The sequence below is a fragment of the Thalassophryne amazonica genome, chromosome 19 (assembly GCF_902500255.1).
Source record: "Thalassophryne amazonica chromosome 19, fThaAma1.1, whole genome shotgun sequence".
NCBI classification, from domain to species: Eukaryota; Metazoa; Chordata; class Actinopteri; order Batrachoidiformes; family Batrachoididae; genus Thalassophryne; species Thalassophryne amazonica.
Genome location: NC_047121.1, coordinates 6,310,318 through 6,382,406, shown reverse-complemented (window position 1 = coordinate 6,382,406; position 72,089 = coordinate 6,310,318). Strand labels below are relative to the sequence as shown.

Sequence of the window (72,089 nt, the reverse complement as noted above, 5' to 3'; positions counted from 1 at the left end):
ATGGGAAACAAGGTACCAGTAGATTCAGTAGATTCTCACAAATCCAACAAGACCAAGCATTCATGATATGCACACTCTTAAGGCTATGAAATTGGGCTATTAGTAAAAAAAGTAGAAAAGGGGGTGTTCACAATAATAGTAGCATCTGCTGTTGATGCTACAAACTCAAAACTATTATGTTCAAACTGCGTTTTTAGCAATCCTGTGAATCACTAAACTAGTATTTAGTTGTATAACCAAAGTTTTTCATGATTTCTTCACATCTGCGAGGCATTAATTTTGTTGGTTTGGAACCAAGATTTTGCTGGTTTACTAGTGTGCTTGGGGTCATTGTATTGTTGAAACACCCATTTCAAGGGCATGTCCTCTTCAGCATAAGGCAACATGACCTCTTCAAGTATTTTGACATATCCAAACTGATCCATGATACCTGGTATGCGATATATAGGCCGAACACCATAGTAGGAGAAACATGCCCATATCATGATGCGTCACTGTCTTCACTGTGAACTGTGGCTTGAATTCAGATTTTGGGGGTCGTCTCACAAACTGTCTGCGGCCCTTGGACCCAAAAAGAACAATTTTACTCTCATCAGTCCACAAAATATTCCTCCATTTCTCTTTAGGCCAGTTGATGTGTTCTTTGGCAAATCGTAACCTCTTCTGCACGTCTTTTATTTAACAGAGGGACTTTGCGGGGGATTCTTGCAAATAAATTAGCTTCACACAGGCGTCTTCTAACTGTCACAGCACTTACAAGTAACTCCAGACTGTCTTTGATCATCCTGGAGCTGATCAATGGATGACCCTTTGCCATTCTGTTATTCTTCTATCCATTTTGATGGTTGTTTTCCATTTTCTTCCATGTGTCTCTGGTTTTTTTGTCCATTTTAAAGCATTGGAGATCATTGTAGATGGACAGCCTATAATTTTTTGCATCTGCGTATACGTTTTCCCGTCTCCAATCAACTTTTTAATCAAAATACACTGTTCTTTTGAACAATGTCTTGAACGTCCCATTTTCCTCAGGCTTTCAAAGAGAAAAGCATGTTCAACAGGTGCTGGCTTCATCCTTAAATAGGGGACACCTGATTCACACCTGTTTGTTCCACAAAATTGATGAACTCACTGACTGAATGCCACACTACTATTATTGTGAACACCCCCTTTCCTACTTTTTTTTTTTTTAACTAATAGCCCAATTTCATAGCCTTAAGAGTGTGCATATCATGAATGCTTGGTCTTGTTGGATTTGTGAGAATCTATTGAATCTACTGGTACCTTGTTTCCCATGTAACAATAAGAAATATACTCAAAACCTGGATTAATCTTTTTAGTCACATAGCACTACTATTATTCTGAACACTACTGTATTTACTTTCATTGGTCATGTAGTTTTGAGTTTTGTTAACTTCGTTCTTCTTTCCATTGCTATTCATATTTTGCTTACCTGCACTTTATACTCATTGTAAAGACCAACAGTGTGCTGCAGGCAGTACTGCTGATTTCCCTTGTGATTATGTATTGGCTGAGTTTAACAGAATAAGGAAAGCTGACAGTCCCCAGGCACAGGCCATACACAGGGTATTTGAACAGGAAGAGAAAGCTTGATGTTTTAATTCAAACATTCTGAAGATCTCTTAAAGTATCCACATTGAGATGAGCTAGTTCCAGAGTGACTCTTGGGAAACATCTGTCAGATTAACCAGTTGAGAACTGAGGCAGTGTCACCAATAGGAAAGTTGTGTCAAAACATACTTGGTCATGGAGAAGTATAAAATGAAAGAAGTGCTCTCATTAACCCCTTGACTCATGGGAAGTGGGAGTATAGATCATCTATTCTGGTCAAGATGGGATTTGAACTGAGGATCCTCTGGTCTCAAACCCAATGTTTAACCACTAGACCCCATTTGGGGAGGTGATGGAACTTGTCCCTTGTAATACACTGTGTTAAGATTAAGACTGTGCAAAATATATATATTTTTTATTTTTTATACCCAGTAATGAAATAGAAGTGGAGCCTGAAACTTGAGGGGAAAAAAAAGTGTACGTATTTTCTAAAAAAAAAAAAAGAAAAAAGTGCTGTGATAATTGATCAAAAGGCATTTGGTAGAGCATATTTCTGCTGATATGTGAGTGAAAGTGGTCTATTTGTCGTACTGTTGGTCTATCATATGGTCCTGCAGCGCCCCGCTCGCTGTCCTGTCAGACAGATGTGACATTCAGATCGCCTGCTGCACGTCCACATGAACTGGTGGTCCAGTCCAGCTGGCATAGCCTGTCAATGTGCGCACTGTCCAGCCCGTTGCAGAAGTGATATATGTTTTTATGTATTTCGATGTGAGTACAGCAAGCATTTACATGTGGGTGTCCATCAAAACACGATGCGTGTTCTGGAGCTTTGATGTCCTGGACGAGAGTTGTCAACAGCTGCCATGTCCATGTCCATTCAGCGCACAAACCAAGGTGTCACTCTGTGATCAGATGAGAGGTGCCTCGGATGCAGGGATGTGCGTGAACCACACGTATGCATGTGTTGGGGGGGGAGCGTGCGACACACGCACACGTGTTGTGGCACGTCACATGTGCACTTGGTAACTCCACAGTTGGTTACAAGTCGACTGCTGTAGCCTCTGCAAATGGTTCTTATCTCACAAAATTTGAGGCTTGTCTGACTACAGCGAAAAGGTGCATGTTATCGAGTATGCCCCTCTGGCTGGGGTCACCACAGCAGATCGAAGGTGGAGCTGTGTGTTAATTTAGCACACGTTCTACACCGGATGCCCTTCCTGATGCAACTCCACATAATATGGAGAAATGTGGCAGGGGTGGGGTTTGATCTGGGAACTTTCCACATGAAACCAAGTGCACTTAATCACTTGGCCACCACCGCTGCCTGAAAGTTGACTTGTCATCTGCTAAATGACTTGCCCTGCTAAACAGAAACATTTATATAATGTTTCTGTTTATAATATAAGTCACCCATTATAATATAATGGGTGACTTATAATTATAATGGGTGACTGATTCAAAATGCTGAAAGAGTTGGAAAAATCTGGGTATGATCATTGACTGGGTAATCACATTTAGAAAAACACACCAAATATATTTAAATGTATGCAAAAAAAAAAAAAAAAAAACACATATGTTTTCTGCAGAATTCATGTTTATATATATATATATTAAACCAGAAGGGTGGCCTCGTGACGTAATTTAAGTTTAATTTAATTTAACTTTATTTGTGATTAAAAAAAAAGAAAAGAAAAGAAAAGAAGAGAGATTCACAATCAAATATACCAGTGAAAAATTATGACAATTTTGGTTTTTAAAGAAAGGGTAAATTTCCATGACCCAGAGCTGAGCTCTCCACTCATGGGGATTTTACAAGAAGTGATCTCACCACACCAGGAAAATACTTGAAAAATAAAATCATGAACAGCTGTTTCAATCAGTCGGGTTCAGTCTCCACTCTCCCGGTGGTGGTTTCTGTCTGGAGAGTAAATCCACAGCACTGTTCTGTGCGCCGGGTAGATTAACTGCTCTGACACTTTGAAAGCGAGGCAACGCCCATAAGAGAAGCCTCCGAGTTTCTGCCAATGAGTGGTTGGACCTGGTACCCCCCTGACGGTTTATGTGATAGACTGTGGACATATTGTTGGGAAGGTGTCGTAACACGGACCCACAACAGGGGGCGCAAATGAACGGACAATGGATAAGAGAAGGAGTAACAATTTAATGTTGCAAAAGAACACAACGGAATATAAACAAGAGTACTGCCAATCATACACAAGAGGACTGCGGGCAGGCTTGAAGATAGGAGACCTCGGATGAACGAAGAGCCAGGGCCCACACCGCTTCTACCACCAACGGCCTGAAGAACACCGAAGCCGCCAAGCCCTGAGTCCCCAGGTGGTCTCTGTCCTCTGTTGTCGGCCCTGGTACTGCTGGCAGACAGAAACAGAAGGTGGTGAGTGTGAATCCTCACACCCAGCAACCTTGATTAATGATTCCTCCGGGAGGGATAACCTCCACCTCCAGGAACGTCTTGACTTGTGAAGTTCCCGTTTGTCCCTCTCCTGGGTCTTCACGGGTTTGCAACTGCACACAGAACAATAATAGATTACAATAATCACAGCAGAGAAGATTACCTCTAATCGTAGGAGTTTTCTCGGCGAGGAGGTGGAGTCGCCGTCCGGCCTTTATGGTGATGGTGATGAGATGAATGAGTGACAGCTGGTGTTGAGGATGAGTGACGGCTGTCACTCCCAGTGGTTCTGGCGCCCTCTTGTGCTTGAAGCCCGCACTCCAAGCAGGGCGCCATCTGGTGGTGGTGGGCCAGCAGTACCTCCTCTTCAGCGGCCCACACAACAGGACCCCCCCCTCAACGGGCGCCTCCTGGCGCCCGACCAGGCTTGTCCGGATGTCGGTGGTGGAAATCGACCAGAAGGGCCGTGTCCAGGATGAAGCTCCTCTTCACCCAGGAGCGTTCTTCGGGACCGTAACCCTCCCAGTCCACCAAGTACTGAAAACCCCGACCCATCCGACGGACGTCCAGGAGCCGACGAACAGTCCATGCCGGCTCCCCGTCGATGATCCGGGCAGGAGGTGGGTCGGGTCCAGGGGTGCAGAGCGGTGAGGTGTGGTATGGCTTGAGTTTGGAAACATGAAAAACCGGATGGATCCGCAGTGAAGCCGGGAGTGTCAGCTTCAGGACTGAGGATCTTGGCGATGGGGAACGGCCCGATGAAGCGGTCCTTGAGTTTGTGGGATGTCACCTGGAGCGGGATGTCCTTGGTGGATAGCCACACCTCCTGCCCCGGTTGGTATGTAGGGGCCGGGGAACGCCGGCGATCTGCATGGGCCTTGGCCCTCGTCCGGGCCTGTAACAGGGCAGAGCGGGCGGTCCGCCACACCCGGCGGCACCTCTGCAGGTGGGCCTGGACCGAGGGTACCCCGACCTCTCCCTCCACAAGTGGGAATAACGGGGGCTGGTAGCCCAGACATGCTTCAAAGGGGGAGAGGCTGGTGGCAGAGGATACTTGGCTGTTGTGAGCGTACTCGATCCAGGCCAGATGGTTACTCCAGGCCGCCGGGTGCGCGGAGGTGACACAACGAAGAGCCTGTTCAAGGTCCTGGTTCGCCCGCTCTGCCTGGCCGTTCGTCTGTGGGTGATACCCGGACGAGAGACGTACGGTGGCCCCCAGCTCCTTACAAAAACTCCTCCAGACTTGCGAGGAAAACTGGGGACCACGATCCGAGACGATGTCCGACGGTATCCCATGCAGACGCACGACGTGGTGGACCAGGAGGTCTGCCGTCTCCTGGGCCGTCGGGAGCTTCGGGAGGGCCACGAAGTGGGCCGCCTTGGAGAATCGGTCCACTACCGTCAGTATGGCGGTGTTGCCCTGGGACGGCGGGAGGCCCGTGACGAAGTCCAGGCCGATGTGGGACCAGGGGCGATGAGGCACAGGCAGGGGTTGGAGTAGACCCCTGGTCTTGCGATGGTCCGCCTTGCCCCTGGCACAGGTGGTGCAGGCCTGGACGTAGTCCCGGACGTCGGCTTCCAGTGACGCCCACCAGAAGCGCTGCTGGACTACTGCCACGGTCCTACGCACTCCGGGATGACAGGAGAGCTTGGATCCATGTCAGAAGTCCAAGACGGCAGCCCTAGCCTCTGGTGGGACGTAGAGTCTGTTCTTCGGACCGTCTCCCGGGTCCGGGTTCTTTGCCTGGGCCTCCCGGACGATCTCCTCCACGTCCCAGGTGAGGGTGGCCACGACAGTGGACTCGGGAAGGATGGTGTCGATGGGGTCCGACAACTCGGCCTTGGCCTCCTCTTCGTGCACCCGGGACAATGCATCGGATCGTTGATTCCTGGTCCCGGGGCGGTAGGTGATCCGGAAGTCAAAGCGCGCGAAGAACAGGGACCAGCGGGCTTGCCTGGGGTTCAGCCGCTTGGCGGTCCGGATGTACTCCAGGTTCCGGTGGTCCGTAAAAACCGTGAAAGGCCCCGTAGCTCCCTCCAACAGGTGTCTCCACTCTTCTAGAGCCTCCTTCACCGCGAGGAGTTCTCGATTGCCCACGTCATAATTCCGTTCAGCGGGGGTCAACCTGCGGGAATAGTAGGCACAAGGATGGAGAACCTTATCGAACTCCCCGCTCTGGGACAGCACGGCTCCTATTCCTGAGTCTGAGGCATCCACCTCCACTACAAACTGGCGAGTAGGATCAGGCTGCACCAGAACTGGAGCAGACAAAAATCGGCGTTTCAACTCCCTAAACGCGGCTTCGCACCGGTCCGACCAGGTGAAGGGGACTTTGGTGGAGGTCAGGGCGGTCAGGGGGCTAGCAACCTGACTGTAACCCTTAATGAACCTCCTGTAGAAGTTTGCGAAGCCGAGGAACTGTTGCAGCTTCCTACGGCTTTTTGGTTGGGGCCAATCCCTCACCGCCGCAACCTTGGCCGGATCCGGGGCGACGGAGTTGGTGGAGATGATAAACCCCAAGAAGGACAAAGAAGTGCGGTGAAACTCACACTTCTCGCCCTTCACAAACAGCCGGTTTTCTAACAACCGCTGTAGGACCTGACGTACATGTCGGACATGGGTCTCAGGATCCGGGGAAAAGATGAGTATATCATCCAGATATACGAAGACAAACCGGTGCAGGAAGTCCCGCAAGACGTCATTAACCAATGCTTGGAACGTCGCGGGGGCATTAGTGAGGCCGAACGGCATGACCAGGTACTCAAAATGACCTAACGGGGTGTTAAATGCCGTCTTCCATTCGTCTCCCTTCCGGATCCGAACTAGGTGGTACGCATTCCTAAGATCGAGTTTGGTGAATATTTTGGCTCCATGCAGGGGTGTGAACACCGAATCCAAGAGGGGCAATGGGTATCGATTGCGAACCGTGATCTCGTTCAATCCCCTGTAATCGATGCATGGACAAAGTCCGCCGTCTTTCTTGCCCACAAAAAAGAAACCAGCACCCATCGGGGAGGTGGAGTTCCGGATCAACCCGGCGGCCAAGGAGTCCCGGATGTAGGTCTCCATTGATTCGCGTTCCGGACGTGAGAGGTTGTACAGTCTACTGGACGGGTACTCAACGTCCGGAATCAAATCAATGGCACAATCGTACGGTCGGTGCGGTGGAAGAGTGAGCGCCAGATCTTTGCTGAAGACGTCAGCCAGATCATGGTACTCCCCTGGCACCGCCGTCAGATTGGGAGGGATTTTAACCTCCTCCTTAGCCGTGATCCCGGGAGGAACCGAGGATCCTAAACACTCCCGGTGGCAGGTTTCGCTCCACTGCACCACGGCCCCAGACGGCCAATCGATCCGGGGATTGTGCTTCACCATCCAAGGAAAACCCAAAATCACTCGGGAGGTAGAAGGTGTCACGTAAAACACTATCTCCTCCCGGTGGTTCCCAGACACAACCAGGGTCACAGGCTGGGTCCGGTGTGTGATTAGCGGGAGTAGAGTGCCATCTAGTGCCCGTACCTTCAAGGGCGAAGGCAGAGCCACTAGAGGGAGCCCTACTTCCTTTGCCCATCTGCTATCCAACAGATTCCCTTCGGACCCCGTGTCCACCAGTGCTGGGGCGTGAAGGGTTAAATCCCCACTCAGGATTAACACTGGGATTCGTGCTGATTTGCGGGGTCTCCCCGTGCACATGTTATGGCCCACCCTTAGCCCAGTTTCTAAGGACGGGCGTTGGTGTTTGACCGTTTGGGGCAGTCTTTTAACATGTGTTCACATGAGCCACAGTAAAAACATTCCCCGCGGGCCAGTCTCCTTTGTCTGATATCAGATCTCACTTTGGCCCTGCTCGTGTCCATAGCTTCGTCAGCAGGGGGAGCTGTTGCCACATGGAGCCCACTGGCAATGGAGCGTGGGGACGACGTCACCCTTTCAGACCCGGAAGAGAGAGGGACGGCTTGTGCCCGGCCACGCCCCCCGGCCTGCTCCCGACGGTGTTCATTCAAGCAGTTGTCTAAGCGTATAACCAGAGTGACAAGCCCGTCGAAAGTCTGCGGTTCGTCCTTAGCCAGTAAATGCTCCTTCAGTACTGGAGACAGTCCGCTTATGAAGGCAGCGCGGAGCGCAACGTCATTCCAACCCGACCTCGCAGCCGCGATGCGGAAGTCGACAGCGTAATCAGCTGCGCTCCGACGCCCCTGTCTCAGTGACAGCAGCACGGTCGAGGCGGTCTCGCCTCTGTTGGGATGATCAAACACCTATTTGAATTCCCGTATAAACCCAGCGTATGACGTCAGAAGCCATGACTGCTGTTCCCAGAGCGCTGTAGCCCAAGCGCGTGCCTCACCTCGAAGCAGATTAATTACATAAGCCACCCGGGTGGCGTCTGCTGCGTACATGATTGGACGCTGTGCAAAAACGAGCGAACACTGCATTAAGAAGTCTGCGCACATTTCCACACAGCCTCCGTACGGTTCAGGAGGACTTATGTAAGCTTCAGGGGACGGTGGGGGGGGTAGTTGAACGGCCAGTGGAACATCTACATTAGGCCCCGGGCCAGCAGGAGGAGACATTGCAGCGACGCTCGACTCGCGTGCTTCCACTCTGGCGGTGAGAGCCTCCATCCTCTGATTGAGGATTGCATTTTGCTCAGTTACCAGCTGTAACTGAGCAGTGAAAGTGGTAAGGATTTGCTGCAGATCACTTACCACGCCTCCTGCTGACGCCTGCGCTCCTTGTTCTCCCATTGGCTGTTCAAGCTGTGGTTGACGCCCCTCGGGATCCATGACGAATGGCCGAGAAATCCTGTTGGGAAGGTGTCGTAACACGGACCCACAACAGGGGGCGCAAATGAACGGACAATGGATAAGAGAAGGAGTAACAATTTAATGTTGCAAAAGAACACAACGGAATATAAACAAGAGTACTGCCAATCATACACAAGAGGACTGCGGGCAGGCTTGAAGATAGGAGACCTCGGATGAACGAAGAGCCGGGGCCCACACCGCTTCTACCACCAACGGCCTGAAGAACACCGAAGCCGCCAAGCCCTGAGTCCCCAGGTGGTCTCTGTCCTCTGTTGTCGGCCCTGGTACTGCTGGCAGACAGAAACAGAAGGTGGTGAGTGTGAATCCTCACACCCAGCAACCTTGATTAATGATTCCTCCGGGAGGGATAACCTCCACCTCCAAGAACGTCTTGACTTGTGAAGTTCCCGTTTGTCCCTCTCCTGGGTCTTCACGGGTTTGCAACTGCACACAGAACATTAATAGATTACAATAATCACAGCAGAGAAGATTACCTCTAATCGTAGGAGTTTTCTCGGCGAGGAGGTGGAGTCGCCGTCCGGCCTTTATGGTGATGGTGATGAGATGAATGAGTGACAGCTGGTGTTGAGGATGAGTGACGGCTGTCACTCCCAGTGGTTCTGGCGCCCTCTTGTGCTTGAAGCCCGCACTCCAAGCAGGACGCCATCTGGTGGTGGTGGGCCAGCAGTACCTCCTCTTCAGCGGCCCACACAACACATATTGTCCGACCGGACAAGAACATGTCTTCCTCTCAGGGCCGGGAGGAAATGCTTGAGAGCCAGTCGTACAGCGCGAAGCTCCAGCACGTTTATGTGTTGAAGTCTCTCCTGAGAACTCCAGACACCCCTCACCATCCTGTGATTCCACACAGCCCCCCAACCTTTGCGTGATGCATTTGCAACAACCACCTCTCGGCGGTTTTTATTTATGTAAGATTTACTATATTTAGAAAGACCACCCATTTGGGATGGAGAAATTTTCCATCTCACAGTATCACTCCAAACCAGTGCAAATCGAAGCTATTACGGTCCAGACTTTTCTGGACACCTTTAAGAAAACTGAGCACAGCTAAAACACTTGGTGTCATGGAGATTCAGGACAGAGACCTTTATCACCAGATGAGAGTCTACTAGTGCTAATGTGCAAGTATACCAAAATTTCAGTCAATGGAAAAACTGGAGTCCACACTTCAAAAAGAATCTGCTTACTATTACAGTTTTTTTTTTTTTTTTAAATTGCTTAAAACACATTTCACAAAACTCTCCCCAATTTTCTCAAAATGCTAAACACAACACACTTTTCTAAAGCTACATACAGAAAACCACACCTTCTCTTTTCAAAACACAAACTGTCACACCAGAACAGCTGCTCAAAGCCTGCATGAATGTGAACACTATACGCATCATTACACACTACAACAAAATGAGAGTTACGAATGTAACTACGGTTCTATGAATTCCGGATGACTGCCAGAGGGTGGTGCTTTAGCACCTGGATAACTACATGTGCGCAGCACAGAGGTCGAGAATATATACCAACAACGTCACGCCATTGGATGTGACCTGGGTGACATCACTGGTTGTCTTTATATATACCAGATGCACCCAGCGCTTGCTTTTTTCAGAATGAACTCGCAAGACTCTGAGTGACAAGCAACTGTGGCGGTCATCTGGAATTCATAGAACCATAGTTACATTCGTAACTCTCATTCTATTTCATTCCTCCTGACCGCCAGAGGGCGGTGCTTTAGCACCCGGATGACTTACAGTTTTTTTTAAATTGCTAAAACACAAAACCCAATTCTCTAAAACAAATGACCAGTTCTCTAAACACATTTAGTAAAACTAGCCCCCATTTGCCAAAACCATAAACACATGTCACATGAAGACACAATTCACAAAACTCAGTCCTCCTTTTCTCATAAATCTAAACACATTTTGCCTTGCTAAAACACAAGTTGCATAAAACTCTGCTCAGTTTCTCAATTTAAAGCTCAAGTGATGCAAAATGCTTGCCACAGTCAGCAAAACCTGAACACATTGTACACACCTGGCTTCATTCATTAAACATAACAATTCAGAATTGTAGACATTTGTTGCAAATGATGTGACCACACCTATAGAAGCCAGTTCAGAGTGCACAGTTTGCTGAAGGTTCCAAATGTATACAGTACCACAATGGACAGAGGCAGAATCAGAGGAAGAGGAGTTAGAGTCAGAGGGAGAGGAGCAGGCCGAGGAGGGAGAGGAGCAGGCCAAGGAGGGAGAGCAAGGCAAACTCGCAACATCATGCCTGCGACGTAGATGAGGTCCTGTGGCCTGACCCAGCTCAACGACATGATGCCGCACAATGATGTGTGTGTATGTGTGGTATAGTTCAATAAATGAAAAAAAACATTACACCCTGAACATTGTGTCTTCAATGAGTATTGTGTGTAATGGATCCTCTGTAGTGTTTGCATTGAGTCGTGATACAGTACAGTAGGGTACATACTGTATTCTCTGTTGATTTACATACTGTTCATATGAAACACACAAATCTATGAATGCTACATACTCTACAGTCATATATTTTGAGAACAGATACTGTTCAGATACAGATACTATGCTTTTGCAGTTGCAAACAAACGTAAAAAGGACATTCTCACACACACATATAGTATTTACATTTTTGCAGGCTTTGAGCAGCTGTTCTGGTGTGACCTCCCTGAGGACCTCTGGGCACGAATCCTGGAAGCTCTGTGAAACCATTCAGTTCTCGGGGGTCTGCCCGTTGGCTCCTGAAAGGCAGGCTGCTGGGAGAGCTGGCCCTCAACTGCGAAAGCACATGTAGCTCTGGGAGTAGGCGGGAGCCTGGATGTAGAGTGAAAAGCTGTAGCACGTCTGACTGGCTGAGGCCTGGAAGACTGGTGTAGGTCAACAAACTGTCGCTGTGATTTACTAGCCTCAACAGCACACTCCAAAGTTTGTTGGGCCACAGGTCCAAATACTTGGCCTGGAAGAACCGGCAGTGAATGGAGTGTGCCTCTGCAGGATTCGAACAGGGGGAACTGCTCAAGCCACACCTGACGTTTAGTGATGGTAAGGGTTGACATCAGTCTGCCAAGCTCTCTGGCCATATAAGCAAAGGTTTGGAGTGAGGTTTGGAGTGAGGCTAAGACTTTGAGTAGCATCATCAAACTCTGCCTCCCTCAAAGACTTTGAGAGGGCAAGGGCTAAATGGGACAGTGAGTTGCCTAGGCAACCAATGTGAGCAACTATGTCATAGCTTTTGGTCAGGAGGTCATCAGTGACCCTACACTGAGGTGGTGGGCAGTGGGCATCCGGCCGAGCAGCATGAGCTGGAGCCACAACCAGGTTCACAATAATGCTGTCAATGGCGGGCATACGGTTCAGACCATACTGCGCTGAATCACACATAGAGCTAAGGGCTCTGCAGTCCTGTGATAATCAATGATTTGGGGTCTGCCCAACATCGGTGGAGCTCCTCGATATATGGTTGCAAAACCGGAACGTTGAACTCAGTCTTCTGAGTGACTTTGAAAAAGGCACTTGAAGCAGTGGTTTCTGCAGGGGGATTGTCGACCCCAAGCCTGGATAAAGCCAACTGAACAGCTTGCTTGACAAAGGATAGTCCAGGTCTGGTTTGCAGCAGGGACTCTGCCTCAGAGGTGTGAGAGCCCACTAATGAATGGCTTGGAGAGAGACCCCTCTCATCCTGATCCTCCACACAGTTTATATCACTCATTATGTACAAGGAATCAATCACAGCAATAGACATGACATCTTCCTCCTGCTGAGTAACTACATCGGTCTGATCAGCCTCATTAGGGACAACAGGAACTGTCACTGCATCCCTAGGCTGTAGATTCAGAAGCAAGGACTTAATCTGAGCAAACTCAGAAGTCAACCTTTCGACCTTTTCAGCCAAAGCATGGTCATGAGTAAACTTCTTAGCAGAAGGGGGCTTTGGTTCCTTCCTGGTGCTGAAGGCCAAAGTCGCACTAGGCATCCCACTTTCCAATGCTGTGAGTCTTGCAGACCTCTCTGCCAGTGGCATGCTGGCACAATTAAGGCAGGCATCGCCAGTCAGGGCTTCCCTCAGGTGTCCGATCCCAAGACACGAGGGGCGAAACATACGTCCATCATCTGGGCTCAAGGGAGCCAAACAGGTACTACATCCATGCAACAAAGGCCCTGTCAACATTGTGAACTGCGTGCAGATGGCTAACGCAAGCCCTGACAGTTACAGATAGAAAGACAAAGTGTGAATCACACGCAGTGTAAATAGTAACACAAGGCACGGAGCATGAATCACTCGCAGCATAATGCTAACACAAGGCATGGAGCGTGAATTGCTCACAGTCACAGCCGTAACATGAGTCACAAAGCGTAAAGCACTCACAGCCTTAGACTTGACACGAGGCACGGAGCGTGAAGCACTCACAGCCGTAGACTTGACACGAGGCACGGAGCGTAAAGCACTCACAGCTGTAGACTTGACACGAGGCACGGAGCGTAAAGCACTCACAGCCGTAGACTTGACACGAGGCACGGAGCGTAAAGCACTCACAGCTGTAGACTTGACACGAGGCACGGAGCGTAAAGCACTCACAGCTGTAGACTTGACACGAGGCACGGAGCGTAAAGCACTCACAGCCGTAGACTTGACACGAGGCACGGAGCGTAAAGCACTCACAGCTGTAGACTTGACACGAGGCACGGAGCGTAAAGCACTCACAGCTGTAGACTTGACACGAGGCACGGAGCGTAAAGCACTCACAGCTGTAGACTTGACACGAGGCACGGAGCGTAAAGCACTCCCGGCTGTAGACTTGACACGAGGCAGCGTAAAAGCTAATACAAGGCACGGAGCGTGAAACAGTCACAGCCACAGTAATAACACGATGCACACAGCCAAAATACTCACAGCCCAAGTGCTAAGCCATTTAAAGCAATGACGATAACACTAGCTGCTAGCGGAGCTGTTGAGCTTAGCAAAATGGTGGCAGCACAGACGAAGTACTTCAAGGAGTGGAAAACATTCATGGCAAGCCCAACACAGTACACTATACTGGTTCTGATATACACACTACCACGTAGTTAATGGGGTTAGTGACACAACTAAACAAGTAGCCAGCTTTCGTCGAAACAACACAGCTTATGTGCACAGAGGAAAATACCTAGCAGGGCAGTGGCGAAGGCACGCACCCAGCGAGGAAGGTGTACTCACAACAGGCATCAGTCAAAGAATACAAAAAATGATGAAACTGTGTCTCGCAGCCTCTGGAGGACGTGTGCAGTGCACATAACTCCAACGGAAGGTGGGTTGTGAGGCTACAAGCGAGAGCGGCAATCACAGCTAAATGTGTTCTCAACCTCTAAGAATGTGAGAATGTAGAAAAGAAGCAAGCGCTGGGTGCGTCTGGTATATAAAGACAACCAGTGACATCACCCAGGTCACATGGCGTGACTTTGTTGGTATATATTCTTGACCTCTGTGCTGCGCACATGTAGTTATCGAGGTGCTAAAGCACCGCCCCCTGGTGGACAGGAGGAATGAAATAGAACAACTGAAAACACAATGTTCAGTGTGTGAGAATGTCCTTTTTACGTTTGTTCGCAACTGCCAAAGCATACTATCTGTATGTGAACAGTATCTGTTCTCAAAGTACATTACTGTAGAGTATGTAGCATTCATAGATTTGTGTGTTTCATATGAACAGTATGTAAATCTACAGAGAATACAGTATGTACACTACTGTATTGTATCACAACTCAATGCAAACACTACAGAGGATCCATTACACACAATACTCATTGAAGACACAATGTTCAGGGTGTGATGGTTTTTTAATTTATTGAACTATACCACACTCACTCACACACATCATTGTGTGGCATCACGTCGTTGAGCTGGGTCAGGCCACAGGACCTCATCTACGTCGCAGGCATGATGGTGCGAGTTTGCCTTGCTCTCCCTCCTTGGCCTGCTCCTCTCCCTCCTCTGACTCTGATTCTGCCTCTGTCCATTGTAGTACTGTATACATTTGGAACCTTCAGCAAACTGTGCACTCTGAACTGGAGCCTATGCCAGCAGTCATAAGGAGAGAGGTGAGGTACACACCAGACAGAACACCAGTCTGTTGTAGGGCCGCATATAGGCAAACGTATTCACCCCCTCACGCACACCTATGAACAATTAAAAGTTTCCAATCCACTTAACCTGCATGTTTTTCCATGTGGGAAAAAACTGGAGCACCCGGAGGAAACCCACACAAACATGGGGAGAACATGTAAACTCCACAAAGAAAGGCCCCATATGGGAATCAATCCCATGATCTAGTTGCTGTGAGGCAACAGTGCTAACCACTCATCCACCGTGCTGCCCAGTCATAAATGCATTCAGTATTTTTTTCTTATAAATTCATGATTTATTTATTTATTGTATTAAATATGTTAAACCACAAATTCATAAATAAAGTAATACATAATAAAGCTTGTGAATTTTGGGGGTGTGTACAAAAACATAATTGCCCCCTTATGCCCTCCAGCGACACATGCACTCAACTGGCATTGTTGACACCGGATTCATGTTTTCATATAATTTAATTTATTTATTTTTAATGTTGAGGCAAAAGCAGCATTGTGTGGAAACACTACTGATGATAAGACACCTTTTCAAATCTTGAAAGATGCTGCCGCCACCCCCCCCCCCCCCACCCCCCAGCACCATGGGAACATTTCAAAAATCATCACATTTATTTAAGGCGACATTCATTCACTACTGAAGGGCTTCATGTGGCAATAAGACCAAGGCATCTGCTTGAAATGAGGCACAGAGACAAAGAGCATCTGTCCACATCATTCCCCCCCGCCTTTTTCTTTACAATGATAATAGGATTTGGGGGTGGCATTATTGCTGCTGTCTGCGTCGGGCCCTGTGATATCCCTGTCTGTGCATCTCCTTCAGACTTGCACGTTAGCCTTCTGATTCATACTCCATTCACCGACACCTCCAATAAAGACCGAGGGGAGTCGTTTGGTCCAGCGTTGTTATGGCCCCCTGCTATATGGACTGCTGACTTTTATTCTTGGCACACTGACCACACAAGAAAAGTTATCTGAGCTACAGGCGGATGCTTGTTTTATGGCTGCTCTTCTGCAGCTCACAGCAAAGCACATTTGTTCAGAAGGAGCTTATGTTTATGGTCAGTTTTAAGAGCAATTTTCAAAAGCCATAATTTGAAGTACACAGTGCTGCCTTCACAGTATTTCACTGCTCTCTAACAGCTGAAAAGTGGAACACAATTGCCAAGGTCAAAGCCGAAGCCAAATCGCTGCAGAAGCCAATATACAGTATGGCAACTAGTACTAACACTGTCCCACAGTTACAGTATTTCCATTGAGCAAAATCTTTATTTTAATTCTTATGCTAATGACATTATCATGTTCAGCGGCCATCAGTAGCTTGATAACATGAAGTCCAATTAATTAATGAGAAAATAAGTGTCATAATTTTTAATGCACACAACAAATTGTGAGAATTATAATTACACCAGTCTGCCTGGTGAGCTCCAGTCTGTTGTAATTTCTCATGTGATTGATCCAGTTCAGACTTAAAATGTTCGTGTGTTGAATGTTTGTTTCATTGTGAGGTATCGCATAAAAAGAAAATAGTGTCAATGTAATCACTAATGTGTTCACCTTTGAAGCCCACTTTGAACAACAAAGTGGCACAATTTTGGTGTCTGTATGTCATCAGTATTTATTTAAATTAATCAATATCCATAGATTATAAACAATTTAGAAATTTATGCCCATTTTTCAGAGCTCTTAATAAGACAAATGACGGTGCTTGAAAGTTTGTGAACACTTGAGCTTTTACACGTCTTGCAGATTTCTAAAATATTCTAAAAATTTCTAAAATAATCCCATTAAACTCACACGATGAAAACTAATCTCTAACACAAAATAAAAACTACAACAGTCAATGGTGTGTAAAGGTGTAAGTATTTACACCTTTTCACACCATTGTGCATCAGACGCTCAGTCTCATGCAGATGGAAAAGCGCTATATAAATGTGGTCCATTTATTTCTTTATTTATTTTATTTATATGTGTTTAATTTTTATAGTGTGGGGGTATCCCACAGATACACGCGCTTTGCGGTGCGCTGACGTGGCAGTCAGCTGAGACGATATGTCTTTTAATTTATTTCCATGTGAGGACAGCATGCCATTGTCCGCGCCTCACGGTGAAGTTATTTGAGGTCATATTCTACATGCCACTACAGGTGTTCTCCAGTTGTGACTTGGGAGCACAGACATCTGAACAGCTGTAGGTTGCAGGGACACGCCCACCTGTTCCTCTGTGGACGTCATCAGCTCAAAGAAAAAGGCTTTTCAGACAATGTTTTTCCTTGATCTTTGACAAAACTACTCCAAAATGAATCACCTCCAGATATCTATCAAAGTAAAATTTCAACATAGTTTAAAGGTATCCAGGCACTACATCACATTTGTGGGAAATCATGATCTTCACATGCATTTGTCACTGGTTACATCTGCGGCTTTTCTGATGTGAAGTAAAATATTAAATATGCAACAGATAAAAACAAAAATAGAACAAACAATACACTGTTCAAAGCATAGAGTCTGTGATAAGTCTTATGTAAATATTCCTGGAGGTGTCTAGTAATCTTTAATATACTGAAGCTGTGTAATGTGCGTACACTGTAGGCATGAATAATCAATCAATCAATCAATTTTTTTTATATAGCACCAAATCACAACAAACAGTTGCCCCAAGGCGCTTTATATTGTAAGGCAAGGCCATACAATAATTATGTAAAACCCCAACGGTCAAAACGACCCCCTGTGAGCAAGCACTTGGCTACAGTGGGAAGGAAATCTCCCTTTTAACAGGAAGAAACCTCCAGCAGAACCAGGGTCAGGGAGGGGCAGTCTTCTGCTGGGACTGGTTGGGGCTGAGGGAGAGAACCAGGAAAAAAACATGTTGTGGAGGGGAGCAGAGATCGATCACTAATGATTAAATGCAGAGTGGTGCATACAGAGCAAAAAGAGAAAGAAACAGTGCATCATGGGAACCCCCCAGCAGTCTACGTCTATAGCAGCATAACTAAGGGATGGTTCAGGGTCACCTGATCCAGCCCTAACTATAAGCTTTAGCAAAAAGGAAAGTTTTAAGCCTAATCTTAAAAGTAGAGAGGGTGTCTGTCTCCCTGATCTGAATTGGGAGCTGGTTCCAGAGGAGAGGAGCCTGAAAGCTGAAGGCTCTGCCTCCCATTCTACTCTTACAAACCCTAGGAACTACAAGTAAGCCTGCAGTCTGAGAGCGAAGCACTCTATTGGGATAATATGGTACTACGAGGTCCCTAAGATAAGATGGGACCTGATTATTCAAAACCTTATAAGTAAGAAGAAGAATTTTAAATTCTATTCTAGAATTAACAGGAAGCCAATGAAGAGAGGCCAATATGGGTGAGATATGCTCTCTCCTTCTAGTCCCCGTTAGTACTCTAGCTGCAGCATTTTGAATTAACTGAAGGCTTTTTAGGGAACTTTTAGGACAACCTGATAATAATGAATTACAATAGTCCAGCCTAGAGGAAATAAATGCATGAATTAGTTTTTCAGCATCACTCTGAGACAAGACCTTTCTAATTTTAGAGATATTGCATAAATGCAAAAAAGCAGTCCTACATATTTGTTTAATATGCGCTTTGAATGACATATTCTGATCAAAAATGACTCCAAGATTTCTCACAGTATTACTAGAGGTCAGGGTAATGCCATCCAGAGTAAGGATCTGGTTAGACACCATGTTTCTAAGATTTGTGGGGCCAAGTACAATAACTTCAGTTTTATCTGAGTTTAAAAGCAGGAAATTAGAGGTCATCCATGTCGTTATGTCTGTAAGACAATCCTGCAGTTTAGCTAATTGGTGTGTGTCCTCTGGCTTCATGGATAGATAAAGCTGGGTACCATCTGCGTAACAATGAAAATTTAAGCAATACTGTCTAATAATACTGCCTACGGGAAGCATGTATAAAGTGAATAAAATTGGTCCTAGCACAGAACCTTGTGGAACTCCATAATTAACTTTAGTCTGTGAAGAAGATTCCCCATTTACATGAACAAATTGTAATCTATTAGACAAATATGATTCAAACCACAGCAGCGCAGTGCCTTTAATACCTATGGCATGCTCTAATCTCTGTATTAAAATTTTATGGTCAACAGTATCAAAAGCAGCACTGAGGTCTAACAGAACAAGCACAGAGATGAGTCCACTGTCCGAGGCCATAAGAAGATCATTTGTAACCTTCACTAATGCTGTTTCTGTACTATGATGAATTCTAAAACCTGACTGAAACTCTTCAAATAGACCATTCCTCTGCAGATGATCAGTTAGCTGTTTTACAACTACCCTTTCAAGAATTTTTGAGAGAAAAGGAAGGTTGGAGATTGGCCTTTAATTAGCTAAGATAGCTGGGTCAAGTGATGGCTTTTTAAGTAATGGTTTAATTACTGCCACCTTAAAAGCCTGTGGTACATAGCCAACTAACAAAGATAGATTGATCATATTTAAGATCGAAGCATTAAATAATGGTAGGGCTTCCTTGAGCAGCCTGGTAGGAATGGGGTCTAATAAACATGTTGATGGTTTGGATGAAGTAACTAATGAAAATAACTCAGACAGGACAATCGGAGAGAAAGAGTCTAACCAAATACCGGCATCACTGAAAGCAGCCAAAGATAACGATACGTCTTTGGGATGGTTATGAGTAATTTTTTCTCTAATAGTTAAAATTTTGTTAGCAAAGAAAGTCATGAAGTCATTACTAATTAAAGTTAATGGAATACTCAGCTCAATAGAGCTCTGACTCTTTGTCAGCCTGGCTACAGTGCTGAAAAGAAACCTGGGGTTGTTCTTATTTTCTTCAATTATTGATGAGTAGAAAGATGTCCTAGCTTTACGGAGGGCTTTTTTATAGAGCAACAGACTCTTTTTCCAGGCTAAGTGAAGATCTTCTAAATTAGTGAGACGCCATTTCCTCTCCAACTTACGGGTTATCTGCTTTAAGCTACGAGTTTGTGAGTTATACCACGGAGTCAGGCACTTCTGATTTAAAGCTCTCTTTTTCAGAGGAGCTACAGCATCCAAAGTTGTCTTCAATGAGGATGTAAAACTATTGACGAGATACTCTATCTCACTTACAGAGTTTAGGTAGCTACTCTGCACTGTGTTGGTATATGGCATTAGAGAACATAAAGAAGGAATCATATCCTTAAACCTAGTTACAGCGCTTTCTGAAAGACTTCTAGTGTAATGAAACTTATTCCCCACTGCTGGGTAGTCCATCAGAGTAAATGTAAATGTTATTAAGAAATGATCAGACAGAAGGGAGTTTTCAGGGAATACTGTTAAGTCTTCTATTTCCATACCATAAGTCAGAACAAGATCTAAGATATGATTAAAGTGGTGGGTGGACTCATTTACATTTTGAGCAAAGCCAATAGAGTCTAATAATAGATTAAATGCAGTGTTGAGGCTGTCATTCTCAGCATATGTGTGGATGTTAAAATCGCCCACTATAATTATCTTATCTGAGCTAAGCACTAAGTCAGACAAAAGGTCTGAAAATTCACAGAGAAACTCACAGTAACGACCGGGTGGACGATAGATAATAACAAATAAAACTGTTTTTTGGGACTTCCAATTTGGATGGACAAGACTAAGAGTCAAGCTTTCAAATGAATTAAAGCTCTGTCTGGGTTTTTGATTAATTAATAAGCTGGAATGGAAGATTGCTGCTAATCCTCCGCCTCGGCCCGTGCTACGAGCATTCTGACAGTTAGTGTGACTCGGGGGTGTTGACTCATTTAAACTAACATATTCATCCTGCTGTAACCAGGTTTCTGTAAGGCAGAATAAATCAATATGTTGATCAATTATTATATCATTTACCAACAGGGACTTAGAAGAGAGAGACCTAATGTTTAATAGACCACATTTAACTGTTTTAGTCTGTGGTGCAGTTGAAGGTGCTATATTATTTTTTCTTTTTGAATTTTTATGCTTAAATAGATTTTTGCTGGTTATTGGTGGTCTGGGAGCAGGCACCGTCTCTACGGGGATGGGGTAATGAGGGGATGGCAGGGGGAGAGAAGCTGCAGAGAGGTGTGTAAGACTACAACTCTGCTTCCTGGTCCCAACCCTGGATAGTCACGGTTTGGAGGATTTAAGAAAATTGGCCAGATTTCTAGAAATGAGAGCTGCTCCATCCAAAGTGGGATGGATGCCGTCTCTCCTAACAAGACCAGGTTTTCCCCAGAAGCTTTGCCAATTATCTATGAAGCCCACGTCATTTTTTGGACACCACTCAGACAGCCAGCAATTCAAGGAGAACATGCGGCTAAACACGTCACTCCCGGTCCAATTGGGGAGGGGCCCAGAGAAAACTACAGATAATAATAAAAGTGGCTTTGTTCATTCAAATGTATGAACATCGCAAGTTTGTTAAAAACATGCCAGACCTTGAAAATGTATTGTCACATTCATTTCATGCAGTAACAAAGAGATAATTCACAGTGTGACCTCTGCAAGAACCATTCCTCCACTTTTGTCCACTCCTCATCTGCTGGGCTGAAAATTGGAAACCTTCCTTGCAAAGCTCTAGACACACGAAGGTCCCACCGACTGCATCAGCAGTTTCAGAACATTTTCAGTCTGTGCTCCTCCATTAGTGCCCTCGCTGCACCCGAGTACTCAGACCTCTCCTGATGAAAGTAAATACAAAAAAGTTTGGGATTCTGTAACAGTCTGTTAAGTAAGCCAAAGCACATACAGAAACTACGACGGACTATTTTGGCCTTCATTTGCTTGGCCTCGCATTTAATTTTTCAAATCACTGTCAGCAGTTCAGCCAGTGGAGCAACTGCAGCTCTTCTTGTGCCAGATGTTGCCAGATCTTAAACTATCAGAGGTTGGAAGCTCTGGCTCATTAGGCTGTCGATGTTGTTGATGTTGTTGAGCAAGCTCTGATTAGCCACTCTGAAAATGGCACGTTTTAATTATTATCTATCTTTTTCCTCGCTTTCTGACTGAAAATGGCTTTCAGAGACAACTTGTGTCCCCGAAAGAGATGATCATTTCAGTGGCCTTCAGTCTTCTCTGATGGCTTCATTTTCCCTCCGTCTGGGCTCTCCAACGGTTTCTTCTTATCCTTCGGTTGTTAGCAGTACTCACATTATTTTCACTTTGTGTAGGTTGCCGGGTAGAAAAGGTTATGGGAATTGTTTCATGATAAATCATGAGGAGAATAAATATGTTGCGACTGCACTTTCACAATGTGACTTAATGCAGCCTGATGGCTTTTGCACAGCAAATGAAAGCTCTTCCAGCCAATAATGTTTCCAGTCAAAGAGGCAAAAATGTGGAACAAATCAAAGGAAATTACAGTTTCTTACTGACAGCCATAACTTTGTCTCATTTAGCCGAAGACATACAGATCTTTTTTGCTCATCCTTCATATTCATGTTCTTTCCTAAACTCACAGCTGCAGCAATCAATATAATATATGTAAAAGGGGAAAAAATGCTTAACTCATTCCCTTTGGGGAGAGAGAGCACTTCCCATTATTGGTGAAGGATTTAATTTTCTTTTTAGGTAATGTTTAGACCTGCGTGCCCTTGGTCCATATTATTACTCGTATGATTTTCATGGCTTAGTCCAGCCTGAAAATGATCGCTATAGCAACAGCATCTATCGACTCTACTTTTGTTCATGATATGATGATAAAACATTTACCTTTTTTATTTCCTAATGTACAAGAATGTTTTCACCATAATATTTGAAATAAGTCACAATTGTTCTTTTATCTTAATTTGTTAGTGTGTGTGTGTGTGTGTGTGTGTGTGTGCTTTGATGATGCTTCTTCACCATAGATTCTTTGTGAGGAACAAACAGCTGAAGCTAAAGCTCGCTGACCTTGAGGTGTGGATCGCTGTACTGCAGATCAAGGAAGGTCAGGCGTGGATGGAGTTCATGGGGGTGATTGGTGACTGCGCCAATCTTTCCAAAGACAAGTGAACTCTGGCTGTGTATGAGTGAAAGGTTGGGAGTGTAGATGGAGAGCGTGACCCTGTGTCAGCAAGTCCAGTGGATTTAAAATCCAGAGAGCTCAGTGGAGAAATGGACAGCATACGTCCTCTTGTTATCTGCACATGATAAATCCTTTGAAATTCCTCTGTGAAAGCGAACAGGGAGGCTTTTATGAAGAAAATGGCAGAACGGAATTTGAAATTCTTCAGGTATCGAGACAAACTTTGAGATTTTGGGCTGGATAGAGGCAGGCAATATTTTCATCCTTCTATATTTAAAGGACATGTCGCACTGAAATCATAACATTTCAAAATGTTTGTGACAGCGTTTCTTAAAGGAAAACATCTGTTGTGAAGGTGTAGGAACACGGACCCACAACAGGGGACATTAAATGAACGGACAATGGATAAGCCGAACAGTAACAATTTAATGTTGTGAAGTGCACAACGGAATACAGACAAACAGTTTTGGTACCACAGACAATTATATGTAGTGTGACGTATGGGCAGGCTTGAGGATAGGAGACGTCCGTCCTGAACCGAGCCGGATCCCACACGGCCTTCACCGCCAACGGATCTGAAGAACACTGGAGCCGCCAAGTCCTGGATCCCCAGGTGGCCACCGTCTCCAGCTGTCAGACCTGGTACTGCTGGCAGAGAACAGAAACAGTATTGATGAGTGTGAGTTCGCACACTCAGTAATCCCACAGTCTGTGTTCTTTTGGGAGGGAGCACCTGCACCTCCAATCACACACTCGTGCAGCTCCTGTCTAACCACTTATCTGGTTGGAGTGTGAAGCGAAGCCGTCGCTGATCACACCAAACGCCAATCCCTCAGATAAGACCTTCAGATAAGAAGTTCAGACTCTAAGTCAGAGTTAAGTGTAGCAGAGAAATTACCTCTCTAGTGGCTGATTTCTCGGCGGGGAGGTGGAGTTGTAGTCCGGCCTTTATGGTGGTGGTGATGAACTGTGGATGAGTGACAGCTCGTGCTGATGATGAGTGACAGCTGTCACTCCTGGTTGCTCCGACGCCCTCTCGTGCTTGAAGCCCGCACTTCAAGCAGGGCGCCATCTGGTGGTGGTGGGCCAGCAGTACCTCCTCTTCTGCGGCCCACACAACAACATCTCAGCACGCATTGAATGTTAAAAATGAAACCAGAGATTAATTACAAAGTTTACATAAGTGTGATGTCGTCTTATAATGATTCGTTTTTTTTAAGTGATAACTGTTAATTTTGATGCAGTCACGGTAAAAGCAGACACTTTCCACAAAAACTCGTGCATGCACAATACACGACTGTGGTGCATGCTGCTCCATTACATAACAGTCTCACGTCAAGACAGACACTCAAAGTAAAATAAAAATAAACCCTATCAGCTCCACTGAGAAGAATAAGAAAATAAAATCCTGAACAGTCATCCACTTGTGATTTCCAAACTCTGCGCCACCAAAAAAACAGTGTCCGCATGCATGCTCACGGCGGGGCTAAACAGCAGCATCACCACACGTTAGAATCCAAAATCTGACAGACTCTGAAAACATTAAGTTTTGGGGTGAAGTGTCACCTCCTGTCCCTCTGTACAGCCTCTGTAAATCCGAACCTTCACTTTTGAATGAAAGCTCAGAAGCTTCGTTATCAGATGAGCAGTGTTTGTTTCACTGTGTGTCAATCATCGGGATGTTTCTGCTTTCCTAAAATGTGCATCATATGATGAGAACTGCCGGCAAATGCAGAGTAATGACAGAGTAATAAGACTTTTTTCTTTTTTTTCTTCTTTTTTTTTGACAATATAGAGGGGTGTCATGTTTTGAAACACAAGGTTCGGTCAGATCGGCACACAGAAATGATCACACAGACTGCATTTTGCTAGAATAAAAAGGCGTATATTTATTCCCCACAAAAGCAGTTACATCAAACACAAGTGGTTGCAGCGCATTTTTCTCTCTTACCGTGACGCCTTTAAGGTGGAGAGCCAACACCTTCAGCAGAGTGCGCCTGTCAACCGGCTGGGCGTTCGTACGTTAACCCGCAGCAGACTCTGTTGAAGCATGGTGCTACTCCCTCTTTTCTAGTGTGTCCGCGAAGGGAGGGTGAGTGGCCAACTCAACCTCCCTGGCGCACATAATTTCTTTAATCAACAGGCATCTGAAAGTTATTTCAAAGATATAATAAAAGCAGTTCTTCACTCCCAGTTCAGAATGATCCCAGCATGCTTCACTCCCAGTCGTTAGTGGCTACGAAAACAAAGTCGTGCTATCAGTGTAATAATAACAAGTACATCCAGCTCTTCGCTCCCAGTTCAGACTGACCCCAGAGTGCTAAAACAAAATTAAACAACAAATACATTCTCAGGGTTACGTTAAGACAGGTGCAAAACAGCACAATAACATTTATTATACATTCCACTCTTGGTGTTTTGCACCAGTCAATTTATGTAACCAGCAACAGATTCAGGTAAGGCTGGGCTCCAGCCTATTCCAACGATTATGTCCTGCCATAGCATTTCCCACATTTCTTCTAGTGATTCACAAACAAAATTTTGAGTAATATAGTCGTGATTATACCTGTCCCAAACAATATACTCATATACAAAACCCGATGTTGTGGGGTCTAATGTAACATTATATTGGTTTACTCCAAAAGGATCATGAATTAACAGTGTCAATTTCATCGCATTCGTTGAAATATTACCCATTCCACCTCTCGCCTTAAACGTATAACATAGATACATGTAAAAGTGTTACAAAAAGTCATCACACATATTGCTATAATTAATAGTATCAAAGGTGGCACTAAGGTACTCCTGGCAGTGACAGACATCCCTGAAAAGATATCCCACCAATGATGTGCTGATGCTTGCTGTACTAATTTTGCCACATGTTTTACCCGGTCACTAGCTATCAATGTAGACACCATGAGACTGGAGATGTTGGACGTATGTGACTCTATTAATTGCTGAATTTCCGTAGATTGTTCCAATGCGCATTTGAAACGCTCCAGGGAAAGACTCCATGGGGAATGCAATACATCCCATTGTACCGAAGTCAGCCGACTTGATACAGAATAATTAGTCAAACGATACGTCCGGTCTCCCCAATGCCATAAGTGCACATTGTTCAGGCAGCCAGTAAACGGAACCGAAGGTACTTGTGAATTATTTTTCATTGTTGCAACACACAGAGCATGTGGGCCGATCTGCCACAACATTTCTCTTGGTGTTTCCCTAGTCCAGTCACAAAGTACAACCTCTGAGTCGGTTAGACATGGATTGGCATATCCCGTTTGCAGCACACAGGCCATACCTTTATCTGTTTTGTCACACATTTTGGTATCAAAAGTCATATTAGTTTTTGGTTCTAACCACTCTCCATCCATATGCAAGAACCAATAACCATTAGCCGTTATCACAGGTAACACTTGATATTTACAAACAACCTTTGGTTGTGTCACATTGTACTGGGTCCAATACCCAGTACATACTGTTTCATTACATTGTGTATATTCTGGATGTAGCTTTAACCATAAGGTGTTGCTAATGTTCCAAATCCTTCTCCAATCATGATAGTTCCCTGTAGTAACTATTCGCTGAAGTCTTTCCCTTTGAGCCTCTGCATGAATGGTTTGTAATGTACATGCTGTCCAATTTCCCATATGCGAAATATTTTTAAATGCATCATAAGTTTCATTCCATAATTTCAATTGCCATTGAAAACTTTTTTGCCATAAATTATCATTTTGTAATTGCCCCACCAATGCGGTTGGTAACCACTCTCCAACCTGATGGAGCGCTTGAGACGAATATTGTCCAGTATTAGATAGCATTGTTCTAGTTACCTCATTATCAACTGTGTTTGATACTCCCAGGACAGTCCCTGTTCCTCCTAATAGAGTATCATACCATGCCCTTCGACGTCTTCTACATACCGGAATATTTGGAAAGGTAATTTGCCAATATACTTTTGTCTTCACAGTTGCTTGTGCCAAATAGGTGCAGGTATCAATTAAAGGTGCAACCTGGGTCTGTGTTGCCTTAGCCTCTTTTGGTAGTACCCAAATTGGGTATCTCCAACGTGTTCTGTTTATCATAGCAGTACAATTAATTATCCATATTGATGATTCTGCAGTAATATTCCAATGTGTTCCATTTGGTGAGGGGTTACAGTTCTTGGTGGTATCATTCTGCACACACATATGTATTAGAGATGACACTGTCAAGTGACACCCTTTTTCTACCATAAGTACAGTGTATTTCCCTTTAAGACATTGTCTACATTGGTAAATTGGACATTTACTAGTTAGGTTTCCAAATGGACATTTCGTATTGTGGGCACAAGTAAATTGTCCTGTTGGCTTGTTTTAGTGAGATTTCTCCAGACGAGCTCCACTCGTGGTTGGACTTCTCTCACTTGATGTCCTTCCGTCATTCCCCAGCAACAGGGGACCATGGCACCACCTACAAGGAGGAGTATGACCCAGCAGCCGACACCTCCAATCCCGGGGCTTCCACTGGTTGCCATGGCGACGTACACCTCCTGTGGTCCTCGATCGCCCGATCAGCAACTCCCACCAGGACATTGAGTCTGATCAACAGAAGAAAGACTATTCATAGAATAACAATGATTAGTCCTCTCTTACATAACACTTTGATATAGGCACATTTACCCATTTTTCTTCACCCTGATAGAGTATACTAACAGTTGCATCATTCCCTTGAGCTATAATTTCTGCCGCCTTAGGCGGTCCGTTAGGTTGTTTCACCCAAACTTTGGCACCTGCTTGATCTGAGGAACCAAAACCTTGTGTTCCTCGTGTAGTTATTACTACGGGTTTTGGTATCTCCTGTACCAACCCCATTTCACAGGGTTTAATTATTAATTGAGCAATTTTATCCCCTTTATTCAATATCAGGGGTTGTTCTCCAAATAATCGACAAACCACTCCAATCTCACCTTGATAATCTGCATCTATCACTCCGGCCTGAATAGTCAGCCCTTTAAGTGATAGACCACTGCGTGGCAGGACGTGCCCATATGTGCCCTTCGGACACTGTAGGCCTAGCCCTGTTTTTACCACTTGAATTTTATCAGGTACCAATGTGACAGTAGTCAATGTTCTTAAGTCTAGTCCTGCTGAGCCTGGAGTTGCTCTGACAGGTAATTCTACTTGTGGATCAATTTTCCACATTTTGATGCTTTCTGTAGTATGCTCTATCATTTCTCCTGAAATCATTCTTATCAAGGGTGTGGATCCTGACCCTAAAGGTCGATTGTTCAGCTGATCCACAGCAGTGGTCAAATCCTGTTTCCATTGTCGCATAGTGCGATCTTTTGACAGCTTCCGTAGGGTCTCTTTAAGAAGCCCGTTCATTCGCTCTATTAACCCCGCCGCTTGCGGGTAATAGGGAATATGATAAATCCATTCAACATGATGTTCTTTGGCCCACTCTTTCACTTTATTTCCTGTAAAGTGAGTGCCATTATCAGTTTGAATCTGTACTGGCAAACCATAATACTGCTGTATTATTTTCAAACACTTAAGTGTGGCCATTTGATTTGCAAATTTACATGGATGCACTACCAAGACCCCAGAAAATGTATCTACAGCAGTGCATGCATGTCTACATCCCTTAGACATGGGCAGTGGTCCAATAAAATCTAACTGCCAAATTTGACCAGGACTTTTTCCACGATTTAACTGCCCATGCAAATGTTGAGGTACACCCTTCCGGTGGTGTTGACATTGTTCACACTCAGTGATTGCTGTTTTCACATCATCCAATTTTAGATCAATACCTCGATCTCTGGCCCATTTTAGGGTACCTTGAACCCCCCAATGTCCTGCTTTGACATGAGCCCATCTAGCCAATCCTGGGCTGGATTGTCTTAATTCAATCATTACTTTTACTAATTGATCTGCAGCTTTATTATATAAAGCTTCTGAGTCTTGTCCATTAGTGTGTGCATCTACATGCATCACAGTAATAGGAATTGTTTTAGCCTTTTCCCAAATGTCTTCCCACAATTCTCTTCCCCAAACTTCTTTAGAATGTATTTTCCAATTAGTGGCATGCCATGTAGGCATCCAGGTAAGTAGTCCTTGGGTCACTGACCATGAATCTGTATAAATATGGAGGCCCTGTGGTCCTCCCTGCATGACCACCATATGCACGGCCTTCAACTCCGCCCAATGACTGCTTTTTCCTTCTCCTAATTCTTCCAGAGACTGACCTAATTGTGGATTAAAAGCTCCTGCTTTCCATCGCCTTTTTCCTGCTTGATATTGACAGGAACCATCAGTGAACCATGCTCGACTTTTCTCATCATCTGACAAATCATCCCACCTTTTTCCTGCTTTAACAGGAGATTCCTCCAATGGTTGAACTTCAAAAGGTTCCTCATCTTCCTCAGGAGCATCAGCTACTTGTTCATGCAGCAATGACACCCCTTTTTCACCTGGTTTTACACGCTCTGACACATACCATTTCCATTTTATCACACTAGCCTCCTGAGCTGTCCCTATTCGGTGAGTGGTGGGATTACTCATCACCCATGAGAGAATAGGTATCTGTGTCCTCATCATTACTTCATGTCCCACCGTTTGTGATTCAGTTTCAATCAACGCCCAATAGCATGCTAAAAGCTGTTTTTCAAAAGGTGTATAACGCATACCTGCGTCCGGGAGTTTTCTCGACCAAAATCCTAAAGGTTTTCGTATCCTGTTTTGTTTTTGCCATAAGCTCCAATTAGCATAATCATTTAGAGCAGACACTTGAAGTTCTACTGGTCCTGATTACATTTTTCCTAAGGACACAGCTTGTTGTATGGCTTCCTTTGCCATATCAAATGAGCATTGTTGTTCCTCTCCCCATACAAACTCTTCTTTTTTTCTAGTGCATCGATATAAAGGCTGCAAAATCTGTCCTAAATGTGGAATATGATGTCTCCAAAATCCAAATAAACCAATATATCGTTGTGCATCTGTCTTACTGTGAGGTACTGGAAAGTTAGCTATTCTCTCTTTAGCTTTTTGTGTGATTTCCCTCTCTCCTTTATTCCAAACTATTCCTAAGAATTTCACTGTTTGAGCTGGTCCCTGAATCTTTGCTGGATTAATTTCCCAGCCAAATGATTTCATATGAGTCACTAATTTCGGTAGATATTCCACTACTTCTGCTTCTGTATCTCCTTGAAGCATAATGTCATCAATGTAATGTGAGATCATCATTCTCATTGGAACCTGGAACTGTTCCAAATGCTCCGCCACCACTCTATGACAAATAGTGGGACTGTGTAAATATCCTTGTGGCAATCTTGTGAATGTATATTGCCGTCCTTCCCACGTAAATGCAAACTGTTCCATCCTATCCTCTGGGATTGGTATGGTAAAGAATGCATTGGCCAAATCTATAACAGCATACCACGTACCACTATGATGTTGCACTCGTTCAATTATACTCACAGCATCAGGTACAGCTGAAGTCAAAGCCGGTGTATGTTTATTTAGACCTCTAAAGTCTACAGTCATTCTCCATGTACCATCCGATTTACGGACTGGCCACAATGGATTATTCCATTTTGTTGTCACTGGTTTCAAAACTCCTGCCTCCAAGTAGTCTTTTATGGTTGCAGTAATTTCTGCTTGTCCTCCAGGAATACGATATTGTTTCTGATTAATCACACATGTAGCCTCTGGAATGGGAAAAGGTTTCATTTTTACTTTTCCCACCAGAATCATTCTTACGTTTGCTATCCCAAATTGAAATTTATCCCTGTTCTAAATGCAAAGTCATTCCAGCTAAAATATCCATGCCAATTATCCATTCATTAATTTGAGTCACTATTACAGTGTACACTTTAATTGGCATATTTCCAATTTTAAGCGGTATCGATATATTTTTTCCATACACCAATTGTCCACCTAATCCAGTTAAAGGAACCACCGGTCCCTTCATTTTCTCTGGATTACCGTGAATTAGTGAGGCCTCCGCTCCTGTGTCCACTAAAGCCGAGGTGACTTGAACTGATTTTTTCCAAAATATTTCCAATCGCACATGAGGTCTGATATCACTTGTGAACCATTGTTTTAATTCTCGGCGGGCCACAAGAGTTTGACCATCATCCTAATCGTCCTCGCAAGGGTCAAAGCTCCAAGAACGCCTTTCTTTATTTTTCCCCTTCTTTTTGTCTTTCTTTCCTTTCCGGACTGCAGCTATTTGCACCAGATCATCATCAAAGTCCTCCTCCTCCTCCTCCTGTAGGGGAGGGGCACTAGGTTTCACTCCTTTCTTTTCTCCCTGCACAATTTCTTTCAACAATGAAGCCAATTCAAACATATCAGGGCGCATCCCTGACACACAATTTATTTTCAGCCCCTTTTGTTTACATTTCTCGGCCAAAACTGAAGTTGGAAGCCCATCAATCTCCTCAGCCGAAACTCCCGCTCGTAACAGTGCTTTCCACATGTCATTTCTACTACTCCCTCCAGGCTGACCACGAGGTCGAGGAGGTCCATCGCTCTTGTATTGTTTGGGTCGAGCCCCCTCCTGATTACGACTTACATCTGTCCAGTCTCCCAACGTTGCCAATTCCAAAAGACGAGTCCTAATAGCGATAAATGTCAATTCTGCTGCTCCCAACAGTATTGTCAATACCGCAGCCCGATAATGGGGCGGCGCATCACGTATTATAGCATCCCGTATGATTTTGGGTACTTCTCCATCATGTATGTTAACATTAGCTGCTCGGGAAACTGACTCCCGAGTACACAATCTGGTTAGCCGATTAACGGCGTCCTTTAATGTCACCCACTGCCCTTTAATTTCAGGCCAATCATGAAAGTTGGGGAACACCCCCTGAGCTGCTACCGCGTACATATCAACCAACGGGAATGCATCTACTTCCCCCATTCCTCTCCCTACAGCTCGAAACTCCGCATTTACTCGACTGTCTGCACTTAAACCTGAAAATCTGTTGTAATCTCCATTATCCAATGTCACTGCGTCACCTCCCTCCTCTGCCAGGCGATTAAGCCAGGCATCCAGTGGCTCCCCAGATTTCTGTCTCAATTTACTTGTAATATGAGAAATCTCATCTTGTGAATAATCTTCTGTTACATTTGTTAATCTGGGAGCGGGTTGAGGTTGCGGTATGGGTCCCTGAATGGGCTGCCCATCTGCTCCCAGTCTAACATGTCCGTGATTGTCCATTAAAGGACCTAATACAGGTGGCACCACCTGTTGTTCTTGTCGTCGTCGCATGATTGGCTGTATCTGCAAATTTTCTAATGAGGGATAAAGCGGACCAGGTGGTGGGTCAGGTCTTATGCCCCCATCATACCACCCGCCTTCATTTTCTCCCTCATCCCCCCAAATATCACCATCCCAGCAATCAGGATCCCAATCCTGGGGCATCCCGGCTACATATGAACATACCTGTTTGGTATTTACATTACGTGGCTGCTTATTTCTCCTAGCTCTGGTAGCTTTTGATATATATGTCACTGATTTCCCTAACAACTGTTTAGCAGTTGTTAGATGATCCTCCAATTCTTTAACCTGAATTTCCAATTGCTTTACTTGTTGCTCCAATTTTGTCACTTTTTGTGACTTAACACATTCTGATGAGCGAACTGTATCTAAAGTTAAAACCCGCTCTTTCCAGGCTTCTGCACAAATCCACATCATTTCATGAATACCTCCCAACGGAGCTTTCTCTTTAACCTCCACCCGTTTTAACATTTCACATAAAACTGGCGGAGTCGCGGTGGGAATCGCTCCAGTCCACGGCCCAGGGCGTCCCCCACGTCGCCGTAGAAGCTGGCCTATTTCCTTAAAAGTGATCCCATCCCACCCCGGGACCACTTCTTCCTGCTGAGATGCCACCTCCGCATCTCTCTTTCCCAATCTAAAGCAAGACATTTCTGTGTGTAGTCTGAGCGTAACCGTATCCTGCCGACAACGCCAAAAATGTTTTGAAACACAAGGTTCGGTCAGATCGGCACACAGAAATGATCACACAGACTGCATTTTGCTAGAATAAAAAGGCGTATATTTATTCCCCACAAAAGCAGTTACATCAAACACAAGTGGTTGCAGCGCATTTTTCTCTCTTACCGTGACGCCTTTAAGGTGGAGAGCCAACACCTTCAGCAGAGTGCGCCTGTCAACCGGCTGGGCGTTCGTACGTTAACCCGCAGCAGACTCTGTTGAAGCATGGTGCTACTCCCTCTTTTCTAGTGTGTCCGCGAAGGGAGGGTGAGTGGCCAACTCAACCTCCCTGGCGCACATAATTTCTTTAATCAACAGGCATCTGAAAGTTATTTCAAAGATATAATAAAAGCAGTTCTTCACTCCCAGTTCAGAATGATCCCAGCATGCTTCACTCCCAGTCGTTAGTGGCTACGAAAACAAAGTCGTGCTATCAGTGTAATAATAACAAGTACATCCAGCTCTTCGCTCCCAGTTCAGACTGACCCCAGAGTGCTAAAACAAAATTAAACAACAAATACATTCTCAGGGTTACGTTAAGACAGGTGCAAAACAGCACAATAACATTTATTATACATGTCAAAATCTGAATCACAAGAACAAGGTGAGATTTTCACACTCTGAAGTGAATTCCCCCAGCCTGGTGATATTGTGACTTAAAAATTTAGACTTTTCAAATTGAGCTGATTCAAACTGCTAAATTTCTCTGTTGCTGAATTGTATCTCTGGCACAAAATGTTGTACCAGTGCACCAGAATGCAACTCAGAGCATATACAGTGAGGAAAATAAGTATTTGAGTATCTCAGGGTCTTGTTCACGAGTGAGGGACGGATGGAGTGTGAGATCGATGGACGGATCGGTGCAGCATCTGCAGTGATGCGGTCGCTGTATCGGACGTCGTGGTGAGGAGAGAGCTGAGTAGGGGGGCAAAGCTCTCGATTTACCGATCGATCTACGTTCCGATCCTCACCTATGGTCATGAGATTTGGCTCATGATCGAAAGAACGAGATCGCGGGTACAAGCAGCCGAGATGAGTTTCCTCCGCAGGGTGGCTGGGCGCTCCCTTAGAGATAGGGTGAGGAGCTCATTCACTCGGGAGGAGCTCAGAGTCGAGCCGCTGCTCCTCCAAGTTGAAAGGAGCCAGCTGAGGTGGCTCGGGCATCTTTTCCGGATGCCCCCTGGACGCCTCGCTGGAGAGGTGTTCCGGGCACGTCCCATTGGGAGGAGGCCCCGGGGAGGACCCAGGACACGCTGGAACGATTACATCTCTCGGCTGGCTTGGGAACACCTTGGGGTTCCCCCGGAGGAGCTGGGGGAGGTGTGTGTGGATCGGGAGGTCTGAGCGGCTTTGCTTGAGCTGCTGCCCCCGCGACCCGACTCCAGATAAAGCGGAAGAAATTGGATGGATGGATGGATGGAAAATAAGTATTTGACCACCCTGCGGTTTTGCAAGTTATCCTACTTAGAAATCATGGAGGGGTCTGAAATTTTCATCTTAGGTGCATGTCCACTGTGAGAGACATAATCTAAAAAAAAAAAAAAAAAAAAATCTGGAAATCACAATGCAGGATTTTTTTTAAATAATTTATTTGTATGTTACTGCTGCAAATAAGTATTTGAACACCTGTGAAAATCAATGTTAATATTTGGTACAGTTGCCTTTATTTTCAGTTACAGAGGTCAAACCTTTCCTGTAGTTTTTCACCAGGTTTTCACACACTGCAGCAGGGATTTTGGTCCACTCCTCTATACAGATCTTCTCTACATCTTTCAGGTTTGGAGTTTCAGCTCCCTCCAAAGATTTTCTACTGAGTTCAGGTCTGGAGACTGGCCAGGCCACTCCAGGACCTTGAAATGCTTCTTATGGAGTTGCCCTGGCTGTGTGTTTGGGGTCATTGTCATGCTGGAAGACCCAGCCATGAACCATCTTCAATGCTATTACTGAGGGAAGGAGGTTGTTTGCCAAAATCTCGCAATACATGACCCCATCCATCCTCCCTTCAATACGGGGCAGTCATCCTGTCCCCTTTGCAGAAGAGCACCCCCAGAGTATGATGTTTCCACCCCATGCTTCACGGTTGGGATGGTTTTCTTGGGCTTGTTCTCATCCTCTAAACATGGTAAGTGGAGATGATTCCAGAAAGCTCTATTCTGGTCCTATCTGAACACATGACCTTCTCCCATGCCTCCTCTGGATCATCCAGATGGTCACTGGTGAACTTCAAACGGGCCTGGACATGTGCTGGCTTGAGCAGGGGGACCTTGTTGCCCTGCAGGATTTTAAACCATGACAGCATCATGTGTTACTAATGTAATCTTTGTGACTGTGGTTCCAGCTCTCTTCAGGTCATTGACCAGGTCCTCCTGTGTAGTTTTGAGCTTTCTGAGAGTCATCCTTACCCCACAAAGTGAGATCGTGCATGGAATCCCAGACCAAGGGAGATTGACAGTCATCTTGTGTTTCTTCAACTTTCTAATAAATAATCATAACAGTTGTTGTCTTCTACCAAGCTGCTTGCCTGTTGTCCTGTAGTCCATACCAGCCTTGTGCAGGTCTACAGTTTTGGCCCTGGTGTCCTTAGACAGCTCTTTGGTCTTGGCTATGGTGGACAGGTTGGAGTGTGATTGATTGAGTGTGTGAACAGGTGTCTTTTATACAGGTAACAAGTTCAAACAGGTGCAATTAATACAGGTAAAGAGTGCAGAATAAGAGGGCTTCTTAAGGAAAAATTAACAGGTCTGTGTGAGCCAGAATTTTTGTTGATTGGTAGGTGTTCAAATACTTATTTGCAGCAGTAACATACAAATAAATTATTAAAAAATCATACATTGTGATTTCCAGATTTTTTTTTTTTTTAGATTAAGTCTCTCACAGTGGACATGCACCTAAGATGAAAATTTCAGACCCCTCCATGATTTCTAAGTGGGAGAACTTGCAAAACCGCAGGGTGTTCAAATACTTATTTTCAAAAAACTGATGCATCTCAGGTTGACTACCCACAAGTATCTTTAAAAAAGTACTTTTTTTTAATATCTCACTTTCATCACTGTACTTGTGTTGTGTGGGCCGCTGAAGAGGAGGTACTGCTGGCCCACCACCACCAGAGGGCGCCCTGCCTGGAGTGCGGGCTCCAGGCACCAGAGGGCGCTGCCGCCTTACGGGAGCAGCCAGGGTGACAGCTGTCACCCATCACTGGACACAGCTGTTCCACTCAGCACGGAGGTATATCAGCAGGACGGCGTCTCCACCTCAGTGCCGAGATATCGCCTTAAGATTGAGGTAACCTTCTCTGCAAGCATATTCTGTATAATCTGATAAAACTTGTTAAACCTTTTCAGGACAGCTGACTACTGAAAGCTAATTACTTGGATAAGTACTCACCTTCCTGCTTTATTGTGACAAGAGGTGGAGGCGGCTTCTCCCCTCTCCGTTTACTGGGTGCTGTCGCATCCACACCTGTGTGTTTGTTGCTCTCTCCCGCCAGCAGTACCGGATCCGACAAGCGGAGGCAGTGGCCACCTGGGAATTCGGGACTTGGCGGTTCCAGTACTTCTGGGGTTCGGTGGCAGAGGAGATCTGGGTGGTTCCGGTTCGACTAGGACGGACGTCTCCTACCTTCGAGCCTGCCCACACGACACCAGCAGATTTCGGCTTAAACCCCAAATTATTGATTGTTGTATCGGTTGTGCTCGTTTCACAACAGTAAAACTTGTTATTCACCTTTCTCCATTGTCCGTTCATTGCGCCCCCTGTTGTGGGTCCGTGTACCTACACTTTCACAACAACTTGTCACAGAAAAAAAAAAATATATATTTATCTTACAGTCATTCCTTCTCCATGAACCACACAATTAGGTAGGACCTGGATCACAGAACTCTGATTAATTTTTCAAATTTAAAAATTAATCAGTGTTTCATCAGCTTCCTTTACAACCCAGCTTGGAGAAAGAAAACATGGCATGTTGAATGCCAAACAGTTGCACAGATTTGTCTTTCTTCGTTATGTTTGTTTGTTGTGACAATTTTCAGCATCATTTATAGCTCTAATCCTTCAGCTGATGACAGAATGTTTGGTAAAAGAAAATAAAAAGCCACAGCTCCCTCTAAAGCCCACGGAGGCTTGTGTGGCACCTGTGTAATCATCCATCTCTCCAGCTTCCCCTTAACTCAAAGCACTTGCAGTGTAAGCTGAAGGTATTTACATTTATTGGCAAAATAAATACAGTGACACGCGGGATCAGTAAAGGAAGTGATTTGAAATGGAGTGATATGAAGACGTGTGACAGAGAGGAAGCTCAGGTCAGCACATGTTTGATGAATGAAAGTGACAACAGCACTTTGTGTTCTCATCCTATTTTTCTCCAAACAACTTCCCAATCAGTTAAAGTGGAAGCAGGATGTGACAAAATAAGACTGGTGCTGGGTGAACAGTTCCACCACAGTCACTCCATCAAGCGCTGAACCCCAATGCAGAAGAGCTTTTAGATTGTATCAGTGTGTCGGCAAAAACTGCAGCACAACCAAGAACATGACAGTAAGTGTGAAACAGTCCGGTGGTGTTTGTGTGTGCAGCTTTAACCAGGTGATTTTTGGCATGTGGTTTAACAATGTCAAATACTGTCTGGTCTATACGCATTTGGATAGTGCCACTTTTTTGTAATTTTGCCTCTGGACACCATCACAGTGGAGATGGAATGAAACTATTATGATGTGCTTGTGCTGTAGAGTTTCAGCTTTAAGAGGTTCAGCAAAAACTTTGCATTAACCATTTAGAAATTAGACTTTTTTTTATACAATGTCCTCACATTTTCATAAAAGATAAAGGTGACTTTTTCAAACAGTTCTTAGACAGATCAGCAGATGGAAACACAGACATTAACCAAGTCACTGAATATATTTTGGACCTCATTTACATCAATCATGAAGAAATGCAAACAGTATTAATGCTTTGATAAATCTGTTTCAAGTTCTCAAAAACTGAATGACCATGCAAAAGGAGTTATAAAGCGTTATATACGAGTGTAAGCAATTTTTGCCAAATATATTTGCACATGTACAAAATGTTACTTTCATGTTTTTTGTTTTGTTGTTTTTTCCCACACTTTTCCGGAGAGTTAATACAGTACATCTTTGTTAACATCTCAAAACTATCTTCTGTTGAAGACTGCAACATGCATTTCATGTTGTGGTAGATGACCATGTACATGGATGGACTGCATTTAAGTGGATCAAGCTGGGGGTGGTACTATTTTGCAAAATAAAACATTCCTGTTTAATACCCCCTTAAAACATGGGGACAGTTCATATGAACAAGAAAAAGCCATATCATTGGCCAAATGATCTAATCAAACTACCCTGTACATACCTCCTGAAGTCGAAACCCCAAAAACATGCATTTTTCATTCCAAAATGCCATCTAGCAATGGCAAAGACCCTGTAAACCAACAAAGTTATTTTACAAGTTATTTTATTTTATCACACACAAAAATAATATTACAGGGACATTGTAGATATTGTGAGGTTTTGAAATACCCCCTTTCAAGAGATGTTATTTTATGAACAAGAAACTGCAAATCATTGACCAAATGATCTCATCTAACCCCCCTGTTCCTTCCTCCATGGAGTTGAAACCCAAATCATACATTTTTCACTCCAAAATGCTGCCAGGTAGAGATGTCCTAATAGTAGGATATTTCGCTGTTAACTTTGATTTTTCTCCACAGCTTTCTTTGCAAAGCCTTGAATTTTTTTTCTAAATTTTTACATAGACTTTAAATTGATCTGTAGCTGTATTGGAATTAGTTCCAAATGAATTGATTTGCTGGAGTAACCTGTGTGAATCTGTGTTTAAGGGTCATAACCAATCATTGTAAATCTACCTTGATATGAACTGTTCCACAATCAGATGAATTGCTGTTATGACTGCATCCTTGTTTTAATGCACTAATCTGTCAATGAACATTTTCCTCCTCCTGACTCTACCAGCTGAGTCTCCATGGATACCCCCATGCAGTAAATAACTCTCTGTTCATTTGGACTTCTTTGAATATTCAACTTTCCCTCAGCCAGCTACTGAATTCTCCTGTTGATGCACTTTTTAAATTTGAAACAATATGACAGGCATAAAACTGAACTTAACATGTCCAAAGAAAGCCGACAAAAACTGCCACCATATATTCTAGACTATAAATTATAGTTCGACCTGTTTGGTTGATTCTGTGGCTTATATCTCAAGGGACTAATATTTGAAAAAATACTGCATTATCATCTATGGCCACAAGATGGCACCTTTTACACATGTGACAAGCTGCTCTGACCTGTATACAGTACTGTGGTTCACACTCCAAAGCAGAAGGTGGCAATAAGATGAATGACTACTGCTGTATAACTGGAAGAAAAAGATCTGAAAGAGAAGGACTTGCTGTCTCTTGGAGAATAAGTGAATTTAAGAAATCATGCTCTCAAACTGAAAGACCACACTTGAATATAAAGAGGGAAGAGCCTAACCTTCATATAAATCGAAACATCACATTTTTTGGAGGGGTCTCGACTTTATATAGACACTCACCAGCTGCTTTCTTAGGTACACCTTGCTAGTACAGGGTTGGATCCCATTTTGCCTTCAGAAATGCCTTAATTCTTTGTGTCATAGATTTAACAAGGTGTCAGAAACATTCCTAAGAGATGTTGGTCCATATTGACATGATGGCATCGACCAGTCTGTTCATTCTCCTTTGACTGCAACAAGGCAATTTTGTCCACACAGCTGCCACTCACTGGATATCGTCTCTTTTTCAGATCATTCTCTGTAAACCCTAGAAATGGCTGTACATGAAAATCCCAGTAGATCAGCAGCTGATGAAATATTCAGACCAGCCCATCTGGCACCAACAACCATGTCACCTTCAAAGTAATTGAAATCCACTTTCTTCCCCATTCTGATGCTTGGTTTGATCACTTGTGGTGTTTTAGTTGAGGGGATGCCACCAACACAGATCTCCAGGGGTCTGCCTAAGATACACTCAACAAAAATATAAACGTAACACTTTTGGTTTTGCTCCCATTTTGTATGAGATGAACTCAAAGATCTAAAACTTTTTCCACATACACAATATCACCATTTCCCTCAAATATTGTTCACAAACTAGTCTAAATCTGTGACAGTGAGCACTTCTCCTTTACTGAGATAATCCATCCCACCTCACAGGTGTGCCATATCAAGATGCTGATTAGACACCATGATTAGTGCACAGGTGTGCCTTAGACTGCCCACAATAAAAGGCCACTCTGAAAGGTGCAGTTTTGTTTTATTGGGGGAGATACCAGTCAGTATCTGGTGTGACCACCATTTGCCTCATGCAGTGCAACACATCTCCTTCGCATAGAGTTGATCAGGTTGTCAATTGTGGCCTGTGGAATGTTGGTCCACTCCTCTTCAATGGCTGTGCAAAGTTGCTGGATATTGGCAGGAAATGGTACACACTGTCGTATACGCCGGTCCAGAGCATCCCAAACATGCTCAATGGGTGACATGTCCGGTGAGTATGCCGGCCATGCAAGAACTGGGACATTTTCAGCTTCCAAGAATTGTGTACAGATCCTTGCAACATGGGGCTGTGCATTATCCTGCTGCAACATGAGGTGATGTTCTTGGATGTATGGCACAACAATGGGCCTCAGGATCTCGTCACGGTATCTCTGTGCATTCAAAATGCCATCAATAAAATGCACCTGTGTTCTTCGTCCATAACAGACGCCTGCCCATACCATAACCCCACCGCCACCATGGGCCACTCGATCCACAACATTGACATCAGAAAACCGCTCACCCACACGACGCCACACACGCTGTCTGCCATCTGCCCTGAACAGTGTGAACCGGGATTCATCCGTGAAGAGAACACCTCTCCAACGTGCCAAACGCCAGCGAATGTGAGCATTTGCCCACTCAAGTCGGTTACGACGACGAACTGGAGTCAGGTCAAGACCCCGATAAGGACGACGAGCATGCAGATGAGCTTCCCTGAGATGGTTTCTGACAGCTTGTGCAGAAATTCTTTGGTTATGCAAACCGATTGTTTCAGCAGCTGTCCGAGTGGCTGGTCTCAGACGATCTTGGAGGTGAACATGCAGGATGTGGAGGTCCTGGGCTGGTGTGGTTACACGTGGTCTGCGGTTGTGAGGCTGGTTGGATGTACTGCCAAATTCTCTGAAACGCCTTTGGAGACGGCTTATGGTAGAGAAATGAACATTCAATACACGAGCAACAGCTCTGGTTGACATTCCTGCTGTCAGCATGCCAATTGCACGCTCCCTCAAATGTTGTGACATCTGTGGCATTGTGCTGTGTGAAAAAACTGCACCTTTCAGCGTGGCCTTTTATTGTGGGCAGTCTAATGCACCCCTTTCTCATAATCATGGTGTCTAATCAGTATGTTGATATGGCACACCTGTGAGGTGGGATGGATTATCTCAGCAAAGGAGAAGTGCTCACTATCACAGATTTAGACTGGTTTGTGATCAATATTTGAGGGAAATGGTGATATTGTGTATGTGGAAAAAGTTTTAGATCTTTGAGTTAATCTCATACAAAATGGGAGCAAAACCAAAAGTGTTGCGTTTATATTTTTGTTGAGTGTATTTGAAGTTAAATCTCCAGGCAATCAAAATGCACCGACAAAATAAATTTGTCCTTAGAATCCAGAATAACTACTATTTGTGCTCTACAGTGTTCCAACGGGTGCGTTCCCACCGAAAGACAAAGCACATGAAGTCAGTCACACAGCGAGACAAATATGCACAACTTGAGGCCAGGAGGCAGTGTTTCTGCAGCCTGCATTCCCTGCAGAACTGAGATCAGCAGCATGATGGATACCGCTTCCAATTCACCCACAGGTTGGGATAAGAACAGATATTTATGAGCCAAAGGGTTAAACACCCCTCACATATTATCTCATATTATCCACAAGCCCTGGACACTAATGGTTTGTGTGAGACTGTTGTAGCCCATTGGCTATAAACTCCAGCTGTGTGTGTGTGTGTGTGTGTGTGTGTGTGTGTGTGTGTGTGTGTGTGTGTGTGTGTGTGTGTGTGTGTGTGTGTGTGTGTGTGTGTGTGTGTGTGTGTGTGTGTGTGTGTGTGTGTGTGTGAACGCGTCGTGGATCAGATGCACTGAGGCTCAGGAATATTCAGGAGGTACTGTACAAAATGTGAGCGTGCTCGTAATTCAGCTCTTTTCTTGCTGGGTCTCTTTATTTTGTCGTGGTGCTGATTCAGTCCCACAGATTTGAAATCTCTCCAGTGAATTTATTACATCTTTGCAAGGATGAAAATGGTGAATTTAAGTTCTGATTAAAGCACACTCTTCATGTCCCTGTATCATCACAAATCCATAACTGTGCAAATGTAAAAATGCAGCTTAAGGTTTAAGGTTCGCTCTTCACCAGCGTGAACAGAAAAAAACAAATTTAAATGAGACAAACATTAATATTTCAACACAAAAAACATGCATTTTTATTTAATTAAACAAAATAACTTGCTATAAACTTCCAAACTTCATTTTCAACTTAAAAGGGAAATTGCCACATAAATGACAACAGAAGAACAGTTTCTATCCCTTTTGATTTTTCAAAAATTGACTTTGTGTTGAAACCTTTTATTTCTGTAGTATATTGCAAAACTGCAGTTGTTGTTATTGCTGGTGAGGTATTTACTTTGGGCAGGATATCATGGCAAATATTTTGTTTTGGGAGATCTTGCAGATGATATGAAGGAGGAAGTGTGTGTGCATGATTCAAATTTTACACTGCACTTCATGGGAGCTTTGAACAAAGTAACTTAAAAAGAAAATACATCTTGTAAAACATTGATTTAAAATGTCAGTTTCCCCATTAACTCACTTCAGCAAATCAAGTAAAACCACTGTAATGGTAATTCATATTAGTCGACCTGTGCTGTCTTACATGTCCAGCAGATCCATTGTGTATTTTTGAAATTGTATCTGGACTTCATCCGAGCAGGATCTCTCATGGCCTGTTTATTAGTTCTGTCCACTAGTTTTGTCTTTCTATTGCCATTTTGATTTATTTGCACTATTAGTCTGTTGAAGGTATTTTCTTTCTTTCTTTTTATTGTTTATTTGATGAGGACAATACACATTAATGAAAACTTGGTACATTTTCATGACATAGTGTAAATATGCCAGATTTAGCTAAAAGCGACTACCGTATTTCTTCTACTCCATGAAGCTAACATGAGCGAATGCAATGAAACAGTATCAGGGAGATGATGGTCTTGAGGTTAAAGTGGCCGTGCACCTATTCCTCAGACGGGAAACTCACTGAGGTCCCTAAGGCAAGGTCCTTAATCTCCAAGTGTGCAGTTGTGCAACTCACATGGCAACACACCATGGATTTGAACAGGTGAAAGTGCAGCATCATTGTAAAGCCCTTTGAGCTGCTACAGCAGATGGAAAAATAGCTATAGCATTTATGCATTTATGTACTACTTAGTAGTGCTGTTTGACCATCAAAACCGTGTCACCTTTTCAGTGTATTTTATCCAGTGTGGATGAAAATCCAACATTGTTTTGAGAAAAGGCAAACATCAGTCATGTTGAGGATATACAGGGCCTTTTCACACCAAGAGCGCGAACACAGCCCATATCACTCAAAAAGTCATTATTTTCAATGAGAAGTTTTGCGCAAATGGTGAAAGCATCACGGCGCGACATGCAAAAACTGAGTTTGCGTGGTGCGCCGCTGGGAGCGCACACCACTGGATGTCGTCAGGCTACCTCGGTCAAAGTTAAACCCAAACCAACTTTCACCACTGTGCACTATGACAGAGCTTCACGCATCCAGAAGAAACAAGGCATTAGCCAAAAACACAGAAGACAACAGTGTGCACAAATGTGTTAGAGGAGAATCAGAATTCCTGCTAATTTATACACAGCAGTTTTCCAAAGAACATCATTACAAATGAGTTTTGTTGTTGTTGTTGTTGTTTTTACTTCAAGATATATTTCTGGTTTTTTGACATTTTGAAGTTTGAAAAGTTTCTAAAATCAGAAATGTTGTAATTCATTTTGAAGTTAAAAGATTCTTTATATATCATTGATGCTCATCTGTAAATTAATAACATAACCTGTTGTTTCAGATGAAATGATTTCTTGATTAATATGATAATGAACCTTGAACATTAATTTTTAGGCAAATAAAATTGCATGAAAAGTAAAGTGTACATTTTAACTCAAGGAGATTCATTCATTCATGTCTGCATTTCAAACAGGACAAAAGACACTGTAAAAAATATAAATATTTATTATAAACTCAATAGGAAATGATGTAACAATGAGTGCAGTGTGTCTGTTAAATTTGAATGTATATTTTTTAGTTCAATATAATTTACTCTTAATGGTTATTTGTCAGTATGTAATCATATGACATAAACCTCAAGATTAAATCATTTTTTTAATTTAGTCATTTCAACATTTAATTATGTCATCATTGACTATGTCACTGTTTGTAATGTTGTAATTGTTGTGTGGGCCGCTGAAGAGGAGGAACTGCTGGCCCACCACCACCAGATGGCGCCCTGCTTGGAGTGCGGGCTTCAAGCATGAGAGGGCGCCGGAGCCACTGGGAGTGACAGCTGTCACTCATCCTCAGCACCAGCTGTCACTCATTCATCTCATCACCATCACCGTAAAGGCCGGACTGCAACTCCACCTCCTCGCCGAGAAATCAGCTACCATTCAGGTAATATTCTCTGCTGTACTTAACACTGACTAATAGTCTGAACTTCTTTGCAGCCATTTTCCTGTTGGTGTTGCCTTATCTGTGGGATTGGTGTTTGGTGTGATCAGCGACGGCTTCGCTTCACACCCCAACCAGATAAGTGGTTAGACAGGAGCTGCACAAGTGTATAATTGGAGGTGGAGGTTTTCCCTCCTAACTGTATACAGACTGTGGGATTACTGAGTGTGCGAACTCACACTCATCAGGACTGTCTCTGTTCTCTGCCAGCAGTACCGGGTCTGACTGCTGAAGACAGCGGCCACCTGGGGCGCAGGGCTTGGCGGCTCCGGTGTTCTTCAGCTCCGTTGGTGGTGGAAGCTGTGTGGGATCTGGCTCTTCTCTCGCCAGGCGTCTTCTATCGTCGAGCCTGCCCACACGTCACTTTGTGTATAATTGACAGTCCACCATATTGTTATTGTCTGTACGTCGTTGTGCGATTCACAACATTAGTTACTTTTGGCTTATCCATTGTCCGTTCATTAATGCACCCTGTTGTGGGTCCGTGTCACGACACTTTCACAACAGTAATCAGGACAGACTTCTTTGTCATCTTTCGGCTGTTCCCGTTAGGGGTCGCCACAGCAGATCAATCGTTTCCATCTCACCCTGTCCTCTGTATCTTCCTCTGTCACACCAACCACCTGCATGTCCTCTCTCAGCACATCCATAAACCTCCTCTTTGTCCTCCCTCTTCTCCTCCTCCCTGGTGGCTCCATCCTCAGCATCCTTTTCCCTGTATACCCTGGGTCCCTCCTCTGCACATGTCCAAACCATCTCAGTCTCGCCTCTCTGACTTTGTCTCCAAACCGTCCCACCTGAGCTGTCCCTCTGATATGTTTATTCCTAATCATTGTCCATTCTCGTCACTCCCAAACACAATCTCAAAATCTTCAGCTCTGCCACCTCCAGCTCTGCCTCCTGTCTTTTTGTTAGTGCCACCGTCTCTAAGCCGTACAACATAGCTGGTCTCACTACTGTTTGGTAAACTTTTCCCTTCACTCTTGCTGATACTCTTCGGTCACAAATCACTCCTGCCACCTTTCTCCACCCACTCCACCCTGCCTGTACTCTCTTCTTCACCTCTCTACCACACTCTCCATTACTTTGAACAGTTGACCTCAAATATTAAAACTCATCTACTTTCACCACTTCTACTCCTTGTAACTGCACTATTCCACTGGGCTCCCTCCCATTCACAAACATGTACTCAGTCTTGCTTCTAATGACTTTCATTTCCCTTCTCTCCAAAGCATATCTCCACCTCTCCAGACTAGACTCAACTTGCTCTCTGCTCTCACTACAGTTCACAATGTCATCTGTAAACATCATAGTCCATGGGGACTCCTGTCTGAGCTCATCCGTCAACCTGTCCATCTGCGAACAAGAAAGGACTCAGAGAAGATCAATGGTGTAATCCCACCTCCACCTTGAATGAGTCTGTCATTCCAACTGCGAATCTCAAAGCTGTCACACTATTCTTGTACATGTCCTGTACTACCCTAACATAATTCTCTGCCACTCCAGAATTCCTCATCCAAAACCACAGCTCTTCTCTTGGCACCCTATCATAAGCTTTTTCTAAGTCCACAAACACACAATGTAAATCAAATCAAATCAAATCAATTTTATTTACGCGTATATAGCGCCAAATCACAACAAACAGTTGCCGCAAGGCGCCTTATATTGTAAGGAAAAAGCCATACAATAATTACGGAAAAACCCCAACGGTCAAAACGACCCCCTGTGAGCAAGCACTTGGCAACAGTGGGAAGGAAAAACTCCCTTTTAACAGGAAGAAACCTACAGCAGAACCAGGCTCAGGGAGGGGCAGTCTTCTGCTAGGACTGGTTGGGGCTGAGGGAGAGAACCAGGAAAAAGACATGCTGTGGAGGGGAACAGAGATCAATCACTAATGATTAAATGCAGAGTGGTGCATACAGAGCAAAAAGAGAAAGAAACACTCAGTGCATCATGGGAACCCCCCAGCAGTCTAAGTCTATAGCAGCATAACTAAGGGATGGTTCAGGGTCACCTGATCCAGCCCTAACTATAAGCTTTAGCAAAAAGGAAAGTTTTAAGCCTAATCTTAAAAGTAGAGAGGGTGTCTGTCTCCCTAATCCGAATTGGGAGCTGGTTCCACAGGAGAGGAGCCTGAAAGCTGAAGGCTCTGCCTCCCATTCTACTCTTACAAATCCTAGGAACTACAAGTAAGCCTGCAGTCTGAGAGCGAAGCGCTCTATTGGGGTGATATGGTACTATGAGGTCCCTAAGATAAGATGGGACCTGATTATTCAAAACCTTATAAGTAAGAAGAAGAATTTTAAATTCTATTCTAGAATTAACAGGAAGCCAATGAAGAGAGGCCAATATGGGTGAGATATGCTCTCTCCTTCTAGTCCCTGTCAGTACTCTAGCTGCAGCATTTTGAATTAACTGAAGGCTTTTCAGGGAACTTTTAGGACAACCTGATAATAATGAATTACAATAGTCCAGCCTAGAGGAAATAAATGCGTGAATTAGTTTTTCAGCATCACTCTGAGACAAGACCTTTCTAATTTTAGAGATATTGCGTAAATGCAAAAAAAGCAGTCCTACATATTTGTTTAATATGCGCATTGAATGACGTATCCTGATCAAAAATGACTCCAAGATTTCTCACAGTATTACTAGAGGTCAGGGTAATGCCATCCAGAGTAAGGATGTTTCTAAGATTTGTGGGACCAAGTACAATAATACAATAATTGGTGTGTGTCCTCTGGCTTCATGGATAGATAAAGCTGGGTATCATCTGCGTAACAATGAAAATTTAGACCTCAGTGCTGCTTTTGATACTGTTGACCATAAAATTTTATTACAGAGATTAGAGCATGCCATAGGTATTAAAGGCACTGCGCTGCGGTGGTTTGAATCATATTTGTCTAATAGATTACAATTTGTTCATGTAAATGGGGAATCTTCTTCACAGACTAAAGTTAATTATGGAGTTCCACAAGGTTCTGTGCTAGGACCAATTTTATTCACTTTATACATGCTTCCCTTAGGCAGTATTATTAGACGGTATTGCTTAAATTTTCATTGTTACGCAGATGATACCCAGCTTTATCTATCCATGAAGCCAGAGGACACACACCAATTAGCTAAACTGCAGGATTGTCTTACAGACATAAAGACATGGATGACCTCTAATTTCCTGCTATTAAACTCAGATAAAACTGAAGTTATTGTACTTGGCCCCACAAATCTTAGAAACATGGTGTCTAACCAGATCCTTACTCTGGATGGCATTACCCTGACCTCTAGTAATACTGTGAGAAATCTTGGAGTCATTTTTGATCAGGATATGTCATTCAAAGCGCATATTAAACAAATATGTAGGACTGCTTTTTTGCATTTACGTAATATCTCTAAAATCAGAAAGGTCTTGTCTCAGAGTGATGCTGAAAAACTAATTCATGCATTTATTTCCTCTAGGCTGGACTATTGTAATTCATTATTATCAGGTTGTCCTAAAAGTTCCCTTAAAAGCCTTCAGTTAATTCAAAATGCTGCAGCTAGAGTACTGACGGGGACTAGAAGGAGAGAGCATATCTCACCCATATTGGCCTCTCTTCATTGGCTTCCTGTTAATTCTAGAATAGAATTTAAAATTCTTCTTCTTACTTATAAGGTTTTGAATAATCAGGTCCCATCTTATCTTAGGGACCTCGTAGTACCATATCATCCCAATAGAGCGCTTCGCTCTCAGACTGCAGGCTTACTTGTAGTTCCTAGGGTTTGTAAGAGTAGAATGGGAGGCAGAGCCTTCAGCTTTCAGGCTCCTCTCCTGTGGAACCAGCTCCCAATTCAGATCAGGGAGACAGACACCCTCTCTACTTTTAAGATTAGGCTTAAAACTTTCCTTTTTGCTAAAGCTTATAGTTAGGGCTGGATCAGGTGACCCTGAACCATCCCTTAGTTATGCTGCTATAGACGTAGACTGCTGGGGGGTTCCCATGATGCACTGTTTCTTTCTTTTTTTGCTCTGTATGCACCACTCGGCATTTAATCATTAGTGATCAATCTTTGCTCCCCTCCACAGCATGTCTTTTTCCTGGTTCTCTCCCTCAGCCCCAACCAGTCCCAGCAGAAGACTGCCCCTCCCTGAGCCTGGTTCTGCTGGAGGTTTAGGGTCACCTGATCCAGCCCTAACTATAAGCTTTAGCAAAAAGGAAAGTTTTAAGCCTAATCTTAAAAGTAGAGAGGGTGTCTGTCTCCCTGATCTGAATGGCTTCATGGATAGATAAAGCTGGGTATCATCTGCGTAACAATGAAAATTTAAGCAATGCCGTCTATTAATACTGCCTAAGGGAAACATGTATAAAGTGAATAAAATTGGTCCTAGCACAGAACCTTATGGAACTCCATAATTAACCTTACTCTGTGAAGAAGATTCCCCATTTACATGAACAAATTGTAATCTATTAGATAAATATGATTCAAACCACTGCAGCGCAGTGCCTTTAATACCTATGGCATGCTCTAATCTCTGTAATAAAATTTTATGGTCAACAGTGCAGTTGAAGGTGCTATATTATTTTTTCTTTTTGAATTTTTATGCTTAAATAGATTTTTGCTGGTTATTGGTGGTCTGGGAGCAGGCACCGTCTCTACGGGGATGGGGTAATGAGGGGATGGCAGGGGGAGAGAAGCTGCAGAGAGGTGTGTAAGACTACAACTCTGCTTCCTGGTCCCAACCCTGGATAGTCATGGTTTGGAGGATTTAAGAAAATTGGCCCGATTTCTAGAAATGAGAGCTGCTCCATCCAAAGTGGGATGGATGCCGTCTCTCCGAACAAGACCAGGTTTTCCCCAGAAGCTTTGCCAATTATCTATGAAGCCCAACTCATTTTTTGGACACCACTCAGACAGCCAGCAATTCAAGGAGAACATGCGGCTAAACATGTCACTCCTGGTCCGATTGGGGAGGGGCCCAAAGAAAACTACAGAGTCCGACATTGTTTTTGCAAAGTTACACACCGATTCAATGTTAATTTTAGTGACCTCCGATTGGCGTAACCGGGTGTCATTACTGCCGACGTGAATTACAATCTTACCAAATTTACGCTTAGCCTTAGCCAGCAGTTTCAAATTTCCTTCAATGTCGCCTGCTCTGGCCCCTGGAAGACAATTGACTATGGTTGCTGGTGTCGCTAACTTCACATTTCTCAAAACAGAGTCGCCATAACTAGAGTTTGATCCTCGGCGGGTGTGTCGCCGAGTGGGGAAAAACGGTTTGAAATGTGAACGGTTTGGCGGTGTACACGGGGCTTCTGTTTAGGGCTACACTTCCTCCTCACAGTCACGCAGTCGGCCTGCTTTCCCGGCTGCTCGGGATCTGCTGGAAGGGAACTAATGGCGGCTAAGCTACCTTGGTCCGCACCAACTACAGGGGCCTGGCTAGCTGTAGAATTTTCCACGGTGCGGAGCCGAGTCTCCAATTCACCCAGCCTGACCTCCAAAGCTACGAATAAGCTACACTTATTACAAGTACCATTACTGCTAAAGGAGGCCGAGGAATAACTAAACATTTCACACCCAGAGCAGAAAAGTGCAGGAGAGACAGGAGAAGCCGCCATGCTAAATCAGCTAAGAGCTAGTAGCTGTGCTAAGCTAACGAATTCCTAAAAACACACAAAGTGAATAATGTGTAAATAATTTAGAGGTGATTCAGCGGAGGGAGTGCTTTAGTTAAGCCACGTGAAGATTACACTGTGAAACAAATCATTATCTAGTTAACTAGATCAATCTAACTGCGCAGATTAAACAGCTAACAGATACAGCAAAACACCGCTGTGCTCCGGAACAGGAAGTGATACAATACCGCAGTGAGAGCCAACCACCAGTCTCCAACAGTATTCTCAGATCAAAAATTGCATCTGTAGTGCTCTTTCTCGGCATGAAACCATATTGCTACTCACAGATCTTCACCTGTTTTCTAAGCCTAGCTTCTACTGCTCTTTCCCATAACTTCATGTTGTAGCTGATCAACTTTATGCCTCTGTAGTTACTGCAGCTCTGCACATCACCCTTGTTCTTGAAAATAGGAACCAGCACACTTTGTCTCCACTCCTCAGGCATCCTTTCACTTTCCAAGATTTTATTAAACAGTCTGGTTAGAAACTCCACTGCCATCTCTCCTAGACATTCCCATGCCTCCACTGGAATGTCATCTGGACCAACTTCCTTTCCACTCTTCATCCTCTTCATAGCAGCCCTCACTTCTTCCTTACTAATCTCTTGTACTTCCTGACTTACTCTCACCACATCATCCAGCCTTTCTCTTGCTCATTTTCTTCATTCATCAGCTCTTCAAAATATTCCCTCCACCTCGCACACACTCCTCACTTGTCAGCACATTACCATGTGCATCTTTTACCACCCTAACCTGCTGCACATCCTTTCCAGCTCTGTCCCTTTGTCTGGCCAATCGGTACAAGTCCTTTTCTCCTTCCTTGCTATTCAACTTCTTGTACAGCTCTCAATATGCCTTTTCCTTTGCTTTTGCCACTTCTCTTTTCACCTTACGCCACATCTCCTTGTACTCCTATCTACTTTCTTCATCTCTCCGACTATCCCAAAACCTTTTTGCCAACCTCGTTCTCCTTATGCTTTCCTGGACCTCCTTGTCCAGTCTCCTTGTCTTCCTTCCACTGTCCAGATGTCACACCCAGTACTGTCCTAGCTGTCTCCCTCACCACATCTGCAATACTTTTCCAGTTGTCTAAAACTGCTTCCCCTCCACCAGTGCTTCTCTCACCTGCTCGCTAAATTTCACACGAGTCCTCCTCCTTCAGCTTCCAACATCTGATCCTTTGTTGAACTCTCACTCTCTTCTTCTTCTTTACCTCTAAAGTCATCCTACAAACCACCATCCTGTGCTGTCTAACGACACTCTCTCCTGCCACCACCTTACAGTCTCTGATTTCTTTTAGCTTGCATCTCCTATAAAGAATGTAGTCCACCTGTGTGCACCTTCCTCCACTCTCATATGTTACCCTGTGCTCCTCCCTTTTCTTAAAGTAGAGGTTATTCCCATCCTTTTTTTCAAAATCAACTAGCAACTGTCCTTCCCCATTCCTATCCTTGATACCATATCTACCCATTACTTCCTCATCACCTCTGTTCCTTTCATCAACATGCCTACTGAAGTCCGCTCCTATCACCACTCTTTCATGCTTGGGCACACTCCCCACCACCTCATCTAACACACTCCAGAAGTCTTCTTTCTCCTTCATCTCACAACCTACCTGTGGGACATATGCACTGATGATGAATATCATCAGTGCATATCTCCTTCATCTCACAACCTACCTGTGGGGCATATACACTGATGATATTCATCATTACCCCTTCAATTTCCATCTTCACACTCATCACCCTGTCAGACACTCGCTTAACCTCCAACACACTTTTAACATACTCTTCCTTTAAAATGACCCCAACACCATTTCTCTTCCTGTCCTCACCATGGTACAACAACTTGAACCCACCACCGATGCTCCTGCTCTTACTTCCCTTCTACTTGGTCTCTTGCACACACAATATGTCTACCTTTCTGCTCTCCATCATACCAGCCAGCTCTCTCCCTTTACCAGTCATGCTACCAACATTCAAAGGCCCCACTCTCATTTCCACCCTTCTAGTTTTCTTCTTCTCCTGCTGTTTGTGGAAATGTTCTCCTTCTCTTCTTCGTCCTCTTCGCCCAGCAGTAGCCCAATTTCCACCGGCACCCTGTTGGGCAACAGCACCGGTGGTGGACGTTGTTAACCCGGGCCTCAACTGATCCGGTATGGAAATTTGATTCTTAGTCTGCATAGTTGGGTTGGCTTGTTTTACGCCAGATGCCCTTCCTGACGCAACCCTCCTCATTTATCCGGGCTTGGGACCGGCACTCAGAATGTACTGGCTGCACACCCCATGTGGTTGTAATCAGGACAGACTAATTACTAAAATATGGACGTGTTTCATGATTTACTCATTTAATGTTCAAATATAAAAGGAAACAGCTTTTTTCAAATAATAAAGTAATGGCTCTTTAAAGAGCCTCTGATTTTCTTTGGGGGCCGCATGGTGACTTAGTGGTTAGCACTGGTGCCTCACAGCAAGAAGGTTGTGGGATTGATTCCTGGCCTTTCTGTGTGGAGTTTGCATGTTCTCCCCATGTCTGTGTGGGTTTCCTCCAGTTTCCTCAAACAATAAAAAAAAAATATGCTTATTTAGGGTCTGCTCCTTTCTCTGCCCTGACCAAGGCAGCATCTCTACATCTGGTGTTGGTCCCCGGTCACCGGACTGTGGCTGCCCACTGCTCCTAGTGGTTGGATTGTGGCTAACTGTCATTAGGATGGGTTACATACAAATTTCATTGTATATATGTGCAATGACAATAAAGTTTATATTCTATTATTTAGAAGCATAGCAGCAGGTGTGAGTTTTCAGAGATGACAGGTAAGCTGGACTCTCAGGACATTTACCCAGATGGTCTCTGCAGTCCGCCTGGACTCTCTGGTCAGCCTCGCTGACTAAAAATTACTGAAAAAGCTTCTCCCAGCAGGATGATGTCCATCACTCATTCTTCTGCTTTTTGCTCCTCATCTTGTGGTTATGACTCGCAGACTAAGCGCTTTGTTTTTTATTTAATTCTTTAATCCCCTATTGCTCCCAGTGTGTAGTGAGTGCCTTGTATGGCAGCACCCTGACATCGGGGTGAATGTGAGGCATTATTTGTAAAGCGCTTTGAGCGTCTGATTCAGATGGAAAAGCGCTATATAAATGCAGTCCATTTACCATTTTCAGGAACCTAGAAGTGTTCACAAACATGGAGACTTTCAGACTGTTCAGCAACCAGAACAGCAACACACTGATGTAGAAAACTTCACCTTTGTGTGCATTCTGAGCATGCAAATGTGAAAACTTGCATGCGTGTGCAGGTGTTGGACAGCCAATGATTCAACAAAGATCACAGCAAGTCAAAATCAATGGAAACTTTCCCCACTGCCAAAAGCACCCAAATTGCTGGACTTGGCCTTACAGCCAGTCTGTGGAAGCAGTGAACAGAGGAAGACCCAGAACACATCTCTGACAATCACTCAGATTCACTTTTAAGAAGTCAGAGACTCTGTCCCATTCTGCAGGTAAATATAAGATGTAAAAAGGGGGTCAAAATCCAACCCTTGTCTGCTTCATGACACCTGGGTGATGGATCAAGGAGGGGATTGCCTGTTGGGATGAAATGCGGTGGGGACCTTGTGTGCCCCGTGGTCCCTACAGTAACCTTGAAGGCCCAACAGGAACCCTGAACATGAGACAGCTAACAGGGCTTTGATGAAACAAGTCATCCTCAACAGCAGAGGTGATGGCTTGTAACCCAACAGCTGTGAATTCGGACGGAGGCTCCAGCAGGTCCTCAGACCCTGACTGTCTTGGATTTCCCAACCATCAGACCAGGCTAAGGATTTGTCATGTGTTTGTGAGCGTGCAATGGCATTCCCATGCATGGGTGTCTCTGGATGAACCCTAGATATAGGTATCCCATTTGGGAACTGATCAAGAGACAGTTTTGCTTGCCACCAAGGGATTACCACAGTAAACTGAATGTTCACACTGCTTTAAACTGGCTGTGACGTTTGTTCAGAGCTGTTTACATAAAATGTTGCTGCATGAAATTCTATTTTCCAGTTATTTCTCCACATACTTTAAACTCATTCAGTGCTATTCCTTAAATCTTCCACTAATTACAGAATTAAGAGAGTCTATTAATTCCTCTTTTCTGACTGTATATTCATTTTGTTAACATGAATTTAGTTCGTGAGAAAACACGGCTGGCACAAATGCTTTATCAAATCAAATTCCTTTTATAAATGAAGTAATTCCCCAAACAAGAAGCAACTGGCAAATAGATGTTTTTTTTTTCTCCTTTAATTCTGTGGGGGAGCAAGCATGCAAAACAAATAATGAGTTTATTATATTGTTTCAATTGTGTCAGTGAAAACAGTAATCATATGAAAATGCATTTCTGTAGAAATGTAAGTTTTGGAGTGTTGGTAGTTGTTTTTTTGCTGTTGTTGTTGCCTTTGCGTTGGACTTTAGAGCACTTTGTCCTCTCTGCAGCTGTTGGCGTTTCAGTTCATCTCTCTGCCCTGACTTCTGCACACAGTCCCCTTGCTAATAACCTTTCTCGACTGTCTCACTTTATATCATCACTACAGAGTGCAGAATTTGGTCTCTGTCTTTTCTCCTTGTCCTCCTTCTGTTATTCCAGACCTTTCCATCTGTTCCTACCTGCTCTGCACATGTGAAGCTTGTGAACTGAACGCCCAAGGCTGAAAACGTCTGAGAAAGTGGAGCACCATCTGCAGAACTCCTTCAGACGCTTGTCAGAGTATCTGCTGTCAGTTTTGATCCTCCGCGTGGCTCTCTGTTCTTCCGTTTGACAGCTCGGTTAATCCAAAGACCTTAAAGCTGTCTTTTTTCCCTCTGTTTTTTAAAACATGATACTGCATTTTGTTTAAACTCCTTTTAAATCTGAAATATTTAACATGAAAATATCATTAAATATCAGCAAAATTTAACCACCTTCGACAGAAGAAAGCACTGTGACTATCCACTATCTGTGCTTAAACTTCAAGCAATCAAACTATTTTACTTACTGAAATGACCAGCTGGGATCATTTATTTACTTTATACAGGTGTGTGTGGAGTTTTTTGTTTTGTTTTGTTTTTTCATTTGAGCTTATCATATAAAACTGCATCCTTTAACTATAACAGATATTTGAAAAGGATCTAATTCACTTCATTATGGTTTTCAACCATTTTTATGCAAAAGTTGTCATATCATGCTTCATTATTTATGTCTGGTGGATTCCTGTTCAAGATGCTGATCTTTAGGAGGAGGATTTCTTGCCCATATTGTTCAGTCTTTGCCTGTATATCAATCAATCAATCAATCAATTTTTTTATATAGCGCCAAATCACAACAAACAGTTGGCCCAAGGCGCTTTCAATCCTGTCCTGATCATGGGGTCCATTGTTTCCAACAGAATGATCACCCAGTAGGCCTGCTAGAGGTAATTCTTGGCTTCTGGTTCTTTAACAGGCTCATCCACAAGCTCTGGCTCGACCACCAGTCCTTCCATGACCTTTACCTGCTCCCTTTGCAGGGAGATACTGATCACCTAACTTCAGGCAATAAATACTATCTGCCTCAAAGCTGAATGTTTGTCATTGATCCCAGAGGGGTGTGAGGTGTATATCTCATCAAACAGCTTCTGGATGTGGACATCATTTTCATCAAACCAGTCTTGACGTTTTCTCTTAGCAAACCCAAGTGCATCCGAACAACACGTGGGTAGTGTTTTTGTTGCTGTTTTGTCAGATTTCCTCAGTGCACTTGCCCTCAGTTGTGATTTTGGTGAGTGCACCATTGAGGCTGCTCTGACAACCCTCTCATATGTTGAGCTGACTGAGTGCTTGTATGTTGACTTTACTCTGTGGTTTAGCACAGCTGTGGCACTGTGATGGCTTCACATTAAGTTGAATAAAACCTGTTATGATTCTGCATTCTGATCAATATTCTGTGCGTGTCACAGCCCTTACAACATCCCCGTCACGCTTCTTCATGATGATGTAATCAATGAGGTGCTAGTGCTTGGAGCAAGCAAGTCATCTTCAGATTAACTTGCTTTTCTACTCAGTACAGCTTAGTGGTCTCCCTCATGTCACTCAGAGTCCCACTTGAGAACAGTGGGATGGTTTCTCCTCCACTTTAATTCATGCATCCTTGTCGCAATCAGTGGTGGACAAGATTCCTTTCACCTCTCACCCGCACGTCATTCATGTGTGTGTTTTTACCTTTTGTTTATGTCTGTGTATGCTTCAGTTTATTTTTTTCTCTTGTTTTCTCGTCATACTCCCTCTCTCCCTCCTCGCCTCCTGCTTGCTTGCTGTATTCACAGTCCCTGGATATTTTTAGTTTCACACACTCACTGCACCTCCATCTGCACCCCACACACCCCTGCTTTCCATTTAGCGCTAATGTGAAGATTGGTGCGACTATGAGTGCGATTACATGCAGCGTGATACCAAGGACATCATCATCCTCCTTTTGACAGGTCTTGTTTTTCACCCTGCTGGGTGTCATGTCAATCTCCTCATCAGCACAAGCGCTAGTGGGGGAGCCAGTTTAGACGCAACCAAGCATCAATGCAGCAGGTTGTATTAAGTTACAGTGTTACCAGGAGCAGGATCAATGCTGACTCTGACCTGACAGAAATACTGATGTTACACAAAAGTCATATGATGAAGTCATACATGGAAACACCATTACAGACCCACATATACTGACTTCTACATTTATACGAGGTCTGTCCAAAAAGTATCGTACCTTTTTATTTTTTTCAAAAACTATATGGATTTGAATCACGTGTGATTACATCAGCCAAGCTTGAACCTTCGTGCGCATGCGTGAGTTTTTTCACGCCTGTCGGTTGCATCATTGCCTGTGGGCAGGCTTTGAGTGAGCACTGGTCCACCCCTCCCGTCGGATTTCTTTTGTCTGAGAACTTGCTGAGCGACTGCCGCTTTATTCCATGAAATTTTGTTCAGAAACTGTTAGAGACAGGCAGTTGGAAACCATTCGAAAGATTCAGTTGGATATCGGTGAAGATTCTGTCGGCGTCACGCGGATTAAGGGGTGTTAAAACCTTTTTAAAGACGGCCCACAGCAGCGGAGGGCGCGCCGTTAGGTGTTTTTTTGCTGCGCGTCCTGAGCTGCTTCGTGCCGACGCGCAAAATCCTCCGCACATCTTTCATTACAAAATCTCCTGTAACAGTGGAATGTGCCACAAAAGTGCTATGTCCAGCTCTGTTGCCATTTCTGTGGTAGTCACTTGATGTCCCGGATCAACACAACGTTCAGTTTAGAAATGATCTGGTCGATCCAGCCTGTTGAATGGCCGCTCGGCGCGCCGCGCGCCCTCCGCTGCTGTGGGCCGTCTTTAAAAAGGTTTTAACACTCCTTAATCCGCGTGACGCCGACAGAATCTTCACCGATATCCAACTGAATCTTTCAAATGGTTTCCAACTGCCTGTCTCTAACGGTTTCTGAAAAAAATTTCATGGAGCAAAGCGGCAGTCGCTCAGCAAGTTCTCAGACAAAAGAAATCCAACGGGAGGGGTGGACCAGTGCTCACTCAAAGCCTGCCCACAGCGAATGACGCAACCGACAGGCGTGGAAAAACTCACGCATGCGCACAAAGGTTCAAGCTTGGCTGATGCAATCACACGTGATTCACATCCATATAGTTTTTGAAAAAAATAAAAAGGTCCATTACTTTTTATACAGACCTCGTATTGTAAGGTTGTTACAGACCCAATCATCACAACTACATACAATAGTTGCATCTTTCCAATTGGTAAAGATCTTAACATCGTGAATACTTTCATTTCTGGCATTATGACATTTTTGTGCTGTGTCAGAAATGTAAGTGACTCTCTTATAAGGTCAGCAACTAACATGATCGCTGTACAATCTAATCCGTTTTAACATCTCACTGTCAGCCACTGTCCACTCCCAAGCCAGCTGGGGGATTTAATCTGTTCAGTGTGTCCTGGATCTTTCCTGGGGCCTCCTCCCAGTTGAATGTGCCTGGGAGGTGACCAGGTGGCATCTTCACCTGAGGAACATACCACCTCAGCTGGCTCCTTTCAATCTACTCAGATTCCCTTCCAGAATCAGATTTATCTTCTGTCTGTCATTCCCTGTGTTCTCTGGGTATTTTCTCCCATGTTAGACTGTCTCTGGTGTTTTTACTTTGATGTCTTGTTTCTGGCCCTCCAGGTTTACGTGTTTCTGTACGTTAAATTTTTGCTTACCTTCATAACTGCTGTTGGGGCACTGCTTCTTGCCAGATTGTCTGGGTTCATGCCTGATTTTTAGCCTTTAAGTTCAAGTTTAGGTGCAACAAATTTCTAGATGTTTTAAAGCACATATCTCACCCCAGTAAACATTGTGGTTTAAAACCTTCTCTACCAGATTTAGTCTTTAACTTGTACAGGCCCTGGTATAGCTGATAAAACTAAAATATGCCAGTGTGGGTCAGAAAAATGCAAGACAGAATCTACATTTGTTTTGTAACCTTGGGGGCTAACATTCAGCTGCCTGAAGGTCACTCCACTTGCAGCCAATTACAGTCCCTTTCAATCTTGGACATACAAGGTCTATTAGAAAACTATCCGACCTTTCAGCCTGTCGATCGGCGCTCGGAGTCCGCTGCGCTCTCAGCCACTGTGGGCGGTCTTTAAACCGGCTGGAGCACTCCTTAATCTGTGTAATCCCCATAACATCATCCCTGAAAGCATCTGAATTTTCGGAATGGTGTCCACCTAGAGGTCTCTCATAGTTTCTGGAAAAATTTGATCCAGCAAAGCTCCAAATCGTTCAGACATTTTATTCGCAATAAAAATCCGACGAGAGGGGTGGACCACTGCTCACACAAAGCCTGCTCACAGGCAAATGACGCAACCGACAGGCGTGAAAAAACTCACGCATGCACACAAAGATTCAATCAATCAATCAATCAATCAATTTTTTTATATAGCGCCAAATCACAACAAACAGTTGCCCCAAGGCGCTTTATATTGTAAGGCAAAAGCCATACAATAATTACAGAAAAACCACAACGGTCAAAACGACCCCCTATGAGCAAGCACTTGGCGACAGTGGGAAGGAAAAACTCCCTTTTAACAGGAAGAAACCTCCAGCAGAACCAGGCTCAGGGAGGGGCAGTCTTCTGCTGGGACTGGTTGGGGCTGAGGGAGAGAACCAGGAAAAAGACATGCTGTGGAGGGGAGCAGAGATCGATCACTAATGATTAAATGCAGAGTGGTGCATACAGAGCAAAAAGAGAAAGAAACATTCAGTGCATCATGGGAACCCCCCAGCAGTCTAAGTCTATAGCAGCATAACTAAGGGATGGTTCAGGGTCACCTGATCCAGCCCTAACTATAAGCTTCAGCAAAAAGGAAAGTTTTATGTCTAATCTTAAAAGTAGAGAGGGTGTCTGTCTCCCTGATCTGAATTGGGAGCTGGTTCCACAGGAGAGGAGCCTGAAAGCTGAAGGCTCTGCCTCCCATTCTACTCTTACAAATCCTAGGATCCAAGAACATCACCTCATGTTGCAGCAGGATAATACACGGCCCCATGTTGCAAGGATCTGTACACAATTCTTGGAAGCTGAAAATGTCCCAGTTCTTGCATGGCCGGCATACTCACCGGACATGTCACCCATTGAGCATGTTTGGGATGCTCTGGACCGGCGTATACGACAGCGTGTACCAGTTCCTGCCAATATCCAGCAACTTTGCACAGCCATTGAAGAGGAGTGGACCAACATTCCACAGGCCACAATTGACAACCTGATCAACTCTATGCGAAGGAGATGTGTTGTACTGCATGAGGCAAATGGTGGTCACACCAGATACTGACTGGTATCCCCCCCAATAAAACAAAACTGCACCTTTCAGAGTGGCCTTTTATTGTGGACAGTCTAAGGCACACCTGTGCACTAATCATGGTGTCTAATCAGCATCTTGATATGGCACACCTGTGAGGTGGGATGGATTATCTCAGCAAAGGAGAAGTGCTCACTATCACAGATTTAGACTGGTTTGTGAACAATATTTGAGGGAAATGGTGATATTGTGTATGTGGAAAAAGTTTTAGATCTTTAAGTTCATCTCATACAAAATGGGAGCAAAACCAAAAGTGTTGCGTTTATATTTTTGTTGAGTGTACAAGTAAGCCTGCAGTCTGAGAGTGAAGCGCTCTATTGGGGTGATATGGTACTATGAGGTCCCTAAGATAAGATGGGACCTGATTATTCAAAACCTTATAAGTAAGAAGAAGAATTTTAAATTCTATTCTGGAATTAACAGGGAGCAAATGAAGAGAGGCCAATATGGGAAACATATGCTCTCTCCTTCTAGTCCCCGTCAGTACTCTCTGCAGTATTTTGAATTAACTGAAGGCTTTTTAGGGAACTTTTAGGACAACCTGATATATGAATTACAATAGTCCAGCCTAGAGGAAATAAATGCATGAATTAGTTTTTCAGCATCACTCTGAGACAAGACCTTTCTAATTTTAGAGATATTCTAAAATAGAAAGTTCTAAAATAAAAAGGAAAGTTCATAAGGTGATGTCACTGAAGTCAGAATTTCACACAGGCCATCAAATCTAACCATTTCAAAGCACCAGTTGAATTCAGGCTAAATTCCCCATGTTTATGACTTCATTTCTCAGGGTATATGGCACCAAAAATAAAACTAAATACACCAATATTTTTCATAATTCCTTATGTGTTTTGAATAGTAAGCTCATTTTGACATGTCATTTACCAGAGATATGTATTTTAAGTTGGTCCACGTTTCACTGTGCAACCCATTTTTATCCTTTTGTTTAGCTTGTCATTAATATGGTTGATTTTAGTGAGTTATATAATTGTGGAGGAAAGAATGTATGCTGACATTTTCCACTGTTATGAATACTGGGTAATTCTACAGTAACTGATAATCTGTCATTCTCAAACCATTCCTCAGGATCTCCCAAACCTATATATTTTCTGTATTTCCCTACTCTGCCACAAGCTGCCTTCCCACAAGGAGTGTCTGTCCCCATGTTACTGACAGTACCCGCTCCCACTCAGCCTGACACCATTTATATCTGGTAACTACTGAACAGGAGGTCTATTTAATAGAACAACAGATTGATGTCAGAACAGTCTAATGTTCTCTCGACTCATTATTTTGGGGTTAGTAAATTTTTATTTTGACATTTGTAAGAGGCTTCTCTCTGAATCCTTCATGAAGGTTTTGGCTTAATTTTTTATTGCATTAAATATATATATATATATATAAGTTTTTTATGGATTTCAGTTCACAGATCAATTACTGCAGGGAAGCTTGATCGCAAACCCTCACTGCAAAAATGATTTTTTTTTTTTTTTTTTTTTGGCGGGGCTGGGCGTCACTACAGTGGGTGAGGTGGGGAGGTGATCTGAGCAGCTCGGCCCCGCTGGGTGTGTCCCACTCCAGGGGACAATAAGTTTTTCACAAAGACATTTTTCCAAACTGAGTGCTGTAGTACTGATGTGGTCTCTTGCTGGTTACACTGAATCTTCTTAATTCATAATTGGGAATATTCTTAATTCATAATTGGGATTTGGTTGTGCAAGTGGAACTGTTAAAAAGTGATTTCACTGCTGGAACCATAACATTAGCTGTTTCTTATCTCATCTCACAAAGACAATAAATTGTTTTTCACAGGACTGAAGCATGTTCCATTCCCTTCCCCCACCCCCCTCCCTCCCCATCAACATCTCCCCTTTCCGGCGCCTGCCAGCGTCATTCCTCCCCCTGCGGGGGCTGCGCATTTTTAGCTGCGGCAGGTCCCCGTTCCCCCCAAGCTGGCAGCAGCGCGACTCCAGTTGCAGCGGCTACCACACACTCACACGCCTCAATTTGGAAAACGGACTGTTTCAAGTTTAGTGCACATAAACAATGTCAAATGTATATGTGTTGTCTTAATTCTGATGTGTGCCATTATTACGGTAAACAAGTAATAATTGTGGATTAATTGCTGTTTGTCTGTGGAATGTGTGTGTGGAAATCTCATTGTTGTAATGACAATGATAATAAAGCTATCCATCCATGTGTGCAGTGAATTTGGTGACACCACACCTGAATTTATTGAATATTTTTCTGGTGTCTTGTTTTTGCCCTTTGTAGATGTTCCCTACACTTCCATGTCTATCCATCTGCTCATTCAGATCAATATTATTTTTCCAGCTCAGAGAATGCTACATATGGATAAAAATAAGGTTGAAGCTCATTGTCTACCTTCCTGAGGTTAGAAACAAGTGTTTTTCTACAATGTTTCTCTTAAGATTATTGAGGCATTTACCAGAGGGGGAGGTTTTTCTCCTGCAAGTTTGACACCTTCATTTGCGTTTGACAGGTGGACCATCCCAGTAAAACCCCTCACCTGACGCTGTCCCCGGAGTGGGACACACCCAGCAGGGCCAGGCGCTTGACACCAGAAGCGAGTGCTGCGGGGATCACCTCCCCACCTCACTGGCTGTAGTTACCCCTGCCAAAAATAAAAAAAAATAAACAAAAAATAAAAAATCTTTTTTGCGGTGACAGGGTTTGCGATCAAGATTTCCTGCAGTACAAATGACCCATAAACTGAAATTCATAAACTACTTAAACTGAAATATATATATATATATATATATATATATATATATATATATATATATATATATATATATATATATATATATATATATACATATATATATATATATATAAAATGAATGATATTCATGTTTTGGGAGATATTTTTTCAGTATTCACGTTTTGCAATTAACGGTTTGCAGCTAATTCACAATTTACAAATGATTCTCGTTTTGGGGGTTAACACCTCTCTTCAATCCCAGCACCCTTTGCATGCTCCAAGATGTCCATTTTTCTTATTGGTTCCTCAACAGAAAACCTCTCACTCCTGAGTTTACAATCTAATTAGCAATGCACCATTTTCTGGTGCACCAATTGAACTCAGGCAAATTTTAAAACAACATGACTATCTGAATAAACATAATCCCTTTTGATCCCGGTGCCTTACTTCACTCTCACGTTTCTGCCATGTAAATAACAAATTTGATTTGGACATGCAATGAATGCACTTACACAATGCTCCATGGATTGTTCTTTCCAGTGGCAGCATTTTGGGCCAGGAAAACTCCTCGTATAATAATAGATTTCCTTACAATCCTCAATTCTAATTAAGCAAAAATATGGAAACAAAACAAAAACAGTAGCGATGTAATTTCAAAAATGTGTCTTGCTCCCAATCTAAAGTCACCACAATTTTGAATGTGTCCTCATCTTCAAAGCAGCACATGCAGTAACAGCCTTGCATTACAATTTTAAATTTTACTTTCTAAGTACTGTGTCAATTTACTCTCAGCATTACTTGATTTCAAATAATCTCTCTTTAACCATTTAGCAAAAAAAATATCCTCTCATCTCTCATGGGTGCTTTGACTTTTGTCCCCTGCAGTTTTTCCTTTATGCAGCAGTTCAGTGTTCACAGAAAATTGTCAGGTCACCCCGACTTTGAACTTCACAGGTCTCTGCAGTTGTGAACCCATTTACCTGGACTGGTTGCTGCTTTATTCGGTGCACTAAAGAAGCTTGTACATTATCTACAGCACATTGAGCTCAGGAATGCAGGCCCTGTAGATTGTGTCACTGGTTACATAATGACACCTGATTGATGGACTAAATTAAAATGGTTATATGTTTAAAATTAAAGCAATAATATTTGAAAATCAATGAGACCATTTTGCGTTTCCAGAAAATCCATTTTCATCCATTTCTGTTGCACTAAATTATCAAATTGTTATATTTTATTTTGGGTACAGAACACTGGATGGAACAGTGCAATGTGATGAATACAATAATGTTTTTATTTTCCAAATTAATGTGCTTGTTCCATTCATACTGACTGGGATGAGAGATAAGAGTGAATTTTAACAAAAGGCAGTCATTTTGGCCAACAAAAGCCCATAAACACAAATGTATCTATCACCATCAACTCGGCTGTGTTGTAGAATCATATTTATTTCCCACAACATGAAATTAACCCTGTAGTTGTAATAGTACTATTACTAAGAAGTGTATGTCAGCACAGAAAGTAGTCATTGTATACATCTGACAAGCCTTCAAAGACCAAGCCAATACATTATTTCTTGTGAAAACAAATACATTGAAAGTTCATGTGAAGTTAAATTTGATATTGTAAAATTTGTGTATAAAGTCAAGAACAATTTACTTTGTTAAAGGGTTTTTTAAAAATCTGTGAGTATTTTTGATATTGTACTTTAATCAAATGAAATTTAAGAGGTTGTACTGTATAAGACTAACTTTGTAGGTGCTATTGCTCATACAGACCCTGTGCTGACGACAGCTTTTAAATATCAAATTCAGGACCAAAGCAGTCCTAGTTAATTCACACACATTTTAATCTGTCAACACTAAATCAACGTGAATATTTCAAAGCATTTCTTTGGAATCAGTTGGTGATGTATTGATGCCCCATTTGTGATGCTGTCCTTGTTAAACGTACTCCAGACCAGTGCTGGAAACAGATTATGATACACTCTTGAGCGATGTTTTGAGCTTGTCACATTTTGGCACCATCTCAACTCATGGATTCTGGCTATTGTTTGGACCTAGTTTTAGTTTCCCATTCTCTTGTATATTTTTAATCAAATTATTTGATGAATTGATGTTCTTCTTGTCATATGAACTCCAAAACAGTGCTTGAACCAGGTTTTGTAATACTCTGAAGCACTGTTTGAAATTCCTGTCATTTCTTTGTGGAACAAGTGAAGAATACTATGACCAGCCACATATACTAGCTATTGTTTATTTGCTGGAAGTTCAACTTGGAACACAAAAGCACCAATAATTTTCCAGCCAGAGTGACAGTGGGTTAGTGAAATGCCTGTGCTGGGCATCAGTGACATGTCCATCGTCCAATAAAAGTAGATCACAATAGTATGAAAAATGATGGAATTTTCCAGGACCTGAGAAAAAGTTTGATGCTTACATTAAAACTCACTTATAGGTCACATGACTGTGAAAAGTTTATGACCTTCCATAGACTTTAATGTGACCAGAGACCCAACCAGGAAGTGGCAAATGGTCAATACGATGATTGAATCACAATGATTTCTTATGTATTAATTATGTTGTAGTACATTTCTTTTTTATATATATATTTTTGGCGGCAGAGGGGGGACAACCTAGTACCCTGCCCATGTTATTGAAGATATAGGCCCCAAATTTGGTATAAATATTTTAATCCCCAGATTGTTCTCGGAGGGATGCATTTATAATTAGGTTGTATTGGTAATAAATAATTCAAAAGTTTCATTTTTCCTACATATCCCTTTGTGTTACGAGAAATACTGGCTTTGACTTACAATGTTCAATGCTTAGCTTGAAGTTGTTTTCATTTTCAAATGCTGTATGTCACTATACAAGCAGCAGTGACACTGGTTCCCATCAGACCCAGGCTCATTTCAAGCTTGATGTAAATTCAAAACCATACATATGTTGAGAGGAGGCATTACAAAATTATTTCCTTTGAAGGACTAGAAATGAAAGGATACAATTACATAAAAATATATTTTGAAGAAAACATATTTTAAACCAAAAATAACATCTTAATATAATTTTCTGCTCAAAAGTAATTTATAAACTGCAGAGAGTTTACTAATTAACATGGCAGGCCAAAACAAAGGCAGTGCAGACCAAACCTGATCCACAAACCCCACTTTGGGCAGCCCTGGATGAGTGTGTTTTGGCTATAAACCTCCTTCCTGTGGGGTTGTGTGGATTTGTGACTGGCTACTTGAGTTTAGAATGTAACTGATGTAAACCTTCAGACCATAACATCATGTTCCGCTGTTTAATACATTTCTGTGATTGACACTCTCTCCATGTGTCACTGCTAATTTTTTTAATAAAAAATGAAGCTCTCTATGCTGTCTTGTGTGGCGGTATGTATGACATAACCTCTGTAAAAACAACAAGAACATATTGATTTACTTCTCAGATTTAATACATTTCTTTGAAAAAACTGTCCGTCTCACTGACTGACGAGCACAACTGCAAATAATCATCAGGCAAAACAAATGGGCTTTTTCTAAAGATCTGGTGCATCAAAGTTCACCGATGCAAAGGAGTCTGTCATCCTTACGTTTTTATTTCGGTGACCTACAGTAGCATTTACTGTGTTTGAGTTATCACATTAATAGTGTGGAGAGGATGGACTCAATCATTTATTCACGTATCTTTTTCACTCACTGCGTCATTGAGGGTACATGCTGAGCAGTGTCGCCACAGTTACTTTGAAACGTTACTTTTTGAATTACTTTATATATACTCAACAAAAATATAAACGCAACACTTTTGATTTTGCTCCCATTTTGTATGAGATGAACTCAAAGATCTAAAACTTTTTCCACATACACAATATCACCATTTCTCTCAAATATTGTTCACAAACCAGTCTAAATCTGTGATAGTGAGCACTTCTCCTTTGCTGAGATAATCCATCCCACCTCACAGGTGTGCCATATCAAGATGCTGATTAGACACCATGATTAGTGCAAAGGTGTGCCTTAGACTGCCCACAATAAAAGGCCACTCTGAAAGGTGCAGTTTTATCACACAGCACAATGCCACAGATGTCGCAAGATTTGAGGGAGCGTGCAATTGGCATGCTGACAGCAGGAATGTCAACCAGAACTGTTGCTCGTGTATTGAATGTTTATTTCTCTACCATAAGCCGTCTCCAAAGGCGTTTCAGAGAATTTGGCAGTACATCCAACCAGCCTCACAACCGCAGACCATGTGTAACCACACCAGCCCAGGATCTCCACATCCAGCATGTTCACCTCCAAGATCATCTGAGACCAGCCACTCGGACAGCTGCTGGAACAATCGGTTTGCATAACCAAAGAATTTCTGCACAAACTGTCAGAAACTGTCTCAGGGAAGCTCATCTGCATGCTCGTCGTCCTCATTGGGGTCTCGACCTGACTCCAGTTCGTCGTCGTAACCAATTTGAGTGGGCAAATGCTCACATTCGCTGCCGTTTGGCACGTTGGAGAGGTGTTCTCTTCACGGATGATGCGAAGGAGATGTGTTGCACTGCATGAGGCAAATGGTGGTCACACCAGATACTGACTGGTATCCCCCCCCAATAAAACAAAACTGCACCTTTCAGAGTGGCCTTTTATTGTGGGCAGTCTAAGGCACACCTGTGCACTAATCATGGTGTCTAATCAGCATCTTGGTATGGCACACCTGTGAGGTGGGATGGATTATCTCAACAAAGGAGAAGTGCTCACTATCACAGATTTAGACTGGTTTGTGCACAGTATTTGAGGGAAATGGTGATATTGTGTATGTGGAAAAAGTTTTAGATCGTTGAGTTAATCTCATACAAAATGGGAGCAAAACCAAAAGTGTTGCGTTTATATTTTTGTTGAGTATAGTTACCTCATTAGCAGCTTTATGCAGTTACTTTATTAGCAGCTACCGACAACTTGCAACTAATAAGGTAACTAGTAATCTAATTTGGTTACTCTTAAGCTTGAGTAATCAGCAAAGTAACTCATAGTTATTTTTCTGAGTTCTCAATCTTAAAAATAAAGCTGCTAATGAAGTAACTGCATAAAGTAAGTAATAAAGTAACTTTTCAAGTAACTATGGCAACACAGATGGTGAGAGGTTTCCAGATGAAGATGCTGCCATTTTTACTTTGGTTCAGAATTAATGGATGTTAAACTCCTGTTTACCATAAACAATGTTGATGAATAATATAGACTGTTTTTAATTGATATCTGATAGTATAATACTTTATTTATTTATTTGTTGCCTGTGCTGGTGAAGATTATGGATAGTTAATGTTTGGCTTTATGGCTATGATTTCTTATTTATTCATATATTTGGTGCAGCTCTTTGGTAAATGAGGGGGTAGGTAAATGGGTAAGCACAATAAGTAGTGATGGTAAAATGAGACTTCATGAAGGATTTCCTATTTTTTCTGAGCCCACTAGATGGCAGTATTTTTTCCAAAAGAGAAAAAAATCATTTCAGTTTGCTTTGAAGCCTTTTGTGAAGATTGATCACCAGAAAAAAATAACAAATGCTTCATCAATCCTCATTCAGCCATCACTAGTAATAAGCTGCTGTTTCAGCCGAGTCCTTTCAAGTTGAAATCAAAACTGATTGGAGAAATAAATAAAAAGATGCCTCATGAAAATAAAATAAATATTTTGAGTAATTTACCTGTAATACAAAAATAAGAGAACTTTAAATTTAATGGCATAAATACCTGCCCTCTTGTACTCTGGGCTGCATTATCTAAGTTTTATTGGAACCTCTTTTTTTGCCACAGTTTGATGTGCAAAGATCAACCTTTAAAATTAAAACCTCTAATGCAGTGCATACATATCTTGGACCTTGTGAAGCAGAACTTGTCAGTTGGCAGCGATCCCAGCGTTGTATATTCATAATCAGCAACAATTTTAAGCAGTAAACTCTGACAAGCTGATGTTCTGCCTTATGGAGCCAGTAAAGAAGAAAATCAGACCTGATCAGACCAATCACCACTTCTTTGAGATGTTTTGTGGCGTTCATGTGTGCAACATGAAATCATGGTTCAACACAAAAAGACAGGACATCTGCTGATGGTTCTGAGATGACAAAAATACTGCATCAAGAGAGAGCTTCATGTGTCCCCACCCTGCTATGAGTGGAAAAAGGGACGCTTTGTGCAGCTCACACTACATTAGGAGTTGTTTCACAGTTTATTATACTGTATGTGGCATTACTCTTTTTTGATGAGGTCTTCCTCTGTGGAAGAATAGCAAACAGAGGCAGCTGGTCAGGGCAGGCAGCTGAACAATGTACCAGATGTGTTGTATGGCTGGCGTGCCTGGCTGCCTTTTGTTTCTGTCTTCTGTTCTGTCTTTTGTTTTCCTTCCAGGTGGCTTGCGTTCAGGACTGAGTGGCTGTGTGGCTGAGTTATTAGGACCTCACCCTGATCACCTGAGGCTGGTCATGTGCAGCTCGTCAGGACTCACAGCTGTGGTGCATCTACATGGATTGGGGCATGGTTGCATTTAAGTCCGGAGTACACAGTGTGTATTGGCCAGAGACTCGACCTTGTGACCAGACGGGTGAGATCGTCGTCTACAGAGCCATCTCATCATCATGGATGCAGAGACCGTACCAGGTTTGACGCCATGGTCTGTGAAAGAGGAGGGGGTGAGGTCTCACGCTCATCAGCACACTTCCTGAGGTACTTTAGGTTTTGTGACTAACATGAGTACAGTCAGTAGATGTGGTGTCCCTCACACCTTGTTATATTGAGCTGTTATGTTAGTCGTTTAATCAGCTTCCACTGCAGTGGAGAATTGAACTGGGTGTTCCATGCCTGCAGGGTGGGAAGCTGATTAGTGATTAAGCCAGGAAGTGTTTGCTGTTTGTGTACACCTTTGAGTGGTCTCTCTGTGTGTGGAGTGGTGGACTCACATGATGGTGTCTTCTTTCACAGACTCGGTTGGTCGCGGCCACCTGGGGGGTGTCGGCAGGGTCCTTGGGTCCGAACTGTTCTGGCTCTGGACCGTTTGTGCTGCTGGGAGCGCACCGCTATTCCACCACGCCAGACCGCGCACTTATTTGTTTGTAATTCTGCACATCACTGTTATGTTATTAAATTCAGTTATCCTTTGTACCGTGCTCTGCTTATTTTATACTGGGTCTTACTTCAAACGCTGGTCGGTCCTCCGCCCGCATCCGACACATAACAAGATGCTTCCTGACATGCAGAAAAACAGAAACTACTTCACTCTGCTGCTGCTGCTGCTGCTGCTGCTGCATTCACTATTATCAATATGGACTGTAATGCTAGAAGAATGCTCTGTGACATCGCCCATGGTGGTTCTGAAGACTTGGCTCTGAAGTTAAAATGGGGCTGCTCAGGACGTCAGCATCATGCCAGTGCTGAACTCCACCTAACTCCTGGCCCAAGAGGTGGCGGCAGGACGAATGAAGTTTGAACACTATCTCAATGTTCCCAAACACATGAAAGCTAACAAACTAACATTCATTCAGAAAGTTTGATTAAGGCATATATTTCTTATATTGGAAAAGTCAGTATACATTATTTTCAGGACATAATGGACTTTCTATCTAATGTGCCAGAATCGTTAGAAATTATGTGAGATGCTGACGGTGGAGCTGCTGTGGGACATTGTTGTCTGGCTGGCAATCACGCATGATCCATGTGTGAGGACTTATTTGATGGAGTAGACGTGGACATTGTTCTCTGGCTAGCAATCACGCGTGATCCGTGCTTGAGGACTTCTTTGGTGGAGTGGACTTTACATATTTAGTCTTGCAAATCATTCTACAAGTGGATGAGTGCCCTGTTCATTTTTTTTTTTCCTTCTGTGTTTGTTATTCTCAGTGGAGCTGGTGGGCTTTATTTTTATTTCACATTGAGAGAGTTTGTCAGACTTTTGATCTTGATGTGTGCAGCTTCTGTTCTGTAATGGAACAGCACACCATTATAACCCCATTGTAGCTCCCACTGTGAATGTGCACGCAGAACTCTCAGCTGTTTTCAGGCTGTCTGATCACACAGATGTATTTGTTAGATTTTTCACAGTTATATTGATAACAACACTTATAAGCATGCACAAAGCTGAGCCTCTAGCAGAGAGTGTTTTTTAACAGGCTGCGTTCATGATGAACGTGCAAGGGCACAAAGTCTTCTCACAGTGGAGAGTGGCTGCTGCTTTTACCATGACTGCTTCAAAACTAACAGTTATCACTTAAAAATGAGTCATCATAACACAACAACACACTTAACCTGCAGCTCCATTCTTAAATTAACAGCTACATTCCATTCAAGCGCATGCTAAGACATTTTCCTTAAAGCTACATGAACACTGTCAGAAACACTCAGAAAAATGAGTACTCAACAGTAATTTCAGTCTCCGTAGCTGTTTGTTGTGAATGCCATATACTTTGACAGTGGTCTTGGAAGTGCAGAAAAGATGTCTACATGTCACTCAAAGTGACCACACCCCTAATTATTCCAAAACTTTATGGCTTAAAATATCTTAAACTTTGTAATTATTAAAAGAAAATCATGAGCTATACAGACAAAACTGCTCTTTGTACTAAGCTGTAAACAAGTTTACTTTGGCCCCAAAGTTGGGGATTGTAAAATGGGGTTTCATGGGATGTGATTTGCTTTTGAACCCAGCCTCAAGTGACCATTGAGGGAACTGCACTTCTGCTTTATTTATCAGGACCAGAGGCTGGTGTTTTGGTAATCAGCACAGCTCTGTGCAGTGAAAGGAAGCTTGAAAGTGTTTAAGAAGAAACAGTAATAAGACACAGCATACGCGATGTGCACATTTTTAACATTAATAGCAAAAATGTAAAGGCCTGAAGCAGTAAAATTTGCAGGATGACACAATGAACAAAATATGTAGTTGAAATGTTTTTACTTTCCTCTTTGTTTAATAATCATAGTCAGATTTATTTTGTGTCTCTTTGGTCGAGCCCCACTGGGCTGTTTACTACTGTTTGCACTTAGATACAGCTAATCTGCGTGACACATTCTGGCATATCTGGTGGCACAAACACACGCTTCATTATGCCGTTACATTACACAAAAATAATGTAAAA

The 72,089-nt window shown here is 43.4% G+C and overlaps 1 long non-coding RNA gene across 1 annotated transcript; it reads left to right on the top strand.

The window, feature by feature from the left end:
- The first annotated feature begins 35,111 nt into the window (after positions 1–35,111).
- Positions 35,112–53,372, top strand: LOC117501002. The gene is made up of 3 exons (XR_004557910.1): positions 35,112–35,124; positions 50,289–50,295; positions 53,286–53,372. It is a non-coding gene; the product is annotated as an uncharacterized LOC117501002 (long non-coding RNA).
- Positions 53,373–72,089: the final 18,717 nt, after the last annotated feature.